The 72,089-nt window shown below is 45.6% G+C and overlaps 2 protein-coding genes and 1 pseudogene across 2 annotated transcripts in view; 1 reads left to right on the top strand and 2 right to left on the bottom strand.

Annotated features, from left to right (window-relative positions):
* Window positions 1-3,909: 3,909 nt before the first annotated feature.
* On the bottom strand, window positions 3,910-7,436 carry LOC115136577 (vomeronasal type-2 receptor 1-like; annotated as a pseudogene).
* Window positions 7,437-13,961: 6,525 nt separating this feature from the next.
* Window positions 13,962-53,648, bottom strand: gmps (guanine monophosphate synthase). Its single transcript, XM_029672110.2, has 16 exons — window positions 53,400-53,648; window positions 51,296-51,471; window positions 47,032-47,146; window positions 46,743-46,840; window positions 37,191-37,294; window positions 36,696-36,889; window positions 36,231-36,396; window positions 35,803-35,954; window positions 35,307-35,480; window positions 33,045-33,150; window positions 27,773-27,888; window positions 27,476-27,601; window positions 17,486-17,601; window positions 17,261-17,391; window positions 16,070-16,242; window positions 13,962-15,932 (listed from the first exon to the last, which is right to left on the bottom strand). Exons 1-16 carry the CDS (start codon window positions 53,424-53,426, stop codon window positions 15,831-15,833), a joined length of 2,076 nt encoding a protein of 691 aa, XP_029527970.1. The 5' UTR covers window positions 53,427-53,648; the 3' UTR covers window positions 13,962-15,830.
* A 14,140-nt stretch (window positions 53,649-67,788) lies between these two features.
* LOC115136572 (acetyl-coenzyme A transporter 1-like) overlaps window positions 67,789-72,089 on the top strand; it is a 7,057-nt gene continuing 2,756 nt past the window's right edge. Inside the window, 7 exon segments of the mRNA XM_065024228.1 lie at window positions 67,789-68,231; window positions 68,338-68,497; window positions 68,573-68,768; window positions 69,395-69,597; window positions 70,465-70,649; window positions 70,891-70,939; window positions 70,942-71,016. Of these exon segments, the coding sequence (XP_064880300.1) occupies window positions 67,831-68,231; window positions 68,338-68,497; window positions 68,573-68,768; window positions 69,395-69,597; window positions 70,465-70,649; window positions 70,891-70,939; window positions 70,942-71,016 (1,269 nt within the window). The 5' untranslated portion in view covers window positions 67,789-67,830.

The raw sequence follows: 72,089 nt of genomic DNA, 5'->3' as shown, positions 1-72,089 counted from the left end.
TGTCTGTTACACGTCAGTACATACAAGTCACGGGGGAGAGGTTGTTTACAAAAACATGACTCTGTTACACGTCAGTACATACAAGTCACGGGGGAGAGATTGTTTACAAAAACATGTCTGTTACACGTCAGTACATACAAGTCACGGGGAGAGGTTGTTTACAAAACATGTCTGTTACACGTCAGTACATACAAGTCACGGGGGAGAGGTTGTTTACAAAAACATGACTGTTACACGTCAGTACATACAAGTCACGGGGGAGAGGTTGTTTACAAAAACATGTCTGTTACACGTCAGTACATACAAGTCACGGGGAGAGGTTGTTTACAAAAACATGTCTGTTACACGTCAGTACATACAAGTCACGGGGGAGAGGTTGTTTACAACAACATGACTGTTACACGTCAGTACATACAAGTCACGGGGGAGAGGTTGTTTACAACAACATGACTGTTACACGTCAGTACATACAAGTCACGGGGGAGAGGTTGTTTACAAAAACATGTCTGTTACACGTCAGTACATACAAGTCACGGGGAGAGGTTGTTTACAAAAACATGTCTGTTACACGTCAGTACATACAAGTCACGGGGAGAGGTTGTTTACAAAACATGTCTGTTACACGTCAAACATACAAGTCACGGGGAGAGGTTGTTTACAAAAACATGACTGTTACACGTCAGTACATACAAGTCACGGGGGAGAGGTTGTTTACAAAAACATGACTCTGTTACACGTCAGTACATACAAGTCACGGGGGAGAGGTTGTTTACAAAAACATGTCTGTTACACGTCAGTACATACAAGTCACGGGGGAGAGGTTGTTTACAAAAACATGACTGTTACACGTCAGTACATACAAGTCACGGGGAGAGGTTGTTTACAACAGCATGTCTGTTACACGTCAGTACATACAAGTCACGGGGGGAGAGGTTGTTTACAAAACATGTCTGTTACACGTCAGTACATACAAGTCACGGGGAGAGGTTGTTTACAAAAACATGTCTGTTACACGTCAGTACATACAAGTCACGGGGAGAGGTTGTTTACAAAAACATGACTGTTACACGTCAGTACATACAAGTCACAGGGGAGAGGTTGTTTACAACAACATGACTGTTACACGTCAGTACATACAAGTCACGGGGGAGAGGTTGTTTACAAAAACATGTCTGTTACACGTCAGTACATACAAGTCACGGGAGAGAGGTTGTTTACAAAAAGATGTCTGTTACACGTCAGTACATACAAGTCACGGGGAGAGGTTGTTTACAAAAACATGTCTGTTACACGTCAGTACATACAAGTCACGGGGGAGAGGTTGTTTACAAAAACATGTCTGTTACACGTCAGTACATACAAGTCACGGGGGAGAGGTTGTTTACAAAAACATGACTGTTACACGTCAGTACATACAAGTCACGGGGGAGAGGTTGTTTACAACAGCATGTCTGTTACACGTCAGTACATACAAGTCACGGGGGAGAGGTTGTTTACAACAACATGTCTGTTACACGTCAGTACATACAAGTCACGGGGGAGAGGTTGTTTACAAAAACATGTCTGTTACACGTCAGTACATACAAGTCACGGGGGAGAGGTTGTTTACAACAACATGTCTGTTACACATCAGTACATACAAGTCACGGGGGAGAGGTTGTTTACAAAAACATGACTGTTACACGTCAGTACATACAAGTCACGGGGGAGAGGTTGTTTACAACAACATGACTGTTACACGTCAGTACATACAAGTCACGGGGGAGAGGTTGTTTACAAAAACATGTCTGTTACACGTCAGTACATACAAGTCACGGGGGAGAGGTTGTTTACAAAAACATGTCTCTGTTACACGTCAGTACATACAAGTCACGGGGGAGAGGTTGTTTACAACAACATGTCTGTTACACGTCAGTACATACAAGTCACGGGGGAGAGGTTGTTTACAACAACATGACTGTTACACGTCAGTACATACAAGTCACGGGGGAGAGGTTGTTTACAAAAACATGACTCTGTTACACCTCAGTACATACAAGTCACGGGGGAGAGGTTGTTTACAAAAACATGTCTGTTACACGTCAGTACATACAAGTCACGGGGGAGAGGTTGTTTACAAAAACATGTCTGTTACACGTCAGTACATACAAGTCACGGGGGAGAGGTTGTTTACAAAAACATGACTGTTACACGTCAGTACATACAAGTCACGGGGGAGAGGTTGTTTACAACAGCATGTCTGTTACACGTCAGTACATACAAGTCACGGGGGAGAGGTTGTTTACAACAACATGTCTGTTACACGTCAGTACATACAAGTCACGGGGGAGAGGTTGTTTACAAAAACATGTCTGTTACACGTCAGTACATACAAGTCACGGGGGAGAGGTTGTTTACAAAAACATGTCTCTGTTACACGTCAGTACATACAAGTCACAGGGGAGAGGTTGTTTACAACAACATGTCTGTTACACGTCAGTACATACAAGTCACGGGGGAGAGGTTGTTTACAACAACATGTCTGTTACACGTCAGTACATACAAGTCACGGGGGAGAGGTTGTTTAAAGAAAAAAACAGGTTTGCTGTTCACTTGCACTAACCCAGGACTGACGTCTAATTGCTCAATTAAGTTCTGGTTCCATATGTTGAGAAGATCTGCTAGACACGAACAACCTTGAGGAGCTCCACCCTCTTGGCAAGTCTATGGGCAGAATGTCCCCTCATATTTTGTTGTTGCTGCTCGCACAACACACTGCTATATTGGTCTGGTAATATAGGACTAGTAAAGGTCTGTTAATACAGGACTAGTAAAGGTCTGTTAATACAGGACTAGTAAAGGTCTGTTAATACAGGACTAGTAAAGGTCTGTTAATATAGGACTAGTAAAGGTCTGTTAATACAGGACTAGTAAAGGTCTGTTAATACAGGACTAGTAAAGGTCTGTTAATACAGGACTAGTAAAGGTCTGTTAATACAGGACTAGTAAAGGTCTGTTAATACAGGACTAGTAATACAGGACTAGTAAAGGCCTGTTAATACAGGACTAGTAATACAGGACTAGTAAAGGCCTGTTAATACAGGACTAGTAATACAGGACTAGTAAAGGCCTGTTAATACAGGACTAGTAAATGCCTGTTAATACAGGACTAGTAAAGGTCTGTTAATACAGGACTAGTAAAGGCCTGTTAATACAGGACTAGTAAAGGCCTGTTAATACAGGACTAGTAAATGTCTGTTAATACAGGACTAGTAAAGGTCTGTTAATACAGGACTAGTAAAGGTCTGTTAATACAGGACTAGTAATACAGGACTAGTAAAGGCCTGTTAATACAGGACTAGTAATACAGGACTAGTAAAGGCCTGTTAATACAGGACTAGTAATACAGGACTTAGTTACCATTCATTTAAGGAATCAGTCAATTGAAATCAATTCATTAGGCCCTAATCTATGGATTTCACATGACTGGGCAGGGTTGCGGTCATAGGCTGGCATGGTTACACGTGGTCTGTGGTTGAGGCCAGTTGGAAGTACTGCCAAAATCTATAAAACAATGTTGGAGGTGGCTTATGGTAGAGTAATGAACATTCAATTCTCCGGTGGACATTCCTCCAGTCAGCATGCCAATTGCACGCTCTCAACTTGAGACATTGTGGTGTTGTGTGACAAAACTGCACATTTTAGTTGCCTTTCATTATATTAACAGGTGTGTGCCTTTCCAAAACCATGTCCAATCAAATGAATTTACCACAGGTGGACTCCAAGTTGTAGAAACATTTCAAGGATGTTAAATGGAAACAGGATGCACCTGAGCTCAATTTGAGTCTCATAGCAAAGAGTGAATACTTATGTGTATAAAGGTCTTTGTGTTTTATTTTTAAAACATTTGCAACAATGTCTAAACCTGTTTTTGCTTTGTCATTGTGTAACAAAAAAAATCGAATGAATGTAATCTATTTTAGAATACGGCTAACGTAACAAAATGTCAAGAGGTCTGAACTTTCAGAAGGCACCGAGATATATATATCATTTTTTCATTCTGATTTTACAGAGGGTGCTGTAGCACCCCTACTTCCTGTGGGTATGATTGCTGATGCTATGTATTGGCCATTGAGAGACTGAAGTCATGGTTGGCCATATAGAGCCCCAGAGTATGAGTTATAATACCCATAAAACCTAGCAGGGAAATGGTTCCAATCGTTTTTCCGCCATAGATTTTTCCCATGGTGGATTTTTATAAACACTTAAAATAAGGGCTGTGTTTTGTGCAGGCTCACCCTGGCGTGACGTTTTGATAACTGTGTAAATCTCTCTGACCGACCGCTAGGTTTTATGGGTATTATAACTCATACTGTGGTACTCTATTGGCTCTCCAAGAGCAGTCCTCCATAGGAATACATGGAATTCTACAGTGTTTCAAGGACAATTGCATGTATTTAAGTATTTTTTGTTTTAATGGGGACAGTAACATTCATCTCAAAAGTATACTTCATTTTGTTTTACACATAATATACATGTAAAAGTACGCATTAAGGTGTCTGTAATAGAATAAACATGGCTAAAACTAATGTCGACATTAATATAAATGCAATATTTTGGTGGGGGAGTGACAAGATGGAGGCATGGTGGCTTCAACATAGTGTCCCATGTCATTCTGTGTGCAGAAAATCATTGATTGCGACCTTTAGCCTACTTTCCTGCCACCCGACGCCCAAGTCAAGTGTAGCTGGGTCACGTCAGAGTAGGTATCATCATATCTACCTGTATGTGAGGTGTAGCTGGGTCACGTCAGAGTAGGTATCATATCATATCTACCTGTATGTGAGGTGTAGCTGGGTCACGTCAGAGTAGGTATCATCATATCTACCTGTATGTGAGGTGTAGCTGGGCCACGTCAGAGTAGGTATCATCATATCTACCTGTATGTGAGGTGTAGCTGGGCCACGTCAGAGTAGGTATCATCATATCTACCTGTATGTGAGGTGTAGCTGGGCCACGTCAGAGTAGGTATCATATCATATCTACCTGTATGTGAGGTGTAGCTGGGTCACGTCAGAGTAGGTATCATCATATCTACCTGTATGTGAGGTGTAGCTGGGTCACGTCAGAGTAGGTGTCATCATATCTACCTGTATGTGAGGTGTAGCTGGGCCACGTCAGAGTAGGTATCATCATATCTACCTGTATGTGAGGTGTAGCTGGGCCACGTCAGAGTAGGTATCATATCATATCTACCTGTATGTGAGGTGTAGCTGGGTCACGTCAGAGTAGGTATCATCATATCTACCTGTATGTGAGGTGTAGCTGGGTCACGTCAGAGTAGGTGTCATCATATCTACCTGTATGTGAGGTGTAGCTGGGCCACGTCAGAGTAGGTATCATCATATCTACCTGTATGTGAGGTGTAGCTGGGTCACGTCAGAGTAGGTATCATCATATCTACCTGTATGTGAGGTGTAGCTGGGCCACGTCAGAGTAGGTATCATCATATCTACCTGTATGTGAGGTGTAGCTGGGTCACGTCAGAGTAGGTATCATAAAGATTCTCCAGGGACGTCTACCCCAATACAGCCCCTCAGGTTCCCCTCTGACTGCCCTGGAAAGGGTTGTATTGTCCCAATGCTGCCCTGAAAAGGGTTGTGTTGTCCCAATGCTGCCTTGGAAAGGGTTGTGTTGTCCCAATGTTGCCCTGGCCATTTCTTTCGCCAGCCTCAGAGCCTGGCCCTGGTGCAGTGTGCAGTTGAAGGCCATTTCCCAGAATTCCTCAGTGAGCGTATCATCGTAGGGGTTGTGTTTAGCAGGTGACGCTGGAGGCCGAATCCCAGAGTACCACCCATCACTGAACTCACCTGGACACAGAAAACCCCACATCATCACACTAACAACACCCAACAAATCAGGGAACACTGCTTTGAATATGAAACGGTCACTCTGCTGACTAATTCTATGGTACCTGTGACCCCAGGTTGAACCCTAACCCCTAGTTGACCCCTCACCCCAGGCTGGTTGAGTGCGGAGGTGACCGAGGCCTCGCTGGCGATCCAGGTGCGGTTGGTGACATTGTGTTGAACCAGCTCCTGGATCACAGGGCGCAGGTCCACTTCAGATGAGAACATCACAATGACTCCACAGTACACTGGATGTCCCCTGGAGAGCTCACCTGCACAGGAGGTTCCAACACTTTATTAACCTGTTTATGGTACAAGCAAACTGTTAACCTGTTTATGGTACAAGCAAACTGTTAACTTGTTTATGGTACAAGCAAACTGTTAACCTGTTTATGGTACAAGCAAACTGTTAACTTGTTTATGGTACAAGCAAACTGTGTTAACTTGTTTATGGTACAAGCAAACTGTTAACCTGTTTATGGTACAAGCAAACTGCTAACTTGTTTATGGTACAAGCAAACTGTTAACCTGTTTATGGTACAAGCAAACTGATGGAGAGAAATAGAGGAAAAGAGAGAGAGAGAAGAGAAGCAAACAGAGAAAGAAAGAAAGAGAGAGACAGAAAGAGAGAGACAGAAAGAGAGAGACAGAAAGAGAGAGAGAGACAGAAAGAGAGAGAGACAGAAAGAGAGAGACAGAAAGAGAGAGACAGAAAGAGAGAGACAGAAAGAGAGAGACAGAGAGAGAGAGACAGAAAGAGAGAGACAGAAAGAGAGAGAGAGACAGAAAGAGAGAGAGAGACAGAAAGAGAGAGACAGAAAGAGAGAGACAGAAAGAGAGAGACAGAAAGAGAGAGACAGAGAGAGAGAGACAGAAAGAGAGAGACAGAGAGAGAGAGACAGAAAGAGAGAGAGAGACAGAAAGAGAGAGACAGAAAGACAGAGAGAGACAGAAAGAGAGAGACAGAAAGAGAGAGACAGAAAGAGAGACAGAAAGAGAGGGAGAGACAGAAAGAGAGAGACAGAAAGAGAGAGAGAGACAGAAAGAGAGAGACAGAAAGAGAGAGACATACTGTGGAGAGACAGAAAGAGAGAGACAGAAAGAGAGAGAGAGACAGAAAGAGAGAGAGAGACAGAAAGAGAGAGAGAGACAGAAAGAGAGAGAGACAGAAAGAGAGAGAGAGACAGAAAGAGAGACAGAAAGAGAGGGAGAGACAGAAAGAGAGGGAGAGACAGAAAGAGAGAGAGACAGAAAGAGAGAGACAGAAAGAGAGAGACAGAAAGAGAGAGACAGAAAGAGAGAGCCAGAAAGAGAGAGCCAGAAAGAGAGAGACATACTGTGGAGAGACGTGTTGTAATGGAAACCGGTCACCTTGGGCAGGGTCTCAGAGAAGGAGATGCAGACTTCAGCCTCCTCCACCTGTTCCTTGATAGCCTTGATACCATACTTCCCATAGTCATCGTCCGCGGCGGTGGTTCCCACCCAGGTCCAGCTGAAGTGCAGCACCAGGTAGGTCATTGATTGGTAGACGGCGTTAGGAATTGTCATCAAAGGGTGGGGAACTGAAACTTACTTTCCAACACAGAGCAGGACAACGAGGAACTCGCCTAGAGACAAGAACAGAGGGAAGAGAGCAAATGAGAGGGGGAAGAGAGCAGAGGAGAGGGGGAGGAAAGAGCAGAGAAGAGAGCAGAGGAGAGAAGAGGAGAGGGGGAGGAGAGAGAGGAGAGAGGACAGAAGAGAGAGAGGAGAGAAGAGGAGAGGGGGAGGAGAGATAGCAGAAGAGGAGAGGGGGAGGAGAGATAGCAGAAGAGAGCAGAGGACAGGGGGAGGAGAGAGAGAAGAGGAGAGAGGAAAAAGCCCACTAGATTAGGCCACACTGCACCTAGGTAGGTAGATATAGGAGCTGTAGTGAAGACGATAGTACATGTATTAATGAGGATATGTAGATGGACAGAGATACCTGGTGGAAATAGTAGAGTCCCCATATGCGGAGGCTGGACAGGTCTAACCCCCCCCAACCCCCACCAGAGCGGCCACAGCGTTAGTTGGGCACGGCCTTGTCCTGCCCTGTCAGGTAGGTGAGGGTGCCCTCCACAGCCTTGGAGATGGTGACGCAGGAGTCATAGATGACATAGCCCAGGTCTGTATCAGGAAGAAGGTCTGTCTGCTTGTTGATCTCATCAATGGCGAAGAGCATCGTCAGAGTCCGGCGGAACGTCGAAGTTAAACCTGGATGAGAAGTGATGATGATGTTGGTAAATAGTAATAGTAGTAGTAAAATCCTGACATTACTTTTAAAGTAATCTCGAGTAGTACCTGCAATGCAGAACATTGCATTAAACTGCCACTTGAGGGCGACAAAGATCAATATGTACCTTCTCAGATAGACGAGCCCAAATCATCATCATCGCTTAGTTTATTGGCTAATATAAGAGGACAGGCCCAAGGGGCTGAAGGGATGGGTGATTGTTGAGTCACAGATTGGATGAGGGAGCAGGACCTTGACAGAAGGAGGCGACTCAGTAGAGAAGCAATTCTATAATGTTCTGTTTCTAAATTGTATTCAAATAATTTTTGAAAACACAATAGGGCTCATTTATTATAATAAAATTAAAGAAACCCCACATTGACAACTTCATTCTCTCCATTTCTCTAGTTTCACTGCCTTAAACTCCCGAGTGATAATTGCATCCCATGACATTACATTTACTCACCCCTCGCATCCCAGGAATACCGGCACCGGGGAGGTGTTGGTATCGGCTGAGGTGAGGCGATGCGGTGGTGAACGGGAAACGTGTAAAAGTGGAGAAAAGCACATAATCTACACAGTAACCGTTTTTTTCAATTGAATCCAGTAACATCATGATGTGAATGTGTGGTATATAGTGTTCACAGTGATAGACTCTGAAGGAACAGCATCCACAACAGGTACCGTTGTCAAATCTCAGGGGATGAAATGAGCCATGTCGCACAAAACAACCTCATCACAGAGACGTGAGATAAACAGGACCGTAAAGGTTTATAGATTATGGAAATGATTGACTATGATAAATGAAATAAATGGACATCATTTTGTTTTAATTTGTATAATAAAAATAATAACTAAGAATTGAGCAGAGTACAGGCTATATGCACCGTAGTGTTTTAATATATTTTGTGCGCATTGCATTACTTTAAAATAGCCTATAGGGTTTAGCATTTTAGGGCTTGTAATCAAAAGTATAGTTTTAAATTAAGGAGACAATGACAGTAGAATAGTAAATAATGTTGTGTGAAGTGCAACGCGCAATAAACTGGCAAATTAAAGACATATAGTAAATTAGTCAGAAGCAGTCAATTCCCTGGCATGTGAATGTCGGTGTGTATTCATGTTAATGACATAGCACAAAGCGCCTCAAGGCTACGATTTAATTGGCAATAGCATGTGGCGACGCGGATGAGCGCTCATGGGACATTGGCCTTAATGCTAAATAATCAACATCGGATACTGTAATTGTTTATTCCGAAGCATCCTCTGGGTCTTTCGCTGTTGTGAGTCTGAGCTTGTCGACACTTGTCTTTCATCATCCGGGAGAGGAGAGAAACACCTGAACCCCCGCAGTGGAGACGCCCATGGGATAGGATCGCTGGCGGTGCTCGGTTTCCACAAACAGGTGGCTTCACGTGTTGACTCCTGACAGTAATTTAACCCAAATGTATCATTTCTTGTAATGAAACGTACACCATTACAATCCATATTTCATGATATAGGCTTACATAAGCAGGGCATATTTTTTGTTCTGAAAATGTATCCTCATAACCAATAGTCTCCAACCTGGGTCCTAGAGAGCTGCATGGTGTGTTAGGCCTCTCTGTAAGTCTAGACTATCACATCTACTATCCTAACCAGCTGGCGAGTAGACTCTACGGATGTAGACTGAAGAGTCAATGGAAATTGAACTCTGATGACCTCTCCAACCCCAAGGCACGTAAAAAGGTTCCACAGTCACTCGTGATGAGCAGTGGCATGTATGGATGCCAAGGGAAGCAATGCTTCCTCCCCCCCAAAAATGACCAACCCCAAAATAAACCCTGAAGAAGGTAGGTGATGCCGAAACATCGGTGAATGCCCAGTAGATTGCTGGGAGTTTATGTTTGGAGTGTGTGACTCTTTGTTTTGGTGGTTTGCAACTCAAAAATAAAAACATAAAATAATGTATTTTGTCTCTGTGTGTTTCATAACTTTCCATTTATTTAACTAGACAAGTCAGTTAAGAGCAAATTCTTATTTACAATGACGGCCTACACCGGCCAACGCTGGTCCAATTGTGCGCCGCTCTATGGGACTCCCAATCACGACCAGGTGTGATTCAGTCTCACAGGAAAAAGCATCAGAGCGAGCGAAACAGCGCCCGTCTCTCTACGTCAATCAATCAATCAAATGTCAGCTGATGTCATAAAGTGCTGTACAGAAACACAGCCTAAAACCACAAACAGCAAGCAATGCAGGTGAAGGCCATCTATCTGATGCTGTCTGGTCCAAACGAGTATGACATTGTGGCAGCCTGTAGCATTTAATTCAAGTGAAGCCAGCGAGCATCTGGCCTCCCTTGACAAAAAAAAAAGTAAACAAAATTTGCCAAACAGAGTTAAGCTAAACTACGCGAGCTCAACCGAACGGTCCTGGCGTTCCAACAACAAAAAATGTCAAGGGATGTCCGTTTGGATTTGCCGTCACTCTTATCCAATCCCAATGAGTGCCTACGTCATTGACAGAAAAACTTGAATTGTTGCATCTCGTTGTGTTGTTGTCCTCTGGTAGCTAGATAGCCAAAACTGGCCCTTTACTAAATTAGCCATGGATGGAGGTAGGGATTTGGACTTAGAATTGGTTTTACTTAATTCTCCATACTGGCCAATGATTACAACGGCGATTTTGATCCAATCATTAATTCATACCTTGTGTCAATATGTACGGTAGTTAGATGTAGAAGGCTAATGTTAACTAGCTAACGTTACCCATGAATGGAAGTTAGACTAGCGAGTAATCATTTCAGCCAAGTAGCCTGGGACAACAAAATATAAAAGCCTGTACTGTATGAGAGTGAGAGACTATTTCATCAATATGAAAGAGAGGAGTTGTTTCTCTACAAGTAGAGTCGACATGTTTTCCTACTTGCACACACACACATTTAGCTAACGTTGATTGGACTACATTTTTTGGGTATTTTTTCTTCTTCTTTGGTATCTTTTGTCACTGTATGAGACTAATCAGAGGTTATTTGATGTTGAAATGGTGCTGAAATAGTGGAGGCAGCTCCTGTTTCCTTTCGACTTGTGGTAACTCTGTGGTTCTACATCAATAGTAGTTCAGTGGTCTGAAAATGTCAGAAACATGAACTTCCTTGACCACGCTGTAGGTCATGTAACTGTCTGTTACTGTACATGCAATATGCTTTGTGGACTTCACTGGACAGAGGTTTTTCTCCGCTTTTCTGCTAAAACAAAAAAGGTTTTGTTGAATTTAATCTTTCACCGTCTTATTTAAATAAAAAATAAAAAAACAGAAATAACATTTACATAAGTATTCAGACCATTTACTCAGTACTTTGTTGAAGCACCTTTGGCAGCAATTATAGCCTGGAGCCGTCTTGGTTATGATGCTACAAGCTTGGCACACCTGTATTTGGGGAGTTCCTCCCATTCTTCTCAGCAGATCCTCTCAAGGTCTGTCAGGTTGGATGGAGAGCGTTGCTGCACAGCTATTTTCAGGTCTCTCCAGAGGATGCTCAAATCGGGTTCAAGTCCGGGATCTGGCTGGGCCACACCCAGTATGAGGTCCTGAGCACTCTGGAGCAGGTTTTCATCAAGGATCTCTGTACATTGCTCCATTCATCTTTGCCTCGATCCCGACTAGTCTCCCAGTCCCTGCCGCTGTAAAACATCCACACAGCATGATGTTGCCACCACCAAGCTTCACCGTAGGGATGGTGCCAGGTTTCCTCCAGACGTGACGCTTCTCTTTCAGGCCAAAGAGTTCAATCTTGATTTCATCAGACCAGATAATCTTGTTTCTCGCGGTCTGAGAGTCCTTTAGATGCCTTTTGGCAAACTCCAAGCGGGCGGTCATGTGCATTTTTACAGAGGAGTGGCTTCTGTCTAGCCATTCTAGCATAAAGGCCTGATTGGTGGAGTGCTACAAAGATGGTTGTCCTTCTGGAAGGTTCTCCCATCTCCACAGAGGAACTCTACAGCTCTGTCAGAGTGACGATTGGGTTCTTGGTCGCCTCCCCGACGAAGGCCCTTATCCCCTGATTGCTCAGTTTGGCCATCCGGCCAGCTCTAGGAAGAGTCTTGGTGGTTCCAAACTTCTTCCATTTAAGAATGATGGAGGCCAATGCTGCAGAAATGTTTTAGTAACCTTCCCCAGATCTGTAATGACACAATCCTGTCTCAGAGCTCTACGGACAATTCCTTCAACACCAAGGCTTGGTTTTTACTCTGATATGCACTGTCAACTGTGGGACATTATAGACGGGTGTGTGCCTTTCCAAATCAATTGAATTTACCACAGGTGGACTCCAAATCAAATTGTAGAAACATCTCAAGGATGATCAATGGAAACAGAATGGACCGGAGCTCAATTTCGAATCTCATCGCAAAGGATTTGAATACTTATGTAAATAAGGTATCAGTTTATCTGTAATAAATTTGTACACGTTTAAAAATAAATAAAAACTTGTTTTCACTTTGTCATTATGGGATATTGTGTGTGGACTGCTGACAATTTTTATTTATTTAAATCAATTTTAGAATAAGACTAACATAACAAAACGAGGAAAAAGTTAAGGGATCTGAATACTTTCCAAAGGCACTGTACAAAAGTATGTGGACACTCCAAATTAGTGGATTCGGCTATTTCAGCAACACCCATTACTGACAGGTGTATAAAATCGAGCACACAGCCATGCAATCTCCATAGCAAAATATTTGTAGTAGAATGTCCTGAGGATGAGCTCAGTGACCCAACGTGGTAACGTCATATGAAGCCACCTTTCCAACGAGTCAGTTCCTCAAATTTCTGCCCTGCAAGAGCTGCCCCGGTCAACTCTTAAGTGCTGTTATTGTGATGTGGAAACCTCTAGGAGTAACAATGGCTCAGCTGTAAAGTGGTAGGCCACAACAAGCTCACAGAACGGGACCACCGAGTGGTGTCTGACCTCGGTTGCAACACCCACTACCGATTTCCAAACTGCCTCTGGAAGCAACGCCAGCACAATAACTGTTCGTCGGAAGCTTCATGAAATGGGTTTCCATGTCCGAGCAGCCACACACAAGAGCACAATACCAAGAGTCAGCTGGAGTGCTGTAAAGCTCGCAACCATTGGACTCTGGAGCAGTGGAAACACATTATCTGGAGTGATGAATCGCATTTCACCATCTGGCAGTCTGACGGACGGTTCTGGGTTTGGTAGATGCCAGAAGAACGCTACCTACCTGAATGCAATGTTGCCAACTGTAAAGTTTGGTGAAGGAAGAATACTGTTTTTCATAGTTCAGGCTATGCCCTTTAGTTCCAGTGAAGGGAAATCTTAACGCTACAGCCTACAATTACGTTCTAGACGATTCTGTGCTTCTAACTTTGTGGCAACAGGTTGGGGAAGGCCCTTTCCTGTTTCAGTATGAAAATGCCCCCGTGCACAAAGCGACGGTCATACAGAAATGGTTTGTTGAGATCGGCTTTCGAAGAACTTGACTGGCCTGCAGAGCCCTGACCTCAACCCCATCGAACACCTTTGGGATGAATTAGAACACCGACTGTGAGCCAGACCTAATCGCCCGACATCAGTGCCCGACCTCACTAATGCTCTTGCGGCTGAATGGGCGCAAGTCCCCACAGCAATGTCCCAACATCTAGTATAAAGCCTTCCCAGAAGAGTGGAGGCTGTTATAGAAGCAAAAGGGGGGGGCATCTCCATATTAATGCCCATGATTTTGGAATGAGATGTTCAACGAACAGGTGTCCACATACTTTTGGTCATATAGAGTAAATCTAGACATTTTGATTAGTTGGTAAAGAGTGTGAGAAGATTCAACTGAGACTTCTTTACTAAAGCTTGGTTTTCCATTATACACATTTCATAGTTGAAACTGCATGCAGGGACTTGGTTTGAGGCACGTTACCAAGGATGAACGAGCTGTTTTAAACAAAACAAACAACAACAAAAAGAATATCAAAACACAGAATTGCATAAATTAATCTTATTTCAATATTGCAGTGAAATCCAACTACAAAAATTAAACATCCATTAATTAAGCGTTTTTTGTTTTCCAAGTAGACATATGCATCATAAAATACACAATTAAAGGCAACACAAAAGGGAGAGACGCTAACGACAAGTTGCAATTAAGACCGTTAAGGAACAGATTCATTTTGCATTGGGTATTCAGCTGTCATAACAAAATAATATTGAAGGTGAGGGGTACAAAGTCAAACACAGAGGCATGTAAATCAGTAATATCGCACAGTAAAAGATGACCTACAGGCTGGACATGGAGCAGACAGGGGTCCTTATTAAAAAGACATGCTTCAGGTCCAGTAAAACAGTTAGTCCTGGTCTAACTGAGGACTCTCAGTAAATTAGTGTTGAAAACATTGAACTGAGAGCCAGATTACTGGTAATGCCTACTCAGGAGTCCTCTAGTCACGATGGCCACTGCCAGTTTTCAATTTGACCCTATAAAAAAAAGGGGGGGGGATGCTTTCGTGATTGGGTTTTAAAATCCATCAGCTGTAAGTACTAGAACTTCCCAAACGCATTAGGAAAGCACCAGGGCTTTATGTGCAAAAGTTGCTCCTACACAACTGTAGGAGGTGCCACGTGCCAGCATGATCACGATAACGACAAAGGTGTTCACACAACAAGTGTTGTTTTGACTATAGTAACATTTTAATTAACTCAGTCTTTTTGTCATCTTGTTTCTCTTAAATAGCATATATTGCAGCATGAAGTAACAGTTCTCACCAGGCAGGGGGCGTGTCAAACAAAGGGGAAGAGAAAAAGGAAAAAAACAGGCACAGAAAAGGACACACCGTCATTTTGGGGGCTTCCCAAACAGTTACCAATCTCTGAAAATTAACTAATATTTTTCCTTTGGCCGCTGTTGGTAGTTTAACATCACATTTTTCATTTAAGTGGACCTTCAACAAAAACCCAAATCTAATTTCACCACAGCTTAATCTACATTTGGCAACAAAAAAAAAAGTTTAAAAAAATAAAAAAGTGATATTGGTCACAGTTTCTCTGCTAAATGACTTTGAGACAGGCAGCCCCTGTCTGTCTCTTTGCACAGTATACAGTTGGAACGGAAATGGTTGAGTAAAAATCATCTTGGGACAAAAAGACTCATCGGAAGTGGAACATAAAAAGCCAAAATGCGATGGAAGACTTTAAGCCACGGGCAAGTTGCTGCTCTTCCTTCAACCGGTATGTCATACAAGTATGTTGTTTCCTCTCTTCTGTCGTTGGTCTCACGCTGCAATCTGAGGCACGCCGTTTACACAATCCACTTCCTGAACTCTCACTCTCTTAACCTTTGAATCTCAACTGGCTGTTTCCAAAATCAGGAAGCAGCACTTATGCCAAAGAAGGAAAAAAATAATGCATTGTCACGCATGAAGAAACTGATCCCAAAATAAGGATGAATAGTCATCATATCTATAATAACAATAATACAAACACACCTCCCAAAAACTGAGCGGGGGGGGGGGGGGCAGAGTAGCGGCTTCAGGTGTGTGCTGGTCACAGTACTGCCTGCTTTCCATGGGAATGTTCTAGAGAGGGGGGGTGATCTGAAAGGAGAGGTGAGATGGGGGGGGATAGGTGTTAGGAGAGGGAAAGAAAAGAAGAGAAGAGGAAGAGAGGAGCTCACATCTCCTCTCTTCTCTCTCCATGAGCTCTACTCCCACTCTGTGGTGCCAGGAGGTTTGGAGGTCAGGTCAAACATCACCCGGGAGATGCCAGGGATCTTCTTGATCTCATTTACCATCTTCAGCACCACCTGGGGAGGCGAGAGAGAGAGAGAAAGAAAAAGAAAAAAGGAGAGAGAGAGAGAAAGAGAATGAAGGGTTAGAGCTGGAGACTGTGGTTTAAACTGAGAGTAATGTCTGATCCCCATCTCGTGGTGACTCATAATACCTCCTCGGGGATGTGGTTTCCGGGCGTGGCAGGTATCCCGGTCATGAAGTCGCTGGTGATGAACGTTCTTACGACCACAGAGCGTCGGCAGGACGGCTGCCTCTGTGAAGAATCACGGTCAAAGTGCAGAGGGGTCAGGATGACCGGCATCTGACTGATCTTCCCAGAGTAACCTGGGAGAAAGAGGGCACAGAGGGGTCAGGCATCTGACTGATCTTCCCAGAGTAACCTGGGAGAAAGAGGGCACAGAGGGGTCAGGCATCTGACTGATCTTCCCAGAGTAACCTGGGAGAAAGAGGGTTCAGAATCACCACACCAGACAGGGTTAGCAACGAGCACCTCATAAAGGGAAGTTGGTTCTACGGGGGGGTTGAAATTATTTCACTATTCAAATAGCATCACGATGCATCGGACATCTGAAACACATGTTTTTGTTTAAACTTAAGGTTTTAACCCGAGTAATGCTGCGCGAGGGAGAAAGGCTAACGCTCTGTTGCTGCATCTGTAGACAGCCTGGTGTGTGTGTTGGGAGCGACCAGAGAGGGAGAGCGAGACGCCAACGCAACGCTAGCTAACATGTAGCAGCCACAATGTTATTTATTATCCCATATATTAGCTAGCTAGGCTAATTAAGGCTGCACGCGGTGTTTTCTTCCCAACCCCATAAAACAGCAGCCTATCAAATCAAATCTTATTTTTCCACACGCGCCGCATACAAACCTGTCGGTAGCTCTTTGTAGCCTCCTTCTCATTTCGATAACTTTTAAATCCGTCATTTTATTTTACCTTGCATTGCATTACTGAACTCACTCCACATTGAGCCTCTCGGCTTCTCAAGTTACCCGTCTTCATGGGGCGCACATCTTAAAAACGACCTTGAAAAAAAGTGTAGTTTCCAATACGTTAATAATTTTAAAGTGTCCTTGTATGTAACAAAGTCACATTGATGTTTTAATTTAATTCCGAAAAAGCATTTTCAGTGTTATAGGCCTATAAATTTCTCTCTCGCCAAAATGAATACTGACACAAGTATTTCAATACTAATGTCGGTTTAAATATTGGAATAACCGGTGCACATCCCTAGAGTTCTACACATTGTATTTCTATACTCTGTCGCCTGCTCTACACGTAATCCTATAATAATTTCTATCCAGCCCTTCAGCTCCCCTCCTGAAGCAGGAAACCACTTACCAGACTCTCTGAGGATGGAGTGGGCCACGAAGTCCGCCTGTCTGAGTGTGCTGAGAACGCCCGTGGTCAGGAAGGTGGGGGTGACGTCTGTAGGGGGCTCCTTCACGTGGGACCCAAATACATACACCACTCTGGAGGGAGGCAGAGGAGAGGAGAGACGGTCCATGTGGCGTCCTGCTAGCAGTAACTGGTTCTACTTCTTCTACTGTGTACTGTGTGTGTTACCTGTTGATGGCGTGGCACATGCGAGGGATGAGTCTGGCCAGGAACATGAGGGATTCCCAGTGTGGAGCCTCTTTACTGGTGACCCCACACACATAGCTATAAGACCGACAGTCACCCTACACACACACACAGACACAGAGAGAGAGAGAGAGAACAGGTTAGCAGCCTCTTTACTGGTGACCCCACACACATAGCTATAGGACCGACAGTCACCCTACACACACACACACACACACAGAGAGAGAGAGAGAACAGGTTAGCAGCCTCTTTACTGGTGACCCCACACACATAGCTATAGGACCGACAGTCACCCTACACACACACACACACAGAGAGAGAGAGAGAGAACAGGTTAGCAGCCTCTTTACTGGTGACCCCACACACATAGCTATAGGACCGACAGTCACCCTACACACACACACAGACAGACAGACAGAGAACAAACGCTAAAGCTTCTGCTATGATCACTTATATACGCTGTAGAGGTTCACTTGACCAACACTTCATTATTGTGATGATTAGTTAATCGAAAGTGATCTATCAGGTCCATCCTTCACATTTAGACTTCACTATGAGACTGGGGTTATTTGAGGCCATTCTCTTCTCCCTCTGCTCCCAGACGAACTCCACAGAGAACAATAAGCCCCTCTCTGTCTCTCTCCTGGTCCACTTACCAAAACACAGTCACACTTTCTGAGGTAAAAATAGCGCTCCGTCTCTCCTGCCTCCCTTATCCAACACACATTCACTATTTCTGGGATAAATATATCCCTCAGTGGCTTTCAGCAGGAAGGGTGGAGGAGACATCCACCACTGAATGGGTGGAGCCAGCTGTGTCATCATTCCATTACCATGCACTTGTCAACAGACAGACATTGTTTAACCACAGCCTGCAGGACATTAACAGACAGAGCAGTAAAATCTCCAAAATACCCGTTGACAGACATTGCCCCTTAACCATAGATCTAGGATCAGATTACCCCCTCCCCAAAACTAACCTTAACCATTAGCTGGATAAACAAATATATCTGACCCGGTATCAGCGATTATGGGAAGAGGTCTACCTACTCAGCCCTGGCAGTAGCAGTGCCATCCTGTTATAGTGAGAGAGGGAGATGGCTGCTGAGTGAAGGAATAACAGGGAGCGTCTAACTAGTCCTGACGTGGCTGCTGAGTGAAGGAATAACAGGGAGCGTCTAACTAGTCCTGACGTGGCTGCTGAGTGAAGGAATAACAGGGAGCGTCTAACTAGTCCTGACGTGGCTGCTGAGTGAAGGAATAACAGGGAGCGTCTAACTAGTCCTGACGTGGCTGCTGAGTGAAAGAACAACAGGGAGCGTCTAACTAGTCCTGACGTGGCTGCTGAGTGAAGGAATAACAGGGAGTGTCTAACTAGTCCTGACGTGGCTGCTGAGTGAAGGAACAACAGGGAGCGTCTAACTAGTCCTGACATGGCTGCTGGGAAAAACAGGGAGCGTCTAACTAGTCCTGACGTGGCTGCTGGGAATAACAGGGAGCGTCTAACTAGTCCTGACGTGGCTGCTGAGTGAAGGAACAACAGGGAGTGTCTAACTAGTCCTGACGTGGCTGCTGAGTGAAGGAATAACAGGGAGCGTCTAACTAGTCCTGACATGGCTGCTGAGTGAAGGAACAACAGGGAGTGTCTAACTAGTCCTGACGTGGCTGCTGGGAATAACATGGAGCGTCTAACTAGTCCTGACGTGGCTGCTGAGTGAAGGAACAACAGGGAGTGTCTAACTAGTCCTGACGTGGCTGCTGAGTGAAGGAATAACAGGGAGCGTCTAACTAGTCCTGACGTGGCTGCTGAGTGAAGGAATAACAGGGAGCGTCTAACTAGTCCTGGCATGGCTGCTGGGAATAACAGGGAGCGTCTAACTAGTCCTGACGTGGCTGCTGAGTGAAGGAATAACAGGGAGCGTCTAACTAGTCCTGACGTGGCTGCTGAGTGAAGGAATAACAGGGAGCGTCTAACTAGTCCTGACGTGGCTGCTGAGTGAAGGAATAACAGGGAGCGTCTAACTAGTCCTGACGTGGCTGCTGAGTGAAAGAACAACAGGGAGCGTCTAACTAGTCCTGACGTGGCTGCTGAGTGAAGGAATAACAGGGAGTGTCTAACTAGTCCTGACGTGGCTGCTGAGTGAAGGAATAACAGGGAGCGTCTAACTAGTCCTGACGTGGCTGCTGAGTGAAGGAACAACAGGGAGTGTCTAACTAGTCCTGACGTGGCTGCTGAGTGAAGGAATAACAGGGAGCGTCTAACTAGTCCTGACGTGGCTGCTGGGAAAAACAGGGAGCGTCTAACTAGTCCTGACGTGGCTGCTGAGTGAAGGAACAACAGGGAGCGTCTAACTAGTCCTGACATGGCTGCTGGGAAAAACAGGGAGCGTCTAACTAGTCCTGACGTGGCTGCTGGGAATAACAGGGAGCGTCTAACTAGTCCTGACGTGGCTGCTGAGTGAAGGAACAACAGGGAGTGTCTAACTAGTCCTGACGTGGCTGCTGAGTGAAGGAACAACAGGGAGTGTCTAACTAGTCCTGACGTGGCTGCTGAGTGAAGGAATAACAGGGAGCGTCTAACTAGTCCTGACATGGCTGCTGAGTGAAGGAACAACAGGGAGTGTCTAACTAGTCCTGACGTGGCTGCTGGGAATAACATGGAGCGTCTAACTAGTCCTGACGTGGCTGCTGAGTGAAGGAACAACAGGGAGTGTCTAACTAGTCCTGACGTGGCTGCTGAGTGAAGGAATAACAGGGAGCGTCTAACTAGTCCTGACGTGGCTGCTGAGTGAAGGAATAACAGGGAGCGTCTAACTAGTCCTGGCATGGCTGCTGGGAATAACAGGGAGCGTCTAACTAGTCCTGACGTGGCTGCTGAGTGAAGGAATAACAGGGAGCGTCTAACTAGTCCTGGCGTGGCTGCTGGGAAAAACAGGGAGCGTCTAACTAGTCCTGACGTGGCTGCTGAGTGAAGGAACAACAGGGAGCGTCTAACTAGTCCTGACGTGGCTGCTGGGAAAAACAGGGAGCGTCTAAGTAGTCCCGACGTGGCTGCTGGGAATAACAGGGAGCGTCTAACTAGTCCTGACGTGGCTGCTGAGTGAAGGAAGAACAGGGAGCGTCTAACTAGTCCTGACATGGCTGCTGGGAAAAACAGGGAGCGTCTAACTAGTCCTGACGTGGCTGCTGAGTGAAGGAACAACAGGGAGTGTCTAACTAGTCCTGACATGGCTGCTGGGTGAAGGAACAACAGGGAGTGTCTAACTAGTCCTGACGTGGCTGCTGAGTGAAGGAATAACAGGGAGCGTCTAACTAGTCCTGACGTGGCTGCTGGGAAAAACAGGGAGCGTCTAACTAGTCCTGACATGGCTGCTGGGTGAAGGAATAACAGGGAGCGTCTAACTAGTCCTGGCGTGGCTGCTGGGAATAACAGGGAGCGTCTAACTAGTCCTGACGTGGCTGCTGAGTGAAGGAACAACAGGGAGTGTCTAACTAGTCCTGACGTGGCTGCTGAGTGAAGGAACAACAGGAAGCGTCTAACTAGTCCTGACATGGCTGCTGGGAAAAACAGGGAGCGTCTAACTAGTCCTGACGTGGCTGCTGGGAATAACAGGGAGCGTCTAACTAGTCCTGACGTGGCTGCTGGGAACTAGTCCTGACGTGGCTGCTGAGTGAAGGAACAACAGGGAGTGTCTAACTAGTCCTGACGTGGCTGCTGAGTGAAGGAATAACAGGGAGCGTCTAACTAGTCCTGACATGGCTGCTGAGTGAAGGAACAACAGGGAGTGTCTAACTAGTCCTGACGTGGCTGCTGGGAATAACAGGGAGCGTCTAACTAGTCCTGACGTGGCTGCTGAGTGAAGGAATAACAGGGAGCGTCTAACTAGTCCTGACATGGCTGCTGAGTGAAGGAACAACAGGGAGTGTCTAACTAGTCCTGACGTGGCTGCTGAGTGAAGGAATAACAGGGAGCGTCTAACTAGTCCTGGCATGGCTGCTGGGAATAAGAGGGAGCGTCTAACTAGTCCTGGTGTGGCTGCTGGGAATAAGAGGGAGCGTCTAACTAGTCCTGGCGTGGCTGCTGGGAATAACAGGGAGCGTCTAACTAGTCCTGACATGGCTGCTGGGTGAAGAAATAACAGGGAGCGTCTAACTAGTCCTGACATGGCTGCTGAGTGAAGGAATAACAGGGAGCGTCTAACTAGTCCTGACGTGGCTGCTGAGTGAAGGAACAACAGGGAGCGTCTAACTAGTCGTGACGTGGCTGCTGGGTGAAGGAATAACAGGGAGCGTCTAAGTAGTCCCGACGTGGCTGCTGGGAATAACAGGGAGCGTCTAACTAGTCCTGACGTGGCTGCTGAGTGAAGGAACAACAGGGAGTGTCTAACTAGTCCTGACGTGGCTGCTGGGAAAAACAGGGAGCGTCTAACTAGTCCTGACGTGGCTGCTGGGTGAAGGAATAACAGGGAGCGTCTAACTAGTCCTGACGTGGCTGCTGGGTGAAGGAACAACAGGGAGCGTCTAACTAGTCCTGACGTGGCTGCTGGGTGAAGGAACAACAGGGAGCGTCTAGTCCTGACGTCAGAGACCAAACCACAGGCTAACATTAGGCCGAGCTCCACCACACTGTCAGAAGAGAAAGGGACAGAAAAGGAAATAAAGACTGTCCTGTGTTGTCTGTTCTACAGTGTGTAGACACTATGGATCTTTTAATGCAGACAAAGCTTGTATGAATTTGAGAAATAAACCAATGGAAAAACAGACCGAGACATGTAGACCACTGGGTCATAAAGGCTGTTGACCATATAGCCTAGGTAATGTAGTGGGGCAGACAGCCATATAGCCTAGGTAATGTAGTGGGGCAGACAGAGCCATATAGTGTAGTGGGGCAGACAGAGCCATATAGCCTAGGTAATGTAGTGGGGCAGACAGAGCCATATAGCCTAGGTAATGTAGTGGGGCAGACAGCGCCATATAGCCTAGGTAATGTAGTGGGGCAGACAGAGCCATATTGCCCAGTGGGTAATGTAGTGAGGCAGACATACATAGTGCCCATTGGGTAATGTAGTGAGGCAGACATACATAGTGCCCATTGGGTAATGTAGTGAGGCAGACATACATAGTGCCCAGTGGGTAATGTAGTGAGGCAGACATACATAGTGCCCAGTGGGTAATGTAGTGAGGCAGACATACATAGTGCCCATTGGGTAATGTAGTGAGGCAGACATACATAGTGCCCAGTGGGTAATGTAGTGAGGCAGACATACATAGTGCCCAGTGGGTAATGTAGTGAGGCAGACATACATAGTGCCCATTGGGTAATGTAGTGAGGCAGACATACATAGTGCCCATTGGGTAATGTAGTGAGGCAGACATACATAGTGCCCAGTGGGTAATGTAGTGGGGCAGACATACATAGTGCCCAGTGGGTAATGTAGTGAGGCAGACATACATAGTGCCCAGTGGGTAATGTAGTGAGGCAGACATGCATAGTGCCCAGTGGGTAATGTAGTGGGGCAGACATACATAGTGCCCAGTGGGTAATGTAGTGGGGCAGACATACATAGTGCCCAGTGGGTAATGTAGTGAGGCAGACATACATAGTGCCCAGTGGGTAATGTAGTGAGGCAGACATACATAGTGCCCAGTGGGTAATGTAGTGAGGCAGACATGCATAGTGCCCAGTGGGTAATGTAGTGAGGCAGACATACATAGTGCCCAGTGGGTAATGTAGTGAGGCAGACATACATAGTGCCCAGTGGGTAATGTAGTGAGGCAGACATGCATAGTGCCCATTGGGTAATGTAGTAGAATTCTTCCGCTGCTCTGTTTGCTAAATACTTCAGTCTGAGACTCAAAATGAGCGGTGTTGTACCAAACAAAGTCATCAGTGATTGGATAATCTCTAACCAAATCAGAGTATCCAAGCCAAAAACTATTTTTTAAATGCTGTTTAAACATGTGTGTTCTGGCTCTGGTCCAACCCCTCTGTGTCTGGGACAAACCAGTACGGTCAGAATGTGTTTCTGTTCTAGAAATCATCAGGGAGGTACTCCGTTTCTTCTCAGCAATGCGTCTGGACCTAACGTCTGTTGGGCGTGGCATAGCATTTGGACGGAGCAGGGAGTTTGGGTAGCCAGACATGTTGACCACAGAGCCCAGTTTATTGGGAGGGGGAGGAAGAGAGCGAGGTGTGTGTGAGAAGAGGCCTACTTCAGCAGTACCAGAGGGAGCATTTTGGTCAGCTACTAGCTACTCTCTTTCATCAAGAGAGAAACAGAGGGATGGTCAGGGAGATGCTCTCAGAAAAGGGGAGATATGACTAAAGAGACTCCAGCTTCAGAGGTGCTGAGCGATGAGCTGAAATTTCATATATATAGAATTTAAAAAAATAAGTCTATATGTAACTGGTGTGAAATGGCTAGCTAGTTAGCGGTGCACACTAGTAGCATTTCAAATCGGTGACGTCACTCGCTCAGAGACCTTGAAGTAGTGGTTTCCCTTGCTCTGGTAACGATGCTTCGTGGGAGACCGTTGTGTTCAGCGGGTCCCTGGTTAGAGCCCAGGTTGGGGAAGAGGGTCAGAAGCAACACTTACAGTATATACACACACACACCTGAAATTAAATCAATGTAAATAAAGGATGGTTTATTGGGAGAAGCCGCCACTGGGCAGTCACCAGTCCACCGCCACTGGGCAGTCACCAGTCCACCGTCAGTGGGCAGTCACCAGTCCACCGTCAGTGGGCAGTCACCAGTCCACCGTCAGTGGGCAGTCACCAGTCCACCGTCAGTGGGCAGTCACCAGTCCACCGTCAGTGGGCAGTCACCAGTCCACCGTCAGTGGGCAGTCCACCGCCAGTGGGCAGTCACCAGTCCACCGCCAGTGGGCAGTCACCAGTCCACCGCCACTGGGCAGTCACCAGTCCACCGCCAGTGGGCAGTCACCAGTCCACCGCCAGTGGGCAGTCACCAGTCCACCGTCAGTGGGCAGTCACCAGTCCACCGTCAGTGGGCAGTCACCAGTCCACCGTCAGTGGGCAGTCACCAGTCCACCGCCAGTGGGCAGTCACCAGTCCACCGCCAGTGGGCAGTCACCAGTCCACCGCCACTGGGCAGTCACCAGTCCACCGCCACTGGGCAGTCACCAGTCCACCGCCACTGGGCAGTCACCAGTCCACCGCCACTGGGCAGTCACCAGTCCACCGCCACTGGGCAGTCACCAGTCCACCGCCACTGGGCAGTCACCAGTCCACCGCCACTGGGCAGTCACCAGTCCACCGCCACTGGGCAGTCACCAGTCCACCGCCACTGGGCAGTCACCAGTCCACCATCACTGGGCAGTCACCAGTCCACCATCACTGGGCAGTCACCAGTCCACCATCACTGGGCAGTCACTAGTCCACCATCACTGGGCAGTCACTAGTCCACCATCACTGGGCAGTCACTAGTCCACCATCACTGGGCAGTCACTAGTCCACCATCACTGGGCAGTCACTAGTCCACCGTCACTGGGCAGTCACTAGTCCACCGCCACTGGGCAGTCACTAGTCCACCGCCACTGGGCAGTCACTAGTCCACCATCATTGGGCAGTCACTAGTCCACCATCACTGGGCAGTCACTAGTCCACCATCACTGGGCAGTCACTAGTCCACCATCACTGGGCAGTCACTAGTCCACCATCATTAGGCAGTCACTAGTCCACCATCATTGTAAAATGTTTTTGTTTTTAAATCAAATACTAAAAACAAATACGTAATATACAGAACCAAAATATTTTATAAAAGTAAATAAATGATGGTTAGTCTAATAACTGATTGTAATGGGCAGTAACTACCATCAATTGTTTTAGGTGTTTTTTCCAGCATTCCACCCACAATGCATTTAGCCTTTTGAAAAAAATAAAAACATTAAACATTTATTTTTTAAACGGAACCTGAACAGACATGTCGCTCAGCACCAAGAATCAGATAAACCCATCTATCCATGCTCGACTATAGAGGAGCAGCCAGACATGACAAGAGGCCTCAGTCAGGTGACCTGTTACGTTCCCCAGCAAGAAAACCAAATAATGGTCGCTCAAATAGAAGGGGAAACAAACAGAGTCACTGACAGCCATCACATCTAAACCACTGACGACAACCACCACCACATCTAAACCACTGACGACAACCACCACCACATCTAAACCACTGACGACAACCACCACCACATCTAAACCACTGACGACAACCACCACCACATCTAAACCACTGACGACAACCACCACCACATCTAAACACTGACAACAACCACCACCACATCTAAACACTGACAACAACCACCACCACATCTAAACACTGACAACAACAACCACCACATCTAAACACTGACAACAACAACCACCACATCTAAACACTGACAACAACCACCACCACATCTAAACACTGACAACAACCACCACCACATCTAAACACTGACAACAACAACCACCACATCTAAACACTGACAACAACAACCACCACATCTAAACACTGACAACAACCACCACCACATCTAAACACTGACAACAACCACCACCACATCTAAACACTGACAACAACCACCACCACATCTAAACACTGACAACAACCACCACCACATCTAAACACTGACAACAACCACCACCACATCTAAACAGGTAGAGTTTTAGGAAGGGTTCTGAAAGACACTCATGGTTGGCATCCACTGAAAGCTGCATAGCCACAACAACTGAGACCTAAAAGACACCCACCACGAGACCCACTAAATTTACCCAAGAAGAGGTAAACAAAAGAAAAACCCACACCAAACTTAAAGACAAGAAGCAAACCAAAAAGTTGAGCAAAAACAAAAACAGGGAAGATTGTTTGTTTAGAAATCAAATAGGGAGCGACAACTAAAGGTGTTGACCCTCCACATCTATCAAGACAACTGCAGCACTGGGCCAGCCACAATTAAATATCACCTGGGCCAGGACAGGTGAAACACCTTCCCACTAACAAGATGGACAAGCCAGCAAAGGTGTAACACATACTGACTAACGAGGTGATACCAATCGGTGCGCCCCGCGTGCTAACGAGCTATACGCAGTGGCGACCCGTCATTCAGAGTCCCACCTGTTTAGCAAAATGAAATAAAATAATAATCATTGAGTTATTAAAGCTGCATATAAAACAGGTGTTTCAGCCTAGTTCAGTGCTTTCTGTGGTGGTGGGGCAGCCAGCGGACAATACAGAGCATAGGGGTTGGTAATGTTCTCTAGTTGGGTGTGTGGAACTAATGAACTTCTCCTCTGCAGCAGAGGTAACTCTGAGTCTTCCTTTCCAGTGGCGGTCCTCATGAGAGCCAGTTTCATCATAGCGCTTGATTGTTTTTGTAACGGCACTTGACATTTTCTGCATTGACTGACGTTCATGTCTTAAAGTAATGACTGTCGTTCCTCTTTGCTTATTTGAGCTGTTCTTGTCATAATATGGACTTGGGTCTTTTACCAAATAGGGCTATCTTCTGTATACCAACCCTACCTTGTCACAACACAACTGATTGGCTCAAACACATTAAGAAGGAAGGAAATTCCACAAATTAACTTTTAACAAGGCACACCTGTTAATTGAAAAGCATTCCAGGTGACAACATCATGAAGCTGGTTGAGAGAATGCCAGAATGTGCAAAGCTGTCAAGGGAAAGGGTGGCTACTTTGAAGAATCTCAAATATAAAATATTTTGATTTGTTCAACACTTTCTTGGTTACTACATGATTCCATATGTGTTATTTCATAGTTTTGATGTCTTCACTATTATTCTACAATGTAGAAAATAGTACAAATAAAGAAAAACCCTTGAATGAGTAGGTGTGTCCAAAATTGACTGTTACTGTATGTATGGATGGATGTATATAAGTCAGAGGTCACATTCCGACAGACACCTCATGTCAAGCAGTGCCTGGAGTGAATATACTGTAAGAAGCGTTACCTGGACTCCCACAGTCTTGATTGGCAGCAGGAAGGCATTGAGTGAATGTAGACTTGTGATCTGCAGGAGTTTCTCCTCCTCCTCGTCTGATATACACGACTTCACTCTCTGCAGCAACGTGTGGGGCTGGAGGGGCAGAGTAAGTTATGATTATTATTATTAGCTAGTCTTACATACTAGAGCAGCATGTTGGTGCATAAAGGAGGACAGTTGGGATCCATTGCAGAGCTCCATGTCCAAAACTCTTATATTAGCACCGTGTTCCTGTCATAGACTAGTGGCGCTCTGCTCTCTGACCTTTTTGACCATGGCAGAGAAGTCTGTGATGATCTTGAGGATGTTGTTGGTCTCAGCAAAGTCCTTACAGATGTAGGGCTCGTCTGCACAGATCACTCTGATGGCCAGGCCAGGACCTACAGGAGAAGATGGGGTTAACATTAAAGCCATAGACATTCTGCAAAACATTCTGCCATGTTCGTTCTAAATGTTCCATGACTATATACAGTTGAAGTCAGAAATTTACATTCACCTTAGCCAAATACATTTAAACTCAGTTTTTCACAATTCCTGACATTTAATCAGAGTAAAAATTCCAGCTAGGGTTGCCACTTTATTTTAAGAATGCGAAATGTCAGAAGAATAGTAGAGAAGCTTAACTTTCTGAACATTCGAGACGTGTAGTCCACTTGTCATTCCAATCTCCTTTGCATTAGCGTAGCCTCTTCTATAGCCTGTCAACTATGTGTCTGTCTATCCCTGTTCTCTCCTCTCTGCACAGACCATACAAACGCTCCACACCGCGTGGCCGCGGCCACCCTAATCTGGTGGTCCCAGCGCGCACGACCCACGTGGAGTTCCAGGTCTCCGGTAGCCTCTGGAACTGCCGATCTGCGGCCAACAAGGCAGAGTTCATCTCAGCCTATGCCTCCCTCCAGTCCCTCGACTTCTTGGCACTGACGGAAACATGGATCACCACAGACAACACCGCTACTCCTACTGCTCTCTCTTCGTCCGCCCACGTGTTCTCGCACACCCCGAGAGCTTCTGGTCAGCGGGGTGGTGGCACCGGGATCCTCATCTCTCCCAAGTGGTCATTCTCTCTTTCTCCCCTTACCCATCTGTCTATCGCCTCCTTTGAATTCCATGCTGTCACAGTTACCAGCCCTTTCAAGCTTAACATCCTTATCATTTATCGCCCTCCAGGTTCCCTCGGAGAGTTCATCAATGAGCTTGATGCCTTGATAAGCTCCTTTCCTGAGGACGGCTCACCTCTCACAGTTCTGGGCGACTTTAACCTCCCCACGTCTACCTTTGACTCATTCCTCTCTGCCTCCTTCTTTCCACTCCTCTCCTCTTTTGACCTCACCCTCTCACCTTCCCCCTACTCACAAGGCAGGCAATACGCTCGACCTCATCTTTACTAGATGCTGTTCTTCCACTAACCTCATTGCAACTCCCCTCCAAGTCTCCGACCACTACCTTGTATCCTTTTCCCTCTCGCTCTCATCAAAAAATTCCCACACTGCCCCTACTCGGATGGTATCGCGCCGTCCCAACCTTCGCTCTCTCTCCCCCGCTACTCTCTCCTCTTCCATCCTATCATCTCTTCCCTCTGCTCAAACCTTCTCCAACCTATCTCCTGACTCTGCCTCCTCAACCCTCCTCTCCTCCCTTTCTGCATCCTTTGACTCTCTATGTCCCCTATCCTCCAGGCCGGCTCGGTCCTCCCCTCCCGCTCCGTGGCTCGACGACTCATTGCGAGCTCACAGAACAGGGCTCCGGGCAGCCGAGCGGAAATGGAGGAAAACTCGCCTCCCTGCGGACCTGGCATCCTTTCACTCCCTCCTCTCTACATTTTCCTCTTCTGTCTCTGCTGCTAAAGCCACTTTCTACCACTCTAAATTCCAAGCATCTGCCTCTAACCCTAGGAAGCTCTTTGCCACCTTCTCCTCCCTCCTGAATCCTCCTCCCCCCCCCTCCCTCTCTGCAGATGACTTCGTCAACCATTTTGAAAAGAAGGTCGACGACATCCGATCCTCGTTTGCTAAGTCAAACGACACCGCTGGTTCTGCTCACACTGCCCTACCCTGTGCTCTGACCTCTTTCTCCCCTCTCTCTCCAGATGAAATCTCGCGTCTTGTGACGGCCGGCCGCCCAACAACCTGCCCACTTGACCCTATCCCCTCCTCTCTTCTCCAGACCATTTCCGGAGACCTTCTCCCTTACCTCAACCTCGCTCATCAACTCATCCCTGACCGCTGACTACGTCCCTTCCGTCTTCAAGAGAGCGAGAGTTGCACCCCTTCTGAAAAAACCTACACTCGATCCCTCCGATGTCAACAACTACAGACCAGTATCCCTTCTTTCTTTTCTCTCCAAACCTCTTGAACGTGCCGTCCTTGGCCAGCTCTCCCGCCATCTCTCTCAGAATGACCTTCTTGATCCAAATCAGTCAGGTTTCAAGACTAGTCATTCAACTGAGACTGCTCTTCTCTGTATCACGGAGGCGCTCCGCACTGCTAAAGCTAACTCTCTCCTCTGCTCTCATCCTTCTAGACCTATCGGCTGCCTTCGATACTGTGAACCATCAGATCCTCCTCTCCACCCTCTCCGAGTTGGGCATCTCCGGCGCGGCCCACGCTTGGATTGCGTCCTACCTGACAGGTCGCTCCTACCAGGTGGCGTGGCGAGAATCCGTCTCCACACCACGTGCTCTCACCACTGGTGTCCCCCAGGGCTCTGTTCTAGGCCCTCTCCTATTCTCGCTATACACCAAGTCACTTGGCTCTGTCATAACCTCACATGGTCTCTCCTATCATTGCTATGCAGACGACACACAATTAATCTTCTCCTTTCCCCCTTCTGACGACCAGGTGGCGAATCGCATCTCTGCATGTCTGGCAGACATATCAGTGTGGATGACGGATCACCACCTCAAGCTGAACCTCGGCAAGACGGAGCTGCTCTTCCTCCCGGGAAGGACTGCCCGTTCCATGATCTCGCCATCACGGTTGACAACTCCATTGTGTCCTCCTCCCAGAGCGCTAAGAACCTTGGCGTGATCCTGGACAACACCCTGTCGTTCTCAAATAACATCAAGGCGGTGGCCCGTTCCTGTAGGTTCATGCTCTACAACATCCGCAGAGTACGACCCTGCCTCACACAGGAAGCGGCGCAGGTCCTAATCCAGGCACTTGTCATCTCCCGTCTGGATTACTGCAACTCGCTGTTGGCTGGGCTCCCTGCCTGTGCCATTAAACCCCTACAACTCATCCAGAACGCCGCAGCCCGTCTGGTGTTCAACCTTCCCAAGTTCTCTCACGTCACCCCGCTCCTCCGCTCTCTCCACTGGCTTCCAGTTGAAGCTCGCATCCGCTACAAGACCATGGTGCTTGCCTACGGAGCTGTGAGGGGAACGGCACCTCAGTACCTCCAGGCTCTGATCAGGCCCTACACCCAAACAAGGGCACTGCGTTCATCCACCTCTGGCCTGCTCGCCTCCCTACCACTGAGGAAGTACAGTTCCCGCTCAGCCCAGTCAAAACTGTTCGCTGCTCTGGCCCCCCAATGGTGGAACAAACTCCCTCACGACGCCAGGACAGCGGAGTCAATCACCACCTTCCGGAGACACCTGAAACCCCACCTCTTTAAGGAATACCTAGGATAGGATAAAGTAATCCTTCTCACCCCCCTTAAAATATTTAGATGCACTATTGTAAAGTGGCTGTTCCACTGGATGTCATAAGGTGAATGCACCAATTTGTAAGTCGCTCTGGATAAGAGCGTCTGCTAAATGACTTAAATGTAAATGTAAAATAATGATTTATTTCAGCTTTTATTTCTTTCATCACATTCCCAGTGGGTCAGAAGTTTATATACATTCAATTAGTATTTGGTAGCATTGCCCTTAAATTGTTTAACTTGGGTCAAACGTTTTGGTTAGCCTTCCACAAGCTTCCCACAATAAGTTGGGGGAATTTTGGCCCATTCCTCCTGACAGAGTAACGGAGTCAGGTTTGTAGGCCTCCTTGCGCGCACACGCTTGTTCAGTTCTACCCACACATTTTCTATAGGATTGAGGTCAGGGCTTTGTAATGGCCACTCCAATACCTTGACTTTGTTGTCCTTAAGCCATTTTGCAAGTATGCTTGGGTTCATTGTCCATTTAGAAGACCCATTTGAGACCAAGCTTTAACTTGCTGACTGATGTCTTGAGATGTTGCTTCAATATATCCATAATTTTCCTACCTCATGATGCTATCTATCTTGTGAAGTGCACCAGTCCCTCCTGCAGCAAAGCACCCACACAACATGACGCTGCCACCCACGTGCTTCACGGTTGGGATGGTGTTCCTCGGCTTGCAAGCCCTTTTACTCCAAACATAACAATGGTCATTATTGCCAAACATTTCTATTTTTGTTTCATCAGAGCAGAGGACATTTGTCCAAAAAGTACGATCTTTGTCCCCATGTGCAGTTGCAAACCGTAGTCTGGCTTTTTTATGGCGGTTCTGGAGCAGCGGCTTCTGCCTTGCTGAGTGGCCTTTCAGGTTATGATGATATAAGACTTGTTGTACTGTGGATATAGATACCTTTGTACCCGTTTCCTCCAACATCTTCACAAGGTCCTTTGCTGCTGTTCTGGGATTGATTTGCGTTCATCTCTAGGAGACAGAATGTGTCTCCTTCCTGAGCGTTGTGATGGCTGTGTGGTCCCATGGTGTTTATACTTGCATACTATTGTTTGTACAGATGAACGTGGTACCTTCAGGATGAACCAGACTTGGTACCTCCCAAAGATGAACCAGACTTGTGGAGGGGAGGTCTACAATTTTTGGGGGGCTGATTTCTTCTGATTTTCCCATGATGTCAAGCAAAGAGGCACTGAGTTTGAAGGTAGGCCTTGAAATACATCCACAGGTACACCTCCAATTGACTCACATTATGTCATTAGCCTATCAGAAGCTCCTAAAGCTATAATATAATTTTCTGGAATTTTCCAAGCCGTTTAAAAGGCACAGTCAACTAAGTGTATGTAAACTTCTGACCAACTGGAATTGTGATGCAGTGAATTATAAGTGAAATAATCTGTCTCTAAACAATTGTTGGAAAAATGACTTGTGTCATGCAAAGTAGATGTCCTAACCGACTTGCCAAAACTATAGTTTGTTGAACAGAACATTGTGGAGTGGTTGAAAAACTTTAATGACTCCAACCTAATTGTATGTAAACTTCTGACTTCAACTGTATATAACATTCTATTGTGTGTTGGTTCTAAATGTTCCATGACTACATATAGAACATTCTATTGTGTGTTGGTTCTAAATGTTCCATGACTACATATAGAACATTCTATTGTGTGTTGGTTCTAAATGTTCCATGACTATATATAGAACATTCTATTGTGTGTTGGTTCTAAATGTTCCATGACTATATATAGAACATTCTATTGTGTGTTGGTTCTAAATGTTCCATGACTATATATAGAACATTCTATTGTGTGTTGGTTCTAAATGTTCCATGACCATATATATAATGTTCTGTCCTGTGTGTACGGTGGGGTACTGACCAGGGAAAGGGTGTCGACAGACGATGTCCTCTGGCAGTCCCAGTTCTCTACCCAGTGCCCGAACCTCATCCTTATGGAAGTCCTTCAGCGGCTCAATGACTTTTCCCTGGAGGGAGTGAGAGAGGAGCCAGCTCAGACCAGAGTGGTGGACTCAAGTCGCATGACTTTGACTCAAGTCACAAATTTCATGATTTGACAGAAAATAAAATAACTTCAGAATTGACTCGGACTTGAGACTGATGACTTGAAATTATCTGACCAATATTTGTAATGTTTTGTCATTCATTGTGTGGCACAGAGTCGAAGTGAATAACTCTCCACGCAGCCAGAGACTGTATCGGACTTAAAAAATAAACAAAAAAGATTGCCTAATGAAACGCACTCTTCCCTCTGATTGGACCAGCAAACTGTCAATCAACACAGGTCGGGTGAGTTAGCATAGTGAGGTTTTGGGGGAATTGTATTTTAATAGGCTACATACATTTAATAGGCTACATTTGCATTTATACCTTGGCATATTCGATCTGGTCACTAACACAGGCCTACAGCATTACACCAAATTCTTGTTTCAAAATGATCCAATTTTTGCTTCAGAACCAAAAAGTAGTGCATCTTGACTGTTTACCAGTCATTAGCATTGGTGCGCAAAGAGTAGCCTACCTATGCTAATATTCCCCATAAAGTACTGTAAAGACCCTGGGTTTATAAGCGCGGATATCGACTCTGCCGCCCGAGCATGCTTTTGCGGCACAGTCGATAGCACGCTGAACTTCAGGCTAGAAGGTCGAGGGTTCGAGACCTGCTCCCTGCCTGTTTCATTACAGTACAATTTAGCAATCTGCTACGAACGCATCTTTTCCACAACAATAGGCTAGCTGGTGATTTCGTCATTTTCCTATTTCAAGATAGGCCTAGTTTGCGTGGGTTATAATTCTATACCTCAGTGGTGGTACTGTCTGAAGATAGCTGTGACGTTGCACTACCTTGATTTCTTATGAAGATGTAAAAAATAATAATATATAGATATTTTTTTAAGTGAATCAATTATGATATTTGAAATTGACTGCTAACAAATTCCTTTCAGCTCAAACTGCAGGTGGAAAACACACTATTTCTGTATCTTGCGGTTTTGAAAATGCATCACCACACTGTGTGTGTGTGTGGGGGGGGTCGCAAGTTTTGAACCACTCCTTTTTGTGGGTCGTGGGTCAAAACCACTGATCTAGCGAACAGATGGCTGATTTGTTATCGGATCAGGTGCAGTGAAAACGTTACATTGCAGAGAGAGTGGATTGACGTAAATATTGTTTGGTGATAAGAATATGAACTGTTTACTTTGCAAGCTCACCAGCAATGGAGTATCAAGCAACAATTACTAGCATAGGTCTACTGGTATTTTTCTATGTCAAAATTGCTTGAAATTGATATTTGTATGTCAAAATTGCTTGAAATTGGCTTATGACGCTTGCATTTGGAATTTGTTGTTTGTAACGTGTGGGTGAATAAGGGAATCTGACAACGTTACTGTCGATGTCCAATGTTTACTAGACCCTCTGCATTTAATACATGATACATCTCGTGTTACACTCAATGCAGTCCCCACACATCCCACTTGTAGTCCATTAGTTCCTGGTGAAACACCCACCCATTTATATTGTCATTAATTCATTATTACATGATTAAAAAGGCCTGTCTGGTAACCTCAATAAATAAGCGGATTTTTTTTGTTGAACCAGTCGTTGCCTGTATAGATTTGTTGTTGAACCAGTCGTTGCCTGTATAGATTTGTTGTTGAACCAGTCGTTGCCTGTATAGATTTGTTGTTGAACCAGTCGTTGCCTGTATAGATTTGTTGTTGAACCAGTCGTTGCCTGTATAGATTTGTTGTTGAACCAGTCGTTGCCTGTATAGATTTGTTGTTGAACCAGTCGTTGCCTGTATAGATTTGTTGTTGAACCAGTCGTTGCCTGTATAGATTTGTTGTTGAACCAGTCGTTGCCTGTATAGATTTGTTGTTGAACCAGTCGTTGCCTGTATAGATTTGTTGTTGAACCAGTCGTTGCCTGTATAGATTTGTTGTTGAACCAGTCGTTCCCTGTATAGATTTTTTTTACATGACTTGACCTGTTCAACTTGGGACTCGACTTGAGACTTGGACCTTGTGACTTGAATAATAGTGATTAGGTACCACCTCCGGCTCAGACAGCTCTGATACATGCTTTCAAGGTTGTGTTTGAAGTTTGTTTCAGTGTGTGTGTGTACCTCGTCTCTGAGCTTGCGGATGAGTTCTGTGTCGTTGTGGTGTGTTTTGATGACCTCTGCCTTGCCACTGGCGAGGTGAGAAGCACTCTCTATGAGGTCTGGCCTCAGGGTGCCCTGGGCTAGGAACACCTCCTCCGGCTTCAGGTTCATCTCCCCTATCACCTCATTGGCCACCTACAGACACCAATCACACACACAGGAAGTCAATTCAATAGTCTTTTTTTTTTTTAGGCGGACAGACAGAAAGAGACTCACAGACAGACTCTCAGAAAGACAGACAGACAACAGACTAGGACTAAGATAAAGTTCAGGACAGGTTATGATTCCATGTGGAAACTTTTCGAAAATGAACAGATTGATGGGACCAGCTCCGTTGCTAACTAGCATAGCTGGTCCATTGTTCCAAAGACTTATAGGATATTAGAATTCTCTCGTCTTAACCCTTGTCATCTTTAACCTAGATGACAAACAGGCATGACACACTCATAGACAGTACCTTGACGAAGGTGTCTCCAATGATCTTCCTCTTCTCCTCAGGGTTGGTCGTCATGTTGAGGGTCTTGCTGATGCGTTTCCGTGGCGTCCGGTCCTCGTCGGATATGGGCAGGGTCGTTGTGCCATTATAGAAGGTGTGTGCTGCGTTCACCACTGGAGAGAGAATTATAGTTTAGATAGTGATATTTTTTTTCATATACATAGCCAGGCACATGTATGCTACATTCGAGTCCATTCTGGACAGGTGTAGCACACCAGCATATCTTTACCTATCACTTTTAAGGTTGACCCCCAGCTTGGCTTGACCTCTCACCTTTTGAGGATGACCCCCCAGCTTGGCTTGACCTCTCACCTTTTGAGGATGACCCCCCAGCTTGGCTTGACCTCTCACCTTTTGAGGATGATGCTCAGTTTGGCTTGACCTCTCACCTTTGAGGTTGATGCCCAGTTTGGTGAGGGCCTCCTCAACGCTCTGGCTCTCCCTCTTCCTCATAAAGCCATTGTCGATGTGCACCGCGATGACCTGCTCCTGGTTCAGAGCTTTGTTCAGCAGTGCCGTACACACCGTGGAGTCCACCCCACCACTCAGCAGAACCTGGGAACAACATTGGACCAGACATGCCAATCAACACAATGCCAGGACTAGAAAAACATTCTTTCATCTCCATCCCCCCTCCCTTTTTTTCTCTCTCTAGAGGGACAACCTACTTTCTGGGAGCAGAGGAAGTCGATCACATTGTTTCAGCAGAGAAAACAGTGTAATTTCACTGTCTAATTGAGTGTTTAATAGCTCAGATGAACTTACTACGCCCTCCCAATGTCTCTATGTTCTATACTATGGGGCCCATGTTGTACACCCACATACTGCATCTAACCATACTATAGATTCCTCACCAGTACTTTGGACTTTCCAACTTTCTCCTGAATCTCTGTGATGCAGGACTGCTGGCGGTTCTGGACAGTGAAGTTGGAGGTGCAGCCGGCGATCTCAAACAGGAAGTTACGTAATATCTCTGTTCCCCGCTCCGTCAGGTCCACTTCCGGGTGAAACTGGGTCCCATACAGCTTCTTCTGCTCGTTGGCAATACCTGTCAGAGAACAACAGGGGAGGCAGTGGTGAGATGTGGGTGATCAAAGACGAGGCGAATGAAGGGAGGGAAGAAGAGGATGTGGAGGGAAGAAGAGGATGTGGAGGGAAGAAGAGGATGTGGAGGGAAGAAGAAGATGTGGAGGGAAGAAGAGGATGTGGAGGGAAGAAGAGGATGGAATGCCAACGGTCTTCATGATCATATTGTGTAATTGACTGAACGTAGGGAAGTATGGCACTAGACTAAATTAGTCTAAATTATCATTTCTTCCAGGCCCAGGACCCTTTCCCGGAATGCTTACCCGCAATGATGCTCCCTGACTGGGCCACCACCTTGAAGTCATCGGCCACCTTGTCCACACTGTCCCCATGAGTCAACAGCACCAGCTCCTCCTTCTTAAGGCCCCTGACAACATCAAGTCACACACAGGGTCAAAGGTCAGACAGGAAGTACATTCACACACACAGGCATAATGAAACCTAAAATAACTCCACCCATATCTGGAACCAGAGGGAACAAAGCAGCAGCCACATTGTGCTCGTGTCTAACTGTGTGTGTCTGAATAACGACTCGCTCGCCGGCCGCTATTCTCTGGACTGTGCGATCGGTGGTGGCAATTTTCCTTTTCCTTCACCATAGTAAGAGGAAAATTCTTTGAGGGAGGAACGGGTACAGCTGTGACACGGCTGTACCCGTTCAGCTATATCCAAACAGCGACTAATCGTTAGCAAGCTAGCCACCATGCTAGCTCGCTTTTGTGGTTTTACTTCGACAAGAAAAGTGTTTTACTGGCTACACCAAGCTAACTTTTCTAATGTTTTTTTTCGGAAATGGTAACCGGCCATCACACAGAGTGCCACCGCCGAGATAGCTCGCGATCAGCGACAAAACCATCTCCCACTCCAAATGAGGAGAAGATGCTGGCACAAATCTGCTCCTGTGGAAACACGATATCGGCCAAGGACAACCACTCGTTCTGCTCCGCTTGCCTTGGGCTGCAACATGCCAGGGAAGCGTTAGCCTCCCCCAGCTTTTGTCCACTTCACTGTGAAAAGTCTCCGTTGCAAGCTGGCACGCCAAGCTAGCCTGAGTCAACAGGACCCTAACCGGGTGCTCGTGTCCCCAATGGCTCATCAGAGGCGATGGATATCCCCACTGGGAATCCTGGAGCGGCGGCTAGCGCAAGCTGGGGCGACCAGCTCCACGCCATTGCCCCGCTGTTGGAGGACTCCAGCAACGACCTCGCGGCTTCCTTGCCAGGCTTCCTGATTGGAGGTGAAAACTACTCCATGAGGTTCTCCTTTGAAATCGTTGGATGGAGACGAAGACTCCTTCATCCCATCCGGCCAGGCCACCAAGCCTCCTGCCAGGGAATCCGAAACTGGAGACGCAGGACGGGGGGGGGGGGGATCCCTACCTGCTCCCGGTGTGGACCTGCAGGATGTGTGCAAGCGCGCTGTAGACAAACTGGTGATTCCCTGGCCCAATGCAGTAGCAAAGACCACCATGCCTCGCTACCAAGGTAAGAGACTACCCAAAGCCAAACGGGCAGCAAGGCAATTACTACCCGTCTTCCCAGAATCCCTGGAGGTTACCCGTACCTACAGTACACCTTTCTCCTCCAAGAACCCTGTCCAATGTGGGTTCGGTGTTGGACTGTGCTGACATGAAAGGGATTGGGCTTGCCCATATGCCTCCCATCGAACCCCTGGCGGCTTCCCATCTACACCCCAACCAGAAGTCCTCCATGACCTCGACTGGCCCCACCTTACCATGTACGAGCGCTTCCAGTCCTCCGTAACAGAGAAGGTCTACAGGTTGGTCGCCACAGCAGTGAAGGCTCTCAGCACCGCCTCCATGCTCTCGGCATACCAAGCTGAGCTACAAGATTAGAAAGTGGTCACAACAGTGCCGGGTCTGTGGGACGAGATCTGCATTGCGACAAACCTCAACCTGGGTTTGCTTAAAGCCGCCATCCAGGTGTCAGGAAGAGTGATGGGGCTCATGATATCCCAGGAGTGTGCGATGGCTCAATCTATCCACAGTGTCTGACAGCTAAAAGCTGAAGATCCTGGGTTCTCCAGTAGACCCTAAAGGCCGTCGAGATGATACAGAAACCCTTGGACCTAGACTTGGAGCGTCGGTACTCGCTCGACTACAGCCTCGCCGATGTTAATGGGGGCCTGGTCGGCCCGCCTTTTCCTATAGTCCACAATCAGCTCCTTTGTCTTGCTCACATTGAGGGAGAGGTTGTTGTCCTGGCAGTGTCTCTGACCTCCTCCCTATAGGAGGCTGTCTCGTCGTTGTCTGCGATCAGACCTACCACTGTTGTGTCGTCAGCAAACAATGATGGTGTTGGATTCGTGCTTGGCCACACAGTCGTGGGTGAACAGGGAGTGCAGGAGGGGACTAAGCACACACCCCTGAGGGGTCCCAGTGATCAACGTGGCAGATGTGTTGTTGCCTACCCTTACCACCTGGGGGTGGCCCATCAGGAAGTCCAGGATCCAGTTGCAGAGGGAGGTGTTTAGTCCCAGTGTCCTTAGTTAGTGATGAGTTTTTGTGGAAACTATGGTGTTGAACACTGAGATGTGGGAAAGTGAAGGTGGGAAAGTGAAGTGCGATTGAGATTACGCCATCTGTGGATCTGTTGGGGCGGTATGCGAATTGGGGTGGGTCTAGGGTTTCCGGGATGATGGTGTTAATATGAGTCATGAACAGCCTTTCAAAGCACTTCATGTGAGTGCTACGGGGCGGTAGTCATTTAGGCAGGTTACCTTTGCTTTTTTGGAAACAGGGACTATGGTGGTCTGCTTGAAACATGTAGGTATTACAGACTAGGTCAGGGAGAGGTTGAAAATGTCAGTTGAGACACTTGCCAGTTGGTCCGCGCATGCTCCGAGTACACATCCTGGAAATCCATCTGGCCACGCGGCCATCCGGAACAGCTGGTGCTCTCATGCATGCTTCGGTGTTTCTTGCCTTGAAGAGAGCATAAAAGGCATTTAGCTAGTCTGGTAGGCTCGCGTCACTGGGCTGCTCGCTGGTTGAGTCTTCCTTTGTAATCTGTAATAGCTTGCAAGCCCTGCTACATCCGATGAGCATCAGAGCTGGTGAAGTAGGATTCAATCTTAGTCCTGTATTGACGCTTTGCCTATTTAATGGTTGGTCTGAGGGCATAACAGGATTTCTTATAAGCGTCTGGATTAGTGTCCCGCTCCTTGAAAGCGGAAGCTCTAGCCTTTAGCTTGGTGCGGATGTTGCCTGTAATCCATGGCTTCTGGTTGGGATATGTACGCACGGTCACTGTGGAGACAACTTCATCGATGCACTTATTGATGAAGCTGGTGACTGAGGTGGTATACTCAATGCCATTGGATGAATCCTGGAACATATTCCAGTCTGTGCTAGCAAAACAGTCCTGTATGTAGCGTAGCATCAGTGTCATCTGACTACTTCCGTATTGAGCGAGTCACTGGTACATCATGCTTTAATTTTTGTTTGTAAGCAGGAGTATAGAATTTTGGTCAGATTTGCCAAATGGAGGGAGTGAGGGAGAGCTTTGTATGAGTCTCTGTGTGTAGAATAAAGGTGGTCAAGAATTGTTTTCCCTCTGGATGCACACGTGACATGCTGGTAGAAATGAGGTTAAACTGATTTAAGTTTGCCTGCATTAACTTTTTATGGCTGCAGGGGCAGTATTGAGTAGCTTGGATGAAATGGTGCCCATTGTAAACGGCCAGCTCCTCAGTCTCAGTTGCTAATATATGCATATTATTATTAGTATTGGATAGAAAACACTCTAAAGTTTCGAAAACTGTCAAAATATTGTCTGTGAGTATAACAGAACTGATATTGCAGGCGAAACCCTGAGGAAAATCAAAACAGGAAGTGGCTTCTATTTTGAAAACTCCATGTTCATGGTCATGGGTGCACCTCAGCCACGCTCAAGGTCCTAAACGATATCTTAACCGCCATCGATAAGAAACATTACTGTGCAGCCGTATTCATTGATCTGGCCAAGGCTTTCGACTCTATCAATCACCACATCCTCATCGGCAGACTCGACCGCCTTGGTTTGTCAAATGATTGCCTCGCCTGGTTCACCAACTACTTCTCTGATAGAGTTCAGTGTGTCAAATCGGAGGGTCTGCTGTCCGGACCTCTGGCAGTCTCTATGGGGGTGCCACAGGGTTCAATTCTTGGACCGACTCTTCTCTGTATACATCAATGAGGTCGCTCTTTCTGCTGGTGAGTCTCTGATCCACCTCTACGCAGACGACACCATTCTGTATACTTCTGGCCCTTCTTTGGACACTGTGTTAACAACCCTCCAGGCATGCTTCAATGCCATACAACTCTCCTTACGTGGCCTCCAATTGCTCTTAAATACAAGTAAAACTAAATGCATGCTCTTCAAACGATCGCTACTTGCACCTACCCGCCTGTCCAACATCACTACTCTGGATGGCTCTGACTTAGAATACGTGGACAACTACAAATACTTAGGTGTCTGGTTAACTGTAAACTCTCCTTCCAGACCCATATCTAACATCTCCAATCCAAAGTTAAATCTAGAATTGGCTTCCTATTTCGCAACAAAGCATCCTTCACTCATGCTGCCAAACATACCCTTGTAAACTGACCATCCTACCAATCCTCAACTTTGGCGATGTCATTTACAAAATAGCCTCCAATACCCTACTCAACAAATTGGATGCAGTCTATCACAGTGCAATCCGTTTGTCACCAAAGCCCCATATACTACCCACCATTGCGACCTGTACGCTCTCGTTGGCTGGCCCTCGCTTCATACTCGTCGCCAAACCCACTGGCTCCATGTCATCTACAAGACCCTGCTCGGTAAAGTCCCCCCTTATCTCAGCTCCCTGGTCACCATAACATCTCCCACCTGTAGCACATGCTCCAGCAGGTATATCTCTCTAATCACCCCCAAAACCAATTCTTTCTTTGGCCGCCTCTCCTTCCAGTTCTCTGCTGCCAATGACTGGAACGAACTACAAAAATCTCTGAAACTGGAAACACTTATCTCCCTCACTAGCTTTAAGCACCAACTGTCAGAGCAGCACACAGATTACTGCACCTGTACATAGCCCACCTATAATTTAGCCCAAACAACTACCTCTTTCCCTACTGTATTTAATTTATTTATTTTGCTCCTTTGCACCCCATTATTTTTTTTTTCTACTTTGCACATTCTTCCATTGCAAATCTACCATTCCAGTGTTTTACTTGCTATATTGTATTTACTTTGCCACCATGGCCTTTTTTTGCCTTTACCTCCCTTATCTCACCTCATTTGCTCACATCGTATATAGACGTACATCGTATATAGACTTGTTTATACTGTATTATTGACTGTATGTTTGTTTTACTCCATGTGTAACTGTGTCGTTGTATGTGTCGAACTGCTTTGCTTCATCTTGACCAGGTCGCAATTGTAAATGAGAACTTGTTCTCAACTTGCCTACCTGGTTAAATAAAGGTGAAATAAAAATAAATAAAAATGTTCCATAGCCTCCCTTTGCTGGATTTAAAGGGATATGAACCAGATTTCTTTTCCTATCGCTTCCTCAATGTGTTAGTCTTCAGACAGTTTCAGGCTTTTATTTTGAAAAATGAGCCAGATAACATCACGTCATGGGGTCACATGAGTTTTGCTCGCGCTACAGAATTTGGACAGCTATTTTTTTTCCCTCTCCTACTGTGAAAGACATTTTATTTTTTATTTTATTTCACCTTTATTTAACCAGGTAGGCTAGTTGAGAACAAGTTCTCATTTACAATTGCGACCTGGCCAAGATAAAACAGAGTAACACAAAGTTACACATGGAGTAAACAATAAAGAAGTCAATAACAGTAGAAAAAAGAGAAAAAAAAGAGTCTATATACATTGTGTGCAAAAGGCATGAGGAGGTAGGCGAATAATTACAATTTAGCAGATTAACACTGGAGTGATAAATGATCAAATGGCCCCCCAATGGTGGAACAAACTCCCTCACGACGCCAGGACAGCGGAGTCAATCACCACCTTCCGGAGACACCTGAAACCCCACCTCTTTAAGGAATACCTAGGATAGGATAAAGTAATCCCTCTCACCCCCCCTCCCCCTGAAAAGATTTAGATGCACTACTGTTCCACTGGAGGTCATAAGGTGAATGCACCAATTTGTAAGTCGCTCTGGATAAGAGCGTCTGCTAAATGACTTAAATGTAATGTAAATGTAATGAGATACTGGTGTGCAAAAGAACAGAAAAGTAAATAAATAAAAACAGTATGGGGTGAGGTAGGTAAATTGGGTGGGCTATTTACCGATGGACTATGTACAGCTGCAGCGATCGGTTAGCTGCTCAGATAGCAGATGTTTAAAGTTGGCGAGGGAGATAAGTCTCCAGTCACAGGCAGCAGAGAACTGGAAGGAAAGGCAGCCAAATGAGGTGTTGGCTTTAGGGATGGTCAGTGAGATACACCCGCTGGAGCGCGTGCTATGGGTGGGTGTTGCCATCGTGACCAGTGAACTGAGACAAGGCGGAGCTTTACCTAGCATGGACTTGTAGATGACCTGGAGCCAGTGGGTCTGGCGACGAATATGTAGCGAGGACAGGCCGACTAGAGCATACAGGTCGCAGTGGTGGGTGGTATAAGGTGCTTTAGTAACAAAACGGATGGCACTGTGATAAACTGCATCCAGTTTGCTGAGCAGATTGTTGGAAGCTATTTTGTAGATGACATCGCCGAAGTCAAGGATCGGTAGGATAGTCAGTTTTACTAGGGTAAGTTTGGCGGCGTGAGTGAAGGAGGCTTTGTTGCGGAATAGAAAGTCGACTCTTGATTTGATTTTCGATTGGAGATGTTTGATATGAGTCTGGAAGGAGAGTTTGCAGTCTAGCCAGACACCTAGGTACTTATAGATGTCCACATATTCTAGGTCGGAACCATCCAGGGTGGTGATGCTAGTCGGACGTGCGGGTGCAGGCAGCGAACGGTTGAAAAGCATGCATTTGGTTTTACTAGAGTTTAATAGCAGTTGGAGGCCACCGAAGGAGTGTTGTATGCCATTGAAGCTCGTTTGGAGGTTAGATAGCACAGTGTCCAAGGAAGGGCCAGAAGTAGACATTTGCGGTTGATATATTATCGATTATATATTTTAAAAACAACCTGAGGATTGATTATAAAAAACGTTTGACATGGTTCTGTGGACATTATGGAAACTATTTGGAATTTGTCTGCGTTGTCGTGACACCTCTTTCCTGTGGATTTCTGAACATAGCGCGACAAACAAACTGAGTTATTTTGGATATAAAAATCATCTTTATGGAACAAAAGGAACATTTGTTGTGTAACTGGGAGTCTCGTGAGTGAAAACATCCGAAGATCAAAGGTAAACAATTAATTTGATTGCTTTTCGTGACCAAGCTTCCTGATGCTAAGTGTACTTAATGTTTTGTCGTGCGATCGATAAACTTACACAAACGCTTGGATTGCTTTCGCTGTAAAGCATAATTTCTAAATCTGACACGGCAGGTGGATTAACAAAAGGCTAAGCTGCGTTTTCCTATATTGCACTTGTGATTTCATGAATATAAGTATGTGTAGTAATATTTATTGAATGTAGCGCTATGCTATTCAGTGGTTGTTGATGACACTTATCCCGATAGGGGGATTGCAGCCATAACAAGTTAAAGTCCACGGCCACTAGGAGCGCCGCTTCTGGATCAGCATTTTCTTGTTTGCTTATGACCTTATACAGCTCGTTCTTAGGTTGGGGTGCGACCCACGAGGGCAGAACGGTGAGTGGGGACCCCATCTCCATCTTCTACACATGAACAGCCTGGAACTCCTTGGGGTGTCCCTAGCATTAAAGTCTACTCTACCATTTCTGGAGGGTCGTCATGTTCCTAGTCATAACAGACAATACCACTGTAGTGGCTTACATAGACAGACAAGGGGGACTGCGATCCCTTCACTTACACACACTGATACACTGACTGAATATGTGGAGCAGTTTGCATCTCCAGTCACTGAGACCTACTCATGTACCGGGAGTAGTGAATCTGGGGGCAGATTTACTCTCCATATGAGGAGTGGAAGCTCCACCCAGAGGTAGCCAATCAGGTTTGGATGCACTACGGTACCCCAGCAGTGGAGCTTTATGCATCGATGGAGAATAAACACTGTTCCTGAGGGATCGAGACGCACCGATAGGATTGGACGCATTAAGCGCACGAGTGGCCACACATCCTCCTGTAGGAATTCCCCCGACTGGCCCCGATTTCCCCCACCCTGGCCAGAGAAACACTGGCTAGCAGAGATCAGTCAACTACTATGCGGTCAACCGTTGCCCCTCCCTCTGTGTCGGGACCTACTGTGCCAGGCGCGAGGGGAGATGTTCCATCCTCACGCAGAACGGTTCGCCCTCTGGGCTTGGCCCGTGAACAGCTCAACTTGAACACCGCCAGGCTTCCCCCAAAATGTAATTTAGACTATTCAGAGTGCTGGAGCCTCCACCAGCTCCCTTTATGATTGTAAACAGCACGTGTTTGAGGAATGGTGCAACAAGTCACAGGCTGTGTCATTCCAGTGCTTTGTCTCTATAATCATGTCATTTCTACAGGAATTATTATTAGACAAAGGCTTTTTCTACTATTAAAGTATCAGGCAGATATTTTGGCTTGTCATGTGGGTTTTGGGAGCACGACACTTTTACGAAGGGTGCATGTCGTTTGTGTCCAGTGTCCAAACAGCGTTCCCCTTCGTGGGACAGTCGTTTTGGACGCTCTATGACAACAGCATTTTGAGCCGCTGGATCAGGTGGATCTGAAGATGCTTTTAATTAAAGACAGCTCTATTACTAGCACTGTCCCTCTGCCAAGCGTGTAAGTGACATTCACGCACTCTCAGTGCACTCGTCATGTGCAGCTGGCACCCAGTAACGATAGTATCATTGTGGCCTAACCCCTTGCCTTTATCCCTAAGATTATTAATCCAACTTGCGCTGATAGATTTTTTTTTGCCCCCACAGTTTTCCTCTCCGGGTGCACACATTGTGCCCAGCACTCTACGTATATACATGGACAGGACTAAGGGGTTTAGAAAATGTCATTAGATGTTCATTTCCTGGGTGAAACCTTACAACGGTGAAGCGCTCACAAAACAGCACCTATCCCACAGGATAGTGGGGGCCATTGCTTTGACCTACACAAGTAAGGGTCTCCTGCTGGCCTATGGCTCATTTCACTAGAGAAATGGCTACATCCCGGCCTTTATTTAAGGGCATATCTATCCAAGATATTTGTTTATCAGCGAGTTGGGCTTTGCCGCGTACATTTGCAAAGTTTTATAGGCTTGATGTCACTGCACCGACCCTGGCGCATACGGTTTAACGTGTAGGATCAACTCAGGGGCAGAGCTCATTGTGTGGTGTATTGCACAGGGCAGTCGGTCGTCAGGATAAGCTTGTCTGGCAATACGGGAGTCAGATTATCCCACAAGGGAAATAACGAAACTGATACTCGAAAGAGAACTTCTGGTTACCCCGACGCACAAGTCTCGACATCCAGCCTATCACGGCTGGCGTAGCATAATAAAGGTTTTTGACTAATACACTGTATCTCATAAGTGAAAAACCCGAAACGAATACTTGAAAGAGAACTGAAGTATGTGACTGTTGGAATGTTGATCCAGTTCACATCAAACACATGGCTCTGGAACAAACCAATCAAAAACACCTGTTTTTTCTCCTCTAACCATTAACCTATTTACTCAGAGTGGTTATAGTGAAACCACTTTCTATCTGCCTACACCGAAGAATCTTTAGTTCTTCCAACCCACCTGAAGAGAGAACAGGTGTTGTCCAGTCCGATGTTGAACACTCCATCCTCTCTCACACTCTTCCTGTGTACTGTCCCTCCAAAAACCTTATTCATCATCTGTGGAGAGGACAATTTATCATTAGCCTCTTATATCTGCATTTTGTACCGATTGAAAGACCTCCTTTCATTTGTATGTGATGTGTACATAAGAACGTGATTCTTAGTGGGTTTTATCCAATTGATCGGTCTTATGCTAAGGTTTTCTGGGGGGAGGTTTCTTGCGTGTGTATTTCTCAGGGCCCTCCTACCTGCATTCCATAGCAGATACCCAGGACAGGCTTTCCAATGGTGAATATGGCAGGGTCAAACCAGGGGGCATCCTCAGCATACACAGAATTAGGACCACCAGAAATGATGATCGCCCTGGAGACAGAGAAAAGGGGGAGGAAAGTATAAAAAAATTAACAAGGTACAAGGAAGGAGGATATATATTCAAAGGCAAAAGACAAACAATAAATGTCATCATACACAACAACAGAGTAGTCATTTCATACTAATAGCATAGACATGGACATAGTATACAGCTGTTTGAAAACCCCACCGCTCTCTAGTGTGCCCATAGTTTAGACATTCTCTATTGTCTGTTCATACTGAAGCATTCCAAAAAGGTGTGTGTGTGCATCTATTCTGTAGGGGTGGAGAGACAATTTCGCAAACTGTAATGGAAAAATAGTGTCCCCTAAAAAAGCCCTCCCTGCAGAGATGGGGACCTCTCCTAAGCAGTAGAATGCAGTTTAAACACACACACACTCTCTCCAAGGTCAGTAACATTTCATATATTTACAAAGACCTGCTTAGTCTAGACACTGGTTTGTGTTCCTTTTGTATAGGGCTCCAGGCTCGCTCACAGGCTGCCCTGACAACTATGTTCCTCCACAGACGATGGACAGATAAAGAGGAGATCTTGGGAATTATCAGTGTCATTGTTCTGACAGGTTCTCTGTCTCATACCTACAGTAGATATGCATGTCCCCATCTATCTTCAGAGCTCGTGCTGCCAGGCGACCTAAACTGGAACATGCTTAACACCCCAGCCATCCTACAATCTAAACTTGATGCCCTCAATCTCACACAAATTATCAATGAACCTACCAGGTACCCCTCCAAAGCCTTAAACACGGGCACCCTCATAGATATCATCCTAACCAACTTCCCCTCTAAATACACCTCTGCTGTCTTCAACCAAGATCTCAGCGATCACTGCCTCATTGCCTGCATCCGTAATGGGTCAGCGGTCAAACGACCTCCACTCATCACTGTAAAACGCTCCCTGAAACACTTCAGCGAGCAGGCCTTTCTAATCGACCTGGCCGGGGTGTCCTGGAAGGATATTGATCTCATCCCGTCAGTAGAGGATGCCTGGATATTTTTTTTAAATGCCTTCCTAACAACCTTAAATAAACATGCCCCATTCAAGAAAATTAGAACCAGGAACAGATATAGCCCTTGGTTCTCCCCAGACCTGACTGCCCTTAACCAACACAAAAACATCCTATGGCGTTCTGCATTAGCATCGAACAGCCCCGTGATATGCAGCTGTTCAGGGAAGCTAGAAACCGTTATACACAGGCAGTTAGAAAAGCCAAGGCTAGCTTTTTCAAGCAGAAATTTGCTTCCTGCAACACTAACTCTAAAAAGTTCTGGGACACTGTAAAGTCCATGGAGAATAAGAACACCTCCTCCCAGCTGCCCACTGCACTGAAGATAGGAAACACTGTCACCACTGATAAATCCACCATAATTGAGAATTTCAATAAGCATTTTTCTACGGCTGGCCATGCTTTCCACCTGGCAACTCCTACCCCGGTCAACAGCACTGCACCCCCAACAGCAACTCGCCCAAGCCTTCCCCATTTCTCCTTCTCCCAAATCCATTCAGCTGAAGTTCTGAAAGAGCTGAAAAATCTGGACCCCTACAAATCAGCCGGGCTAGACAATCTGGACCCTTTTTTTCTAAAATTATCTGCCGAAATTGTTGCCACCCCTATTACTAGCCTGTTCAACCTCTCTTTCGTGTCATCTGAGATTCCCAAAGATTGGAAAGCAGCTGCGGTCATCCCCCTCTTCAAAGGGGGACACTCTTGACCCAAACTGCTACAGACCTATATCTATCCTACCATGCCTTTCTAAGGTCTTCGAAAGCCAAGTCAACAAACAGATTACCGACCATTTCGAATCTCACCATACCTTCTCTGCTATGCAATCTGGTTTCAGAGCTGGTCATGGGTGCACCTCAGCCACGCTCAAGGTCCTAAACGATATCTTAACCGCCATCGATAAGAAACATTACTGTGCAGCCGTATTCATTGATCTGGCCAAGGCTTTCGACTCTGTCAACCACCACATCCTCATCGGCAGACTCGACAGCCTTGGTTTCTCAAATGATTGCCTCGCCTGGTTCACCAACTACTTCTCTGATAAGAGTTCAGTGTGTCAAATCGGAGGGTCTGCTGTCCGGACCTCTGGCAGTCTCTATGGGGGTGCCACAGGGTTCAATTCTTGGACCGACTCTCTTCTCTGTATACATCAATGAGGTCGCTCTTGCTGCTGGTGAGTCTCTGATCCACCTCTACGCAGACGACACCATTCTGTATACTTCCGGCCCTTCTTTGGACACTGTGTTAACAACCCTCCAGGCAAGCTTCAATGCCATACAACTCTCCTTCCGTGGCCTCCAATTGCTCTTAAATACAAGTAAAACTAAATGCATGCTCTTCAACCGATCGCTACCTGCACCTACCCGCCTGTCCAACATCACTACTCTGGACGGCTCTGACTTAGAATACGTGGACAACTACAAATACTTAGGTGTCTGGTTAGACTGTAAACTCTCCTTCCAGACCCATATCAAACATCTCCAATCCAAAGTTAAATCTAGAATTGGCTTCCTATTTCGCAACAAAGCATCCTTCACTCATGCTGCCAAACATACCCTTGTAAAATTGACCATCCTACCAATCCTCGACTTTGGCGATGTCATTTACAAAATAGCCTCCAATACCCTACTCAACAAATTGGATGCAGTCTATCACAGTGCAATCCGTTTTGTCACCAAAGCCCCATATACTACCCACCATTGCGACCTGTACGCTCTCGTTGGCTGGCCCTCGCTTCATACTCGTCGCCAAACCCACTGGCTCCATGTCATCTACAAGACCCTGCTAGGTAAAGTCCCCCTTATCTCAGCTCGCTGGTCACCATAGCATCTCCCACCTGTAGCACACGCTCCAGCAGGTATATCTCTAGTCACCCCCAAAACCAATTCTTTCTTTGGCCGCCTCCTTCCAGTTCTCTGCTGCCAATGACTGGAACAAACTACAAAAATCTCTTAAATTGGAAACACTTATCTCCCTCACTAGCTTTAAGCACCAACTGTCAGAGCATCTTACAGATTACTGCACCTGTACATAGCCCACCTATAATTTAGCCCAAACAACTACCTCTTTCCCAACTGTATTTAATTAATTTATTTATTTTGCTCTTTTGCACCCCATTATTTTTATTTCTACTTTGCACATTCTTCCATTGCAAAACTACCATTCCAGTGTTTTACTTGCTATATTGTATTTACTTTGCCACCATGGCCTTTTTTGCCTTTACCTCCCTTCTCACCTAATTTGCTCACATTGTATATAGACTTGTTTTTTTTACTGTATTATTGACTGTATGTTTGTTTTACTCCATGTGTAACTCTGTGTCGTTGTATGTGTCGAACTGCTTTGCTTGATCTTGGCCAGGTCGCAGTTGTAAATGAGAACTTGTTCTCAACCTGCTTACCTGGTTAAATAAAGGTGTTCTCAACCTGCTTACCTGGTTAAATAAAGGTGTTCTCAACCTGCTTACCTGGTTAAATAAAGGTGTTCTCAACCTGCCTACCTGGTTAAATAAAGGTGTTCTCAACTAGCCTACCTGGTTAAATAAAGGTGTTCTCAACCTGCTTACCTGGTTAAATAAAGGTGTTCTCAACTAGCCTACCTGGTTAAATAAAGGTGTTCTCAACCTGCTTACCTGGTTAAATAAAGGTGTTCTCAACTTGCCTACCTGGTTAAATAAAGGTGTTCTCAACCTGCTTACCTGGTTAAATAAAGGTGTTCCTGGTTAAATAAAGGTGTTCTCAACCTGCCTACCTGGTTAAATAAAGGTGTTCTCAACTAGCCTACCTGGTTAAATAAGGTGTTCTCAACCTGCTTACCTGGTTAAATAAAGGTGTTCTCAACTTGCCTACCTGGTTAAATAAAGGTGTTCTCAACCTGCTTACCTGGTTAAATAAAGGTGTTCTCAACTTGCCTACCTGGTTAAATAAAGGTGTTCTCAACTTGCCTACCTGGTTAAATAAAGGTGTTCTCAACCTGCTTACCTGGTTAAATAAAGGTGTTCTCAACTTGCCTACCTGGTTAAATAAAGGTGAAATCATTTTTTTTTAAATGTTCTTGTTTATTTCAAAATGTTTGGTCCAGGTTCATTGACTTGTAAATGCCACCCAGGTGCAAGTGTGATGTCAGTCAGTCTCACCTGAAGCCCTGTTCTCTGATGGCGAAGGCTGGCGTCTCTAGTGGGAGGATCTCTGAGCGGACAAACAGCTCTCTGACCCGCCTGTCAATCACCTTGCCGTACTGAGCCCCGGCGTCCAGGATGACCACTGCCCCCTCACATGAACCATTCTGAGGCTCAATGCTGCTGATGTCCAGCTGGGGGAGAAAGAACACACATCCACACACACTGTCCTGACCACGTACGAACACTCAATCAGGATAACCACATAGGCCTACGTGTGGAATAGCCTTCAACCATGTTGTTTTTAATGAAGATACAATAGTCTATATTCCAAACATAATGGTTGAACCAACGGGTGTTCAAAAAGCATTACAAAACGTTAAATTAATTCAGAGACAGACAAAACCATTTGCGATGGTGAATGGCCCCACTTCGCTAACCTCACTGTGAGGAACGGGATTCATTAAGGCCAGAACACAATTTGAGACACGTGAACACAATTTGAGTACTGAGAAGAGGACACGCAGAATCACGAGTCACACAGAAGCTAGGGGCCTGAGCATGGTCCAGTAGGGACCAGCTTTAGTAAACTGTTCAGTCCAGTAGGGGCTTTAACCTGCCTTTTGAGATTTCTAGTGACCAGATAGATGTTTCAAGCCATGATTGACAGGCCAGTGGACGTTACTCTAGGATAGATATCATAACAAGTTGTTTTGCAGTTACATCTATACGCCCGCCCCTTATGCATGACTTATGGAGACAGCAATGATTCACAGGCCAGTGGACGTTACTCTAGGATAGATATCATAACAAGTTGTTTTGCAGTTACATCTATACGCCCGCCCCTTATGCATGACTTATGGAGACAGCAATGATTCACAGGCCAGTGGACGTTACTCTAGGATAGATATCATAACAAGTTGTTTTGCAGTTACATCTATACGCCCGCCCCTTATGCATGACTTATGGAGACAGCCATGATTCACAGGCCAGTGGACGTTACTCTAGGATAGATATCATAACAAGTTGTTTTGCAGTTACATCTATACGCCCGCCCCTTATGCATGACATATGTAGACATATGTATGGCAGTCAAGTGTTGTCAAGAGAGATAGTGATTTTAAGACCGTCACTATGGTTACAAGCTTAATATTCCTATCAAAACTACATTTCTCATTCAATACATTGGGGCATTAGATATGGGGGGGGGGTCAAATGCACTGCTCTAGTAGTAAATTGTGAAGTTGAGTAGCGTGTCCCCACGTGGTTTCTGACACTCCACACTTCCGTCAATGAAAAACAACAGGCATTCGCTCGTGTATCAAGTATTGCAAGTGACACCATTAAAGCCCTAAAACTGCGAACCACACATTGCATATAAAACCGCGTCGATATTGGATGTGGAGTTGTTATACTGGGCCTGCTTTCCTGGAGAAAAGTCAAATGGAGTACTTATGTATATTAAAAAAACAATACGATGGTTGGCCTATGCTGCAGCTGGCACAACTGTGTGGTGGGTGGACAGACTGGAGACCGGGCGCTAGCTGGCTAGTCATAGTTAGGCTAGCCACCAACCCGATTGTCTCTGTTAAATAACCAAAAAACAATATGCATGCTCGTAACACAATCTGGCACTGTTGCTACGAAGTTGAAATATATAAAGTCCACGATAATCTGTAACTACACTGCTAGCTATTATGCTAGTGAGCTAACAATATCGGGCTATTGCTAACGTTAGTTGGATAACTACAGTAGTCGATATCCAGCTGTGCGGCTGCAGCTAGCTAAGCTACATTTACACGCGGCTTCTGCTAGCAATGTCTACATCATGAAAGATGCAATAGTGGCATAAAAGTTAAATTCACTATCTGCCGGAGGTTTATAAAAACCCTCAAAAACAAACATTTAAAAGACGAGGCAACAGGCATGAAGACATGCATCTCCGACGGGGGTGCACGCACGCCGCAAGTTTGCTGAAAACACGACATAGGCCGTAGCTAACCGGGGACTCCCAGCGCCCATGTCCCGCAGCCGACAACCACCGACAGACAGCCGATACACATTGAACGAGAAACGGGATATGTTGCTTCCTTCGCGGCACATAGGCCGTTGTTGGACTGACCTTGGTATCTCCGTTGCACAGAGCCATGGATGAGTGTAGCAGAATGAACTCTCCTCCTCGGTCTTCCAGATAGCACGCAACAGAGAGAGAGAGAGACTAGTGGTTGCTCGCTGAGTTGTTGCGCCGACCGCTGACGAAAATGTGTGCTAACTAGCGCTTCCGTAGCTACAATACTCACTGTCTGGATGGCTTTCTATGACCGTGCGCTGTCCGACCACTTCGCTCAAAGACTGTCGCTGTCCCCTCCCCTCTTGAAGAGTAGGGAGTACTAGTGACTGTCTGCGTGGGAATAAGGGCTTCTAGGGAGGAGTTACTCCTGGATAATTCAGTGGAAAAGTTGTATTATGGAAAAGCTGCTGCAGTTTACAAGGGGAATAATTCGCCCTATGTCTAATGATCTATATCACGTGAATAATGTAAATAGTATGTAATTGCTAGCGGACTAAACACCATTCCATGGGGAAAGACGTATCTGGGGATCATTTTGGATCCCTCTGTGGGTGAAGTGTAACAGGAGCTATGAGGGGAAATCCAGACAGCGGTATGTCTGGATCATGGGTTCAGCTTCGACTAGAGGAACAGAGTGTTTGTACATTCACTGTGTGGTAACATGGTACACTGCATGTAATAGACACATAATGAAGAGGAGTCTTCTGACGTTCTGAAAGGGACTGTTAAGTTCTCTGCTGTTGGGGTAGATGGAAAATGGACGTGTGAACTTTACTGACTTTATTGTCCCCATGGGGACATTTTGTTGCAGTGCCAGGTATACGTTTAAAGTGGTGTTTAAATACAAAACAAACCTGACAATACAACTTTCATAATGGTTACATACCAATAAAAAGAGACTAGCCTGCTGGCCTTACTGGGTCGATAGGAACATCAGCCCGAGCTATTTAGGAGGGATATCACACCTGGCACAAATGATTGTCTAGTTGTGTTTTTCCGGGGGGGGCTTGGTCTAAAATTATTTTGTGAGCCTTGTGACCTTAAAGATCTCATCCAGGCCTGTCTGTTTGACTACAAGTACCTTGCTTGCTGTGGTGATAATCCCTCTCAGCATATTTCTCTGGCTGACAGTGGCATTTCCAAACCAACATATAATACAAAAAGTTAAAATACTCTCAATGAAAGATTTGTAAAACAGAGTCAGTATAGTACAGTCTACATTAACAGATCCCAGCTTGTTGAGAAAGTACAGTCTCTGTTGACTCTTTTCTCAGGTCTGTACATTTACTACACTGAAGCTTATTGTCCAAGAGGACACCCAGGTACTTGTATTCCTCTACAATCTCTATGTGCTGACCTCTGATAGATAGATAGATCTACTGTATATAGTCTCTCTACTGTATATAGCCTCGCTACTGTATATAGCCTCTCTACTGTATATAGCCTCTCTACTGTATATAGCCTCACTACTGTATATAACCTCTCTACTGTATATAGCCTCTCTACTGTATATAGCCTCACTACTGTATATAACCGCTCTACTGTATAAGCCTCACTACTGTATATAGCCTCTCTACTGTATATCAAATCAAATGTATTTATATAGCCCTTCGTACATCAGCTGATATCTCAAAGTGCTGTACAGAAACCCAGCCTAAAACCCCAAACAGCAAGCAATGCAGGTGTAGAAGCACGGTGGCTAGGAAAAACTCCCTAGAAAGGCCAAAACCTAGGAAGAAACCTAGAGAGGAACCAGGCTATGTGGGGTGGCCAGTCCTCTTCTGGCTGTGCCGGGTGGAGATTATAACAGAACATGGCCAAGATGTTCAAATGTTCATAAATGACCAGCATGGTCGAATAATAATAAGGCAGAACAGTTGAAACTGGAGCAGCAGCACAGTCAGGTGGAAGTTGAAACTGGAGCAGCAGCATGGCCAGGTGGACTGGGGACAGCAAGGAGTCATCATGTCAGGTAGTCCTGGGGCATGGTCCTAGGGCTCAGGTCAGTTGAAACTGGAACAGCAGCATGGCCAGGTGGACTGGGGACAGCAAGGAGTCATCATGTCAGGTAGTCCTGGGGCATGGTCCTAGGGCTCAGGTCCTCCGAGAGAGAGAAAGAAAGAGAGAAGGAGAGAATTAGAGAACGCACACTTAGATTCACACAGGACACCGAATAGGACAGGAGAAGTACTCCAGATATAACAAACTGACCCCAGCCCCCCGACACATAAACTACTGCAGCATAAATACTGGAGGCTGAGACAGGAGGGGTCAGGAGACACTGTGGCCCCATCCGAGGACACCCCCGGACAGGGCCAACAGGAAGGATATAACCCCACCCACTTTGCCAAATCACAGCCCCCACACCACTAGAGGGATATCTTCAACCACCAACTTACCATCCTGAGACAAGGCTGAGTATAGCCCACAAAGATCTCCGCCACGGCACAACCCAAGGGGGGGGCGCCAACCCAGACAGGATGACCACAACAGTGAATCAACCCACTCAGGTGACGCACCCCCTCCAGGGACGGCATGAGAGAGACCCAGTAAGCCAGTGACTCAGCCCCTGTAAAAGGGTTAGAGGCAGAGAATCCCAGTGGAAAGAGGGGAACCGGCCAGGCAGAGACAGCAAGGGCGGTTCGTATATAGCCTCTCTACTGTATATAGCCTCACTACTGTATATAGCCTCTCTACTGTATATAGCCTCTCTACTGTATATAGCCCCTCTACTGTATATAGCCCCTCTACTGTATATAGTCTCTCTACTGTATATAGCCTCTCTACTGTATATAGCCTCACTACTGTATATAGCCTCTCTACTGTATATAGCCCCTCTACTGTATATAGCCCCTCTACTGTATATAGTCTCTCTACTGTATATAGCCTCTCTACTGTATATAGCCTCACTACTGTATATAACCTCACTACTGTATATAGCCTCACTACTGTATGTAGCCTCACTACTGTATATAATCTCTCTACTGTATATAGCCTCTCTACTGTATATAACCTCACTACTGTATGTAGCCTCTCTACTGTATATAGCCTCACTACTATATATACTATAGTAGGGGTGTCAAACTCAAATACCCAGTGGGCCAAAATGTAAAACCTGAACAAAGTCACGGGCCAACATTGAACAAATTAACCTTTTAATATGGACCCAAACAAGTTTTGCTTTAACATTGAATATGGAACAAGCATCGCTTATTACCATACAATATATAATTTAATAGTGGAGACATGCAAAATCGAATTTCAAATGAAAAAACACATCAATGGCATTCATTTATTAAATAAATAAAATTTAAATAAAAATTGTATGCCTCTTTTCTATTTGCAGCCTTCTGATTTAAATACCAAAATAAACTTTTTCCACTGGCTAATAATTTTACAAATAAAATGATAATAAATCAATCAACCATTCAAGCCCATGCCTTGTAGCAAGAAAAAGTGCATAAAGAAAACGTTAATTATTGCACACTGGTCTAATCTGATGTGCCCAAGCCAGATACCTGGCATCTCTTCTTGGATGCTAGTTCATCAATGTCTGGGCTCAAGCTCTGAGCTGAAGAAATCCTCAGTATCGAGCGAAGATGTTCATCAGTCAGACGTCTCCTGTGAGTTGTTTTGGTCATCTTCATCGAGGAGAAAAGTTGCTCGCATAGATAAGTGCTGCCGAACATGGAGAGCATCTGAGCAGCTTGGGTGCGGAGCTGAGGCATTGTGTCAGGGATGAACCGTGGAAACTGTGCGGCGCCCACAGCATCATACTTTGACTTCAGCGTGTCGTTGCACTGGAGTTCAATCAGCTCCATTTGGATGTTGGTTGGTGCATTTTCCACATCAACTGCGAAGGGATTACTAAGCAGTTCAAACTTGCATTTCTGGGCATCGAAGTCGGCAAATCGCCGGCTAAACTCAGCGGCGAGAACACTGAGTTTTTCAGCAAACTGTGCGCATGGGAACACGGCGGTAGAGATCTGCGCTTTTATGGATTGGCAGCAGGGAAAATGGCAAGGGTTTCCTTGCAGCATCTGATTCTCCCACAGGCACAGTTTAGTTTTGAAGGCCCTCACTGCAGCGTACATGTCTGTGATTATGCGCCCCCGCCCCTGAAGCTGCAGGTTCAGCGCATCGAGATGGCTCGAGATGTCACAGAGAAAGGCCAGCTCACACAGGAACTTTTGCTCCCGGAGCTCTGCTGTATCCTTCCCTTTGGTTTCCAGGAATTGACATATTTCCTCACGCAGCTCGAAACATCTGTTCAGTACTTTTCCTCTGCTTAGCCATCTCACCTCTGTGTGATACGGCACGTCTGCGTATTCCGAACCACACTCCTCCAGAAAAGATTTAAACTGGCGGTGATTTAGACCTTTGGCTCTTAAAAAGTTAACTACCTGTGTTACTGTGGTCATAACATGTTCCATCTTTAGGGCTTTGGCACACAGTGCTTCCTGATGTATGATGCAGTGGTAAACAGTTAGCTCACCTGCACAGTTCTCTTCCCGCATCTTCTCCCGAACCATGCCCACCAGTCCACTCTTTTTACCGCACATCGCTGGCGCACCATCTGTCGTTAATCCAACGAGTTTATCCCACGGCAGCTTTATTTCAGTTACACATTTGGAAACCTCCTCAAAGATTTCCTTTCCTGTGGTTGTGCCATGCATTGATTTGAATCCTAATAGCTCCTCCGTAACACACAGATTTGAGTCCACTCCACGGATGAAGACTGACAGCTGAGCAGTATCAGATGCGTCGCAGCTCTCATCCACAGCGAGGGAGAACGCAACAAAATCTTTTCCCTTTTCCATCAGCTGGTCATACAGATTGGTGGCAAGATCACATGTGCGATCAGCTACTGTGTTCCTGCTCAGGCTCACGTTTGAAAATGCTTGTTTTTTCTCTGGGCATACTGATAGAGGAAAATATGGTTGAAATGACTAATTATGTATACATTCCAACCAGAAACTGACTAGTCCAAATGCTATATTGTACTGTCCCTCTTGCTCCCTTTCACAATTGTATATAATGTAGTCAGGAAGTTTAGTAACAATGAAGGTCTGTTCTTTAAGTTCATTCAGTTGTACAAATCTCCAGGTGGTGGGAACGGACCATCTCCAAAATGGTCGGGAATGTTGATTTATGCTGACTGGCCTTGACTTCGTGCTGATAACGCGGAGGCTTGAGAATTAGAGGGGCCCTCTGTTTGTGAAACGGAACGTTTGGAAAACGCTGACGTCATTTTCAGTTTATAACCTGTGGTAATGTGTGTAAGCATTTAGTACTCTCTGGAATTAAACGCTCTTTACCTGGCTTTTAAGACTGGTCTCGATCTACTTCATGCATAATTAATGAACTTACACCTCATTATGAATAGAAACGAGTGTGAAATTGGTTTTGGCAATTAAAGCATAGAGTAATTTAGAATTTCTCTATCAATTACGAGGTCACAAACCTTCATCATGCACTTTTTCATGAACTCTCCCTTATTAAAGGGCCGGGCTGATTTTGCGATCTCTGCTGCCACTATATAACTAGCCTTTACAGCAGCCTCGCTTTGTGATGTGGCTTTTTTAAACATATTCTGTTGTGAAACCAAACTTCTTTTCATCTCCTCTACTTTCTGGCTCCTTTGAGTCATGTCCAGGTCCTTGTATTTGTCATGGTGTTTCGTTTCATAGTGTCGTCTAATGTTGTACTCCTTACTTACAGCCACGTTGACTCCACAAACAAGACAAACAGGTTTGTCTTTTACATATGTAAACAGATATTCTGCCTCCCACTTGTCCAGAAAGCTCCTGTTTTCTGCCTTTCTTTTCGCCATTTTTGGGAAGGGTTAGCTCGCTGACAGTTGTAGCGTCTATGTTGCTATGACTACTGTCACAGAGGAGAGAGCGTTTCTGGGTCCTGTCCTGATTGGCGCGCGAAAACAGCAGAGCATTATGGGATTTGTAGTATTAGTGGTGAATGCGCTGTATAATACCGGCGGGCCAGCTCTAGTAGTAATTTGGTATTGTCTCGCGGGCCAAATATAATTACCCCGCGGGCCAAATTTGGCCCACGGGCCAGAGTTTGACACCCATGAATTATATAGCCTCACTACTGTATATAGCCTCTCTAATGTATATAGCCTCTCTACTGTATATAACCTCACTACTGTATATAGCCTCTCTACTGTATACAACCTCTCTACTGTATAAATCATCTCTACTGTATATAGCCGCCCAACAACCTGCCCGCTTGACCCTATCCCCTCCTCTCTTCTCCAGACCATCTCCGGTGACCTTCTCCCTTACCTCACCTCGCTCATCAACTCATCCCTGACCGCTGGCTACGTGCCTCCCGTCTTCAAGAGAGCGAGAGTTGCACCCCTTCTGAAAAAACCCACACTCGATCCCTCCGATGTCAACAACTACAGACCAGTATCCCTTCTTTCTTTTCTCTCCAAAACTCTTGAACGTGCCGTCCTTGGCCAGCTCTCCCGCTATCTCTCTCAGAATGACCTTCTTGATCCAAATCAGTCAGGTTTCAAGACTAGTCATTCAACTGAGACTGCTCTTCTCTGTATCACGGAGGCGCTCCGCACTGCTAAAGCTAACTCTCTCTCCTCTGCTCTCATCCTTCTAGACCTATCGGCTGCCTTCGATACTGTGAACCATCAGATCCTCCTCTCCACCCTCTCCGAGTTGGGCATCTCCGGCGCGGCCCACGCTTGGATTGCGTCCTACCTGACAGGTCGCTCCTACCAGGTGGCGTGGCGAGAATCCGTCTCCTCACCACGTGCTCTCACCACTGGTGTCCCCAGGGCTCTGTTCTAGGCCCTCTCCTATTCTCGCTATACACCAAGTCACTTGGCTCTGTCATAACCTCACATGGTCTCTCCTATCATTGCTATGCAGACGACACACAATTAATCTTCTCCTTTCCCCCTTCTGACGACCAGGTGGCGAATCGCATCTCTGCATGTCTGGCAGACATATCAGTGTGGATGACGGATCATCACCTCAAGCTGAACCTCGGCAAGACGGAGCTGCTCTTCCTCCCGGGGAAGGACTGCCCGTTCCATGATCTCGCCATCACGGTTGACAACTCCATTGTGTCCTCGTCCCAGAGCGCTAAGAACCTTGGCGTGATCCTGGACAACACCCTGTCGTTCTCAAATAACATCAAGGCGGTGGCCCGTTCCTGTAGGTTCATGCTCTACAACATCCGCAGAGTACGACCCTGCCTCACACAGGAAGCGGCGCAGGTCCTAATCCAGGCACTTGTCATCTCCCGTCTGGATTACTGCAACTCGCTGTTGGCTGGGCTCCCTGCCTGTGCCATTAAACCCCTACAACTCATCCAGAACGCCGCAGCCCGTCTGGTGTTCAACCTTCCCAAGTTCTCTCACGTCACCCCGCTCCTCCGCTCTCTCCACTGGCTTCCAGTTGAAGCTCGCATCCGCTACAAGACCATGGTGCTTGCCTACGGAGCTGTGAGGGGAACGGCACCTCAGTACCTCCAGGCTCTGATCAGGCCCTACACCCAAACAAGGGCACTGCGTTCATCCACCTCTGCCCTGCTCGCCTCCCTACCACTGAGGAAGTACAGTTCCCGCTCAGCCCAGTCAAAACTGTTCGCTGCGCTGGCCCCCAATGGTGGAACAAACTCCCTCACGACGCCAGGACAGCGGAGTCAATCACCACCTTCCGGAGACACCTGAAACCCCACCTCTTTAAGGAATACCTAGGATAGGATAAAGTAATCCTTCTCCCCCCTTAAAAGACCTAGATGCACTATTGTAAAGTGGCTGTTCCACTGGATGTCATAAGGTGAAAGCACCAATTTGTAAGTCGCTCTGGATAAGAGCGTCTGCTAAATGACTTAAATATAGCCTCTCTACTGTATATAGCCTCTCTACTGTATATAGCCTCTCTACTGTATATAGCCTCACTACTGTATAAAGCCTCACTACTGTATATAACCTCTCTACTGTATATAGCCTCACTACTGTATATAGCCTCACTACTGTATATAACCTCTCTACTGTATATAGCCTCACTACTGTATATAGCCTCTCTACTGTATATAGCCTCTACTGTATATAGCCTCACTACTGTATATAGCCTCTCTACTGTATAAAGCCTCACTACTGTATAAAGCCTCACTACTGTATATAGCCTCTCTACTGTATATAGCCTCTCTACTGTATATAGCCCCACTACTGTATATAGCCTCACTACTGTATATAGCCTCACTACTGTATATAGTCTCTCTACTGTATATAGCCTCACTACTGTATATAGCCTCTCTACTGTATAAAGCCTCACTACTGTATAAAGCCTCACTACTGTATATAGCCTCTCTACTGTATATAGCCCCACTACTGTATATAGCCTCACTACTGTATATAGCCTCTACTGTATATAGCCTCTCTACTGTATATAGCCTCTACTTTATATAGCCTCACTACTGTTATTATTCACTGTCTTTTTACTGTTGTTTTATTTCATTACTTATCTATTGTTCACCTAATACCTATGTTTTACTTAAAGATTGCACTGTTGGTTAGGGCCTGTAAGTAAGCATTTCACTTATTCGGCTGTTGTATTCGGCACATGTGACAAATAAACTTTGATTTGATTTGATATAGTGGACTGTCAATTCAAGTTTGAGGCCTAGCAATCCACCCCAAACCCTCATCCCCCTTTCTATCTGAAACAGTGACTTCTTGTGTATGGGGTTAGCTAACGCAGTGTCACATGCTTTATCCTAGTTTGCCTGTCTGCCTGGTCTGGTCACATGACATTAAGCAGTTTCACATGGTTCTCATAGCTGTGGCATATAGGAGCGTGTGGTCCTTCATTATCTTAGACACAGAATGGAGACTCACCCTGGTTGACACGATGGATGCTTTACGTGCCATTTACTTATATTACTATGAAGAGGGCCCCCTCACAACATAGCTCTTGTTTTAGGTTGGGTGAGTTGGTAGGAGCAGAGTGATATGGGCCACAGGACTAACAGTTACCCCTCAAAGGTCTGTTTAAGAAAACATAGTGTACCTCCCATCTGAACACCTCACCTTGCCACTCACTCTTAGCATGAAAATACAAGTAACAGATCCATTCATGAACTGACAAATTATATCAGATTTAGAAAATGTCCTGCATTAATTAAACTGCAGCCTGTATGAAATAAAACTGTTTTCAAGCAATCAGTGGAGGGCAGAGGTTTGTTCTGAGGAATTTGCTATTAATGTACCATAGGATATAGGCTCCATATTGTGAGAGAAATCAGCACCGGGATAAAGGAAAAGCTCTTCAGCAGCCTTACACAATCTCTCATTCTATTCCTTTACCAACACTGCCCTGTCCCCCAATCCTTCCCTCTCTATGAGAAAGTGATGCATAAATGTACAATGGTAAATGGGCCAAAAATACTGCTGTGGATAATATTTTACTTGGTTAATTATCACAGTATGAGAGAGACAGGGAGAAAACCTATCTGGGGGTTAAATGATCCCAGTGTCAATGGAGGTCAGGTTTATCTTGAAACTGTATTTGTACCAAATGACCACTAGAGGATGAACGTCAGTCAATTTTGAAAAGTGCTGTTCCCCCTTAGAAAAACAAGACTTACCTTAAATGTAACATTTCTAAGAAAATTGGGGAAAACAGTGTCAAGATTAATTTTAGTGGAAATGTCAAGCAGTAGGCCAATGACTATTACCGCAAACCAGCTGAGTAAACAAGTAAGTACATTTTCCAATGTATTTTTTTTATAATAATGTACTACTGTACATTATTGTGTGTGGAAGTACATCATTTTTATCCTTTCAAATGATCAGTGTGCCTACTAGTAACTTATAATGTGAGATCAATGGAACATGGAGATGTGATGAAATCCTTGGTGAGATATTACCATGTGTCTCACAGGACATGGGCTCAAAAAATAATGGCAGGTTTATTAGAGACTGAAAATATTTGACATGGGTCCCCAGATCCTCAAACATTTCTACAGCTGCACCATTGAGAACATCCTGACTGGTTGCATCACCGCCTGGTATGGTAACTGCTCGGAATCTGACCGTAAGGCGCTACAGAGGGTAGTGCGTACAGCCCAGTACATCACTGGGGCCAAGCTTCCTGCCATCCAGGACTTATATGATAAGTCCCAAAACATTGTCACCCAAGTCATAGAATGTTCTCTCTGCTACCCCACGGCAAGCGGTACCGGAGTACCAAATTTAGGTCCAAAAGGCTCCTTAACAGCTTCTACCCCCAAGCCATAAGACTGCTGAACAATTAATCAAATGGCCACCCGGATTATTTGCGTTGACCCCCACCCTGTTTAATATCTATGCATAGTCAGTTTACCCCTACCTACATGTACAAATGACCTCAACTAACCTGTACCTACGCACATTGACTCTGCACTGGTACCCACATTATTGTTATTTTAACTGCATTGTTGGTTAAGGGCTTGTAAGTAAGCATTTCATGGTTAGGTCTACTACACCTGTTGTATTCATCATTTCATGGTTAGGTCTACTACACCTGTTGTATTCCTCATTTCATGGTTAGGTCTACTACACCTGTTGTATTCATCATTTCATGGTTAGGTCTACTACACCTGTTGTATTCCTCATTTCATGGTTAGGTCTACTACACCTGTTGTATTCATCATTTCATGGTTAGGTCTACTACACCTGTTGTATTCCTCATTTCATGGTTAGGTCTACTACACCTGTTGTATTCATCATTTCATGGTTAGGTCTACTACACCTGTTGTATTCATCATTTCATGGTTAGGTCTACTACACCTGTTGTATTCCTCATTTCATGGTTAGGTCTACTACACCTGTTGTATTCATCATTTCATGGTTAGGTCTACTACACCTGTTGTATTCATCATTTCATGGTTAGGTCTACTACACCTGTTGTATTCGGTGCATATGACAAATAACATTTGATTGGATTACATTAAGTAATAGGCATAAAGGGCATAAACGTAGGATCCAGAGTGTGATCACTTTTTTATTTATTTAATTTTTCTGTTATTTTACTTAAATCCATGGCCCTCTAATTATTAGTCACAATCTACAACTATAATCTATAACTCTTAGATATAATATGTAACACAAAAGTTAAAAGAGATTAGCTATTAGATTCAATATATACAAGTGCCCTCCTTAATTATTGGGACAGTGAAGCATTTTTTTCTTCTTTTAGCGCTAATCTCCAAATATATGAGGTTAAAGTGCAGACTGTCAGCTTTAATTTGAGGGTATATTCATCCACATCGGGTGAACCATTTAGAAATTACAGCACTTTTTGTAAGTAGTCCCACCATTTTATGGGAGCAAAAGTATTGGGACAAACTTATTGAAGTATTAAAATGCTAGGTATTTAGTCCCATATTCATAGCACAATGCCTACATCAAGCTTGTGACTACACATTCTTTGGACACATTTTCTGTGTTTTTGGGGGGTTTTGTTTTAGATTATTTTGTGCCCAAAATAAATGAATGGTAAATAATGTAATTGTGTAATTTTGTAGTGACTTTACAAAAAAATAAGAATATAGTATGTTTCTAAACACAGCTACCATGATTATGGATAGTCCTGAATTAATTGTGAATAATGATGAGTGAGAAAGTTACAGATGCACCAATATCATATCACCAAGACATGCTAACCTCTCATCATTACAACAACGGGAGTTTAGCATTCATATCACCAAGACATGCTAACCTCTCATCATTACAACAACGGGAGTTTAGCATTCATATCACCAAGACATGCTAACCTCTCATCATTACAACAACGGGAGTTTAGCATTTTTGGGGAGCATTTTTGGGGACTACCTGCGTCTCATAACACTTGTGTGTAAACGGAAGTCAGACGCCACAAACTCTTTTCACTAAAACCGGTAAACAGTGCACAGTAAGTGTGTATTTTGCATTTGTGAAATTGTTTTGATGTGATATGAAAGTACAGGGATATATGTTTCCTGAACCATAACACAAAATGAGAATCTATTCATGTTTAGATGCGAGTATTTGGCTGTTCTGGCTTCCATAGTCAATTCGCCTTTAAACGTTATTCTACCTTTATTTCAACAAGGAACACAGACTGGGACCAAGGTCTCTTTTACAGCTGGGCCCTGCGTATACATGTTTACACATACAGTTTAGGTACAATGATTAAGAGACTACACAAGACAAACAAAACGATCACAGATAAAACAAAAATATACAGTAGCAGATGATTACATTTACACATAGGTTATTCCCCTAACAGCGTTTGGCTCATTATTGAGCTGAGCGACAAAAGGGAATACTGAACCACACGAAAGGCATAATAATGTGTACGCAGATCTAAGCGGAACTTTTATTAACATCATTTTGACACGTCAGCTGAAGCACACGGACACATGTCGACGTTACACACGTAGCTACACTTCCTCGCCCTCTGAAAAAACGATCTACCGATGTAACCAGGTGAAGGCCAAATAGGTAGCTATGCCTGTGTTTTTGACCGTATTAAATGCAATTCATACATAGTTCAAGGCAACGTTCGTAGTCGAATCAACTACAATCCATGTTTTGAACGATAGTCGACACATTCATTCATTAATCATTCATTGTATGGTTTGGCATGTGGTGTCGCATGACAACAGTCAACACAAGGTCGCATGACAACACAAGGTAACGTCAAATATTTTTTACAACGTTATGATAACATGCTTAGCTTGCTAACTATCTTGTTATCTCTCATTCATTGTCTAATGTTTTATCTTCAATTACCATTTTAACCAATATTTATTGAATTCACATGGCCTTTTTGTTGTGTGTATTAGCTATAATAGAAACTCCAGGAAATATTTTCAATGTGTCATGGCGCTACGTTGTTTTGGTTCCCACCCACATCATGAGCCTGCTTGGGCTTCGTCAGTGGGAGAACGATGATTATTCAACATGTATGCCTGCTCTCTCCCATGGATTAAGACTTCTAGCTAGCAACCTTCTCTCTCCAATTGGTCTGGATTAAGACGTCTAGCTAGCAACCTTCTCTCTCTCCAATTGGTCTGGATTAAGACTTCTAGCTAGCAACCTTCTCTCTCCAATTGGTCTGGATTAAGACGTCTAGCTAGCAACCTTCTCTCTCTCCAATTGGTCTGGATTAAGACTTCTAGCTAGCAACCTTCTCTCTCCAATTGGTCTGGATTAAGACGTCTAGCTAGCAACCTTCTCTCTCTCCAATTGGTCTGGATTAAGACTTCTAGCTAGCAACATTCTCTCTCCAATTGTTCTGGATTAAGACTTCTAACTAGCAACCTTCTCTCTCTCCAATTGGTCTGGATTAAGATGTCTAGCTAGCCACCTTCTCTCTCCAATTGGTCTGGATTAAGACTTCTAGCTAGCAACCTTCTCTCTCTCTCTCTCCAATTGGTCTGGATTAAGACTTCTAGCTAGCAACCTTCTCTCTCTCTCTCTCCAATTGGTCTGGATTAAGACTTCTAACTAGCAACCTTCTCTCTCCAATTGGTCTGGATTAAGACTTCTAACTAGCAACCTTCTCTCTCCAATTGGTCTGGATTAAGATGTCTAGCTAGCCACCTTCTCTCTCTCCAATTGGTCTGGATTAAGACTTCTAGCTGGATTAAGACTTCTAGCTTGCAACCTTGTTTATGCAGAAGCTGAGCATTGCTGTATTAGCTGGAGATGCTAATTAGGGTCTCATCCAGACAAGGAATTCACTTGTTTGTAGTTGTACATTGCTTTTACAAAGGAAACCAACCTCAGACAAGTGTTGGCAATGAATATTGAGACCTAGAGCCCTCAAACTCAACTCTGGACCAGCCAGTGCCACTGCATTTGAATTGTTCCCCTCTAATCAGGGACTGATTTAGACCTGGGACACCAGGTTTCCCTCTAATCAGAGACTGATTTAGACTTGGGACACCAGGTTTCCCTCTAATCAGGGACTGATTTAGACCCGGGACACCAGGTTTCCCTCTAATCAGGGACTGATTTAGACCCGGGACACCAGGTTTCCCTCTAATCAGGGACTGATTTAGACCCGGGACACCAGGTTTCCCTCTAATCAGGGACTGATTTAGACCCGGGACACCAGGTTTCCCTCTAATCAGGGACTGATTTAGACCCGGGACACCAGGTTTCCCTCTAATCAGGGACTGATTTAGACCCGGGACGCCAGGTTTCCCTCTAATCAGGGACTGATTTAGACCTCGGACACCAAATGCGAGCAATTCATTATCAGGTTGAGCAGAAAACCAGCAGGTTCCTGACCTCGTAGAGTAAGAGTTGAGTACCCTTGGCCAAGACGTAACCCATCTAAAAACACAAACTGAGGGATAGAACAAAGCAGATATTTTTCCTAATAGAAAATGACTAACCCCTGCCTGCATCCTTCCTCTCCAGGTTTCCAGAGGGCACAGCTGGTTTGATGCCCGCGGCTCCACAATGGAGCTATCTGACTCAGTCACACATAAGAACGGGCGGCAGAGGAAGCCTGCTGTCCCCCAGGGGGACATGAGTGACGGGAATAGGGTTCGCAACACCACCCCTGACCTGGAGGAGGAGGGGGAAGCGTTGCTTCGAGGATCCGACACGGAGAACAACGGACAACCCAGTGTGCAGCCTGGGATCAGAGGGGAGCTGGGGAACGTATCTCTGCTGCTCTTCCTTTATGTCCTCCAGGGTATCCCTCTGGGCCTGGCCGGGAGCATCCCTCTCATCCTGCAGAGTAAGAACGTCAGCTACAAGGACCAGGCCTTCTTCAGCTTTGTCTTCTGGCCCTTCAGTCTCAAGCTGCTGTGGGCCCCGCTGGTTGACGCGCTCTACCTGACCTGGTTTGGACGCCGGTAAGACACTGATTTATAAGAATGATATGTTTACTTTGTTTTATATTGTGTCTGATGGGTTGACTGCTGCAATCAAATGTGTCAAAGCCTCATCTCTCCTTCTCAGGAAGTCGTGGCTGGTGCCCACCCAGTACCTGCTGGGTCTCTTCATGCTGTACCTGTCGGTTACCGTGGATACGCTGCTGAAAAGTGATGAGGGGCAGGGTCCTGATGTGATAACCCTAACGGCGGTGTTCTTCATGCTGGCCTTTCTGGCAGCCACCCAGGTAACTCACACACACTCACACTCACACACTCTAAGTTATTGTGATACATAACTCTGTTATATTCCCTGATCCCAGGACATAGCAGTGGATGGCTGGGCTCTGACCATGCTGTCTAGGGAGAATGTGGGCTACGCCTCCACCTGTAACTCTGTGGGACAGACTGCTGGCTACTTCCTAGGCAACGTGCTCTTCCTGGCTCTGGAGTCAGCTGACTTCTGCAACAAATACCTGAGAGCAGAGCCTAAAGAGACTGGCATCGTGACACTGTCAGGTACAGAATGAGGGAGGGGGAGACAAAGATGAGAAGGCTGAGATCAATGTCATCTGTGAAGCAGGAGGAAGAACGTTAATTTCCAGATATTTAGTTTAATCTTGCTACGGTCGACTGGTATTAAATACAATTACAGACATGCAGAGCTTGATGAACCCTCCTTGCTGAAGAGGGAATGTCCGTTGGCCAGGTTTTCCATTCGATCATCTTGCCCTGAGTAAACAATAGGTGCTAAAGACGATGGTATCAGAATTGTAGGACATTTTTTGTTTCCTTGTAATCTCTTGATAAGCATAGTTGCGTATAACGCGTAGCAGGCATGTGCATTTCCATGCATTTTTAGAACATCGATACACTGGCAATTTTGAGGCCAAGCAACTTTTTATTATCTGGGGAAATTTGATCAATGCACAGATATTGGTGATTTTTGAGCTGAAGTGAGAGAAAATAAACTCTGGTTTTGGAGTGAACTTTTGGCTGATGATTTTCCATATGGTTTTGCCAGTCAACAGACAGTAACATGCTATAGAAGATGGGTGTATACATCTTGGCCATCACTGCATTGCTTTGCTGTTGTAACCACTCTGTAACATTGTCGTTGTCTCTGATTGGCTCCCTTGGCGCAGACTTCCTGTTTTTCTGGGGCGTGGTGTTCCTGGTGTCGACCACGCTGGTGGCCATTATGAAGAAGGAGAACGCCAGGGGACAGCACGGGAGGAAGAAGGTCCGGGAGGAGACGCAGAGCGTCATGGAAACATACAAACTGCTGCTCTCCATCATCAAGATGCCTGCCGTGTTCACCTTCTGTAGCCTGCTGCTCACTGCTAAGGTACCTACGATACAGCTGCACCTTACCTGACATGTCACCCAGTACAGCTTACTGCACCTTACCTGACATGTCACCCAGTACAGCTTACTGCACCTTACCTGACATGTCACCCAGTACAGCTTACTGCACCTGTAACTTACCTGACATGTCACCCAGTACAGCTTACTGCACCTGTAATTTACCTGACATGTCACCCAGTACAGCTTACTGCACCTGTAACTTACCTGACATGTCACCCAGTACAGCTTACTGCACCTTACCTGATATGTCACCCAGTACAGCTTACTGCACCTGTAACTTACCTGACATGTCTATACAGATCACTCAGTACAGCTTACTGCACCTGTAACTTACCTGACATGTCACCCATCACCCAGTACAGCTTCCTGCACCTTACCTGATATGTCACCCAGTACAGCTTACTGCACCTACAGCTACCTGATATGTAACTTACTTCCCCATCTTTGTAAAGGTCACCCAGTACAGCTTACTGCACCTTACCTGATATGTCACCCAGTACAGCTTACTGCACCTTACCTGACATGTCACCCAGTACAGCTTACTGCACCTTACCTGACATGTCACCCAGTACAGCTTACTGCACCTTACCTGATATGTCACCCAGTACAGCTTACTGCACCTTACCTGACATGTCACCCAGTACAGCTTACTGCACCTGCACCTTACCTGACATGTCTATAAGTCAGGTTAAGCAGGCCAGAATGTGGTCACCCTGTTTAGCCTGTCTCTTATTTCTGATGTGCCTACACTGTAACCAACCTGCCTGGACAACTAGCCTAATTGACCTGCAGTATCTAACCCAGTCTTTGTAAAGGTACCTGTGGGACTCTGTCTCTCTGTCTCCAGATGGGTTTCTCTGCAGCAGATGCAGTGACCGGTCTGAAACTGGTAGAGGCAGGTGTTCCTAAAGAGCAGCTGGCATTACTGGCAGTCCCCATGGTTCCACTGCAGGTACTACTACCTCTCATCATCAGTAAATACACCGCGGGACCACGACCACTAGACGTCTTCTACAAGGCCTTTCCCTTCAGGTATACACAATCTCCCTCACACACACACATCACATACACACACATCACATACATATACACACACATCACATACATACACACACACACACATCACACACACTTCTATCCTCTCTGTACATGTGTTCAGTTTTCCTGTTCACACTATCTATCCATCTCTGTTGTCTCTACTACTATACTATAGGTTGTTGATAGGTCTGTTCACACTATCTATCCATCTCTGGTCTCTACTACTACACTATAGTATGCTGTGTTGTCTCTACTACTATACTATAGTGTGGTGGACACTGTTCACACTAGTTTAAAGCAGGAAGGGGTATTCCCTCTCTACTACTACACTATAGTCCTGTTCAGCTACGCACTGCATCAGGTAACACTGTTCACACTATCTATCCATCTCTGTTGTCTCTACTACTACACTATAGTCCTGTTCAGCTACGCACTGCATCAGGTAACACTGTTCACACTATCTATCCATCTCTGTTGTCTCTACTACTACACTGTTCATAGTCCTGTTCAGCCATCTCTGTTGTCTCTACTACTATACTATAGTCCTGTTCACTGCATCAGGTCCTGTTCAGCTACACACTGTTCACACTATCTATCCATCTCTGTTGTCTCTCTACACTGTTCACACTATCTATCCATCTCTGTTGTCTCTACTACTACACTATAGTCCTGTTCAGCTACGCACTGCATCAGGTAACACTGTTCACACTATCTATCCATCTCTGTTGTCTCTACTACTACACTATAGTCCTGTTCAGCTACGCACTGCATCAGGTAACACTGTTCACACTATCTATCCATCTCTGTTGTCTCTACTACTACACTATAGTCCTGTTCAGCTACGCACTGCATCAGGTAACACTGTTCACACTATCTATCCATCTCTGTTGTCTCTACTACTACACTATAGTCCTGTTCAGCTACGCACTGTTCACACTATCTATCCATCTCTGTTGTCTCTACTACTATACTATAGTCCTGTTCAGCTACGCACTGCATCAGGTAACACTGTTCACACTATCTATCCATCTCTGTTGTCTCTACTACTACCTGTTCAGCTACACACTGCATCAGGTAACACTGTTCATAGTCCTCTCTGTTGTCTCTACTACTACACTATAGTCCTGTTCAGCTACACACTGCATCAGGTAACACTGTTCACACTATCTATCCATCTCTGTTGTCTCTACTACTACACTATAGTCCTGTTCAGCTACACACTGTTCACACTATCTATCCATCTCTGTTGTCTCTCTACTACACTATAGTCCTGTTCAGCTACGCACTGCATCAGGTAACACTGTTCTCTACTACTACTATAGTCTATCTATCCATCTCTGTTGTCTCTACTACTACACTATAGTCCTGTTCAGCTACACACTGTTCACACTATCTATCCATCTCTGTTGTCTCTACTACTATACTATAGTCCTG

Source organism: Oncorhynchus nerka, linkage group LG11, assembly GCF_034236695.1.
Source record: "Oncorhynchus nerka isolate Pitt River linkage group LG11, Oner_Uvic_2.0, whole genome shotgun sequence".
Lineage (NCBI taxonomy): Eukaryota > Metazoa > Chordata > Actinopteri > Salmoniformes > Salmonidae > Oncorhynchus > Oncorhynchus nerka.
The sequence above is the reverse complement of the archived record's forward strand: the minus strand, read 5'-3'. Positions and strand labels throughout refer to the sequence as shown.

What these genes read in the sequence shown, in the direction of transcription:
- gmps (XM_029672110.2), bottom strand. Translation starts at nt 53,426, where the DNA reads ATGGCTCTGTGCAACGGAGATACCAAG. An exon ending in TGTGCAACGGAGATACCAAG is followed by an intron (nt 51,472 to 53,399) that starts GTCAGTCCAACA and finishes TTTCTCCCCCAG; the next exon opens with CTGGACATCAGCAGCATTGA. An exon ending in CTCCATCCTCAGAGAGTCTG is followed by an intron (nt 16,243 to 17,260) that starts GTAAGTGGTTTC and finishes TCTTTCTCCCAG; the next exon opens with GTTACTCTGGGAAGATCAGT.